Below are 72,089 nucleotides of genomic sequence, written 5' to 3' on the forward strand. Positions count from 1 at the left end.
CCAAAAGTAAAGAAGGAAATTGACTCTATGCTGAAGCAGGGGGTTATTTCACCTGTAACAGAACCAACAAGCTGATGCTCGGGGATGGTCCCAGTGCCAAAACCCCACAGATCTAACTGAATTTGCGTAGATCTCACACAGCTGAACAAAGCAGTAGAATGCAAAGTTCATCCTATGAAATCTCTGAACGACAGCTTAACTAAATTGGGGAAGAGTTCAATCTTCATGAAGCTAGGTGCAAACAATGATTTTTGGCAACTACCCCTTGATGAAGTGTCTATGTTGCTCACGACATTCATTACTTTGGGAAGTTTTGTGTCAACAGATTACCCTTTGGCATTTTACCAGTGCCAGAAATCTTCCAGAGGACAATGCCAAGTATACTAGAAGGACTGGATGGAGTCATATGTCACATGGATGATGTCTCGATTCATGGATCCACTCAGTCAGAATATGACATGAGAGTCTGAGCTGTACTGCAATGCTGAGAGGAAGCAGAACGTACACTCAACAACAAATGTGAATTCTCAGAGCCAACTGTCAAGTTCCTTGGGCATATTGTGGTATCAGAGTTGATCCACTGAAAACAAGAGCAATCAAGGAGTTTCCAGCTCCAACACAAGATAACTGAGCTCCAAAGATTCATGAGCACATTATACCAAGTTGGAAAGTTTCTGCCCAACCTAGCAGTTGTCAATGAGCCACTATGTCAGCTGTTACAACAAGACAATACCTGGTGCTGCAAAGAAGCACAACAGAAATATTTTGAGAAAATCAGGGTGATTCTGATATCATCTGATATTTTAGCTCACTATAACCCAGAGCTACCCACTGTCCTTGCTGCAGAGGCATCTTGTACAGGATTGGGAGCTGTGCTTTTTAGATGCAGATGGATGGAAAGTGCAGATCTGTTTACTATGCATCTCCTCCACTGACAGACTGAACAGAGATATTCAGTGAAAGAGAAAGAAGCACTAGCTGCTACATGGGCTTGTGAAAAGTTCACAGATTATGTTCTTCATCTCCACTTCAAGATAAAGACAGACCACAAACCATCAGTGATACTCTTAAATTCTAAGGTGTTAGCAGAAATGCTTCCACAAGTTCAATAATTCAGACTGAGGACGATGAGGTTTGATGCAAAGACAGAGTATGTTCTGGGAAAGCAGCAGAATACCACAGGTGCTTTGTCCTGTATCCCAGTGGTATGGCCTGAGCAAGGTGAAATAAAAACAGAAAATGCTGGAAAATCTCAGCAGGTCTGGCAGCATCTGTAGAGAGAGAAACAAAGTTAATGTCTCAAGTCCGCATGACTCTTCTTCAAATCGAGGAGCTTCAAAGCTTCAGAAGGTGATGTAGTTCTTGTTGAAGAGACAAAAACCTTTGCATCAACTACAACCACAACTCTATCAGCAACAACTCAGTGACTGAATGAAATCAGAGATGCTTAGAAATCTGATGAAGAATGTGCTCAGGTCAGAGAATCAAAGGATAGCCAGCATGCCACACAATCTCATTCTCAGACAGTACTATGAACAGAGAGGACAACACAGTGTAAATGATGATTTACTCATCTATAATCAAGAGAATGGTCATTCTGAAAGTTCTGAAACTTGACATGATACAATGATTGCACCAAGGGCATTTGGGCAGCTGAAAATGTCAAGCCAGAGTAAGATATTCTGTTTGGTGGCCAGGTCTCTCAAAGTCATTAGGAGAGATTATATCAAACTGTATTACTTATGCTATTCATCGTCAGGAGACAAGAGAACCATTGATGTCATCTTCCTACCCACTGTAGGATCAAAATCCCCTCCAACTGGCAAATTTATTGACCATAATTTCAAACCCACGGACATGTTTTGACCTCATGATTTGAACTATAAATTTTAAAAAGATAAGCTGCAGTCAGCATAACAGAGCTGGGCAGCAAAGGGTTAATTTGGACATTTAGTGAAAACACAATGACTCATAAAAAAGGTTTGGACATTGACCAACATGATCAGGAGGTCTGATTACCCAATACAATGGCACAAAGGAATATCATCAATATAATACACTCAAGGAATTATTCAACCACCACAGACAATAGTACTGGAACAGGGTCAGTCAAACCCTCATTAACTTTGGAGCTAGGTGCTGTTACTGTACCACCACAAACAGCAGGAGAATTACTCATACAATGAGAACTGATAATATTCATCTGGATACATCTTCCATTGAAAACCCTGTATTATTTCAACCAGCAAAAGCTGATGACATTTGTCTGCACTTTGCGTGGAATCAACTAAATGGACATTGGAACAACAGGAAATAAGTTTTGACATGTCTGAGTTAAATTAGAAGAAAAGAAGAGTAGATCTAAGGTCTTGGGCTGCAGTCAGAAGAAGGATCAAGTTTGGTCACCTTGACTCAGGCCTATAGTCAACACCAGATAGGCCAGCCATGTTGGGGATTATAAGTGTTTTCAGCCATATCGAGGTGATACTGGCCTGAAGGTTTTGGGCTGCAGTCAGAAGAAGGGTCAAGTTTGGTCACCTTGACTCAGGCCTACAATCAACACCGAACAGACCAGCTGTTTTGGGGATTGTAAGTTTCAACCAAATAGTAATGATATTGGCCTGAGCATTTTGTGAAGGTTTGGGGCGAAAACTTGGTGTGTTTTTGTCGGTACCTTGTAACTTGTTTCAGTCATATCTTGGTGATATGGGTCTGCGGGTTTTTTTCTTAAGGTTTCAGGAAGGACATGGTGCTTCGCCTGTGTTTTTTGTAAGTTTTAACCGAGTCGTGGTGACTTTGTGTTGGGTAGTGGGAATAGGTTGTTTTAAATTTGGGGTTTTTAACTGTGGGGTTGTAGGTGATTCAATAAAGCAATTGTGAATTATCAATTATATTGCCTCGCTGGTCATTCTGTTCAAGGCATGCACTTGTGAATCTGGTGTCATGAATTTGAGTGTGGGGAGGGTCTCTGAGGGAAAAGGGGAACCCCTACACCATCATGACCATTTTGGGATGGAGCTCTTCGAACACAGAGGTAAGATGTTCTTGATCATAGTAGACTACTACTCCAGGTGAATAGAATTCAAGCAACTGCAGGCTCACACTTCTGAAGCAGTAATTACATACCTGAAGGAGGTATTTGCAGCACATGGAATCCTTAACCTTGTAATCTCAGCCAGTGGACCACAGTTGGCCAATGAATACTTTAAAGAGTTCACAAGATCACATGGATTTGTCCATACTACCAGTTCACCAAGATACCCTTAACCCAATGGTGAAGTGAAAGAGGACTGCATACAGTGAAAGCATTGCTGAAGAAGAACAGTGACTCCAACTTGCACCTCTGAGCAATTGTTCTACTCCACTCTAATATGGTTTAGCACTATGTGAATTCTGCATGAGGAGAAGGCTGAGAACTCAACTCCCTACTCTCCCACACACAACCGTGCAGCAAGTTCAAGCTGAGGACTTGGACAAAGTGAGAGACAAAGAGGAGAAATATCATTCCAGCCAGATGTGGAAGCATGACAAATGTCACAGGGCATAGAACCTGTCAGACCTCCAACTAGGAGAGCCAGTACTTCCCCTGGATGTACACAGGTTGCCACACAGAAGCGTTCTCCTTCCTTGTAGAAGCATTCATCTACCCAACTGGCCAGAGATGCTACATTCATCCACCAATCTAGATGATAACCTGACTGGTGAACCTGACTGAACCTGGAGAATTGTCCAGCAGAGTCTGAAAGACCACCTGCAAGACTCAAACCCCCAGTCTCATCCAATGGGGAGGATGACCCATTTGGTAGACTCATGAAACCATCACAGCATTGTCCCTATAAAAGGAATGGAGGAAAGAAGAGGGCCCAAAAGAATAAAACAACTGCAACACACAAGAGAGTTTAAAGTTGTGAATTGTTTGATCTTTGTAATATAGAAATGAGAATCAGAGACTTGGGGAGATCTAGTGTAATGGTTAATTCCAACTATTTTATATGCTAATTAGATACTGTGAACATCATCGCAGGAAGTGATGTAACATCACATGATTTGCTCTTTCTTATACAGTCTCATGGAAGAAGTAGCCAGAGCAGTATGATACGTTCCAATAAAGCTCGTGTTTTATATATCTCTGCAACTTCAGTGAATATTGTGTATTAGTCAAACAATACACCACCCACTCGATCACCTCACCCTCCAATCATCCACTCTGTCTCCAGCTGCACCCCTCCAACCCAACCTCACTCGCAGATGATACCCTCCACCTCCCAATCGTAAACCCAACCCCCAATACTCGGGGGGAGGGGGTGGTGTAGTGGTATAGTCATTGGACTAGTGTTCCAGGAAGCTAGGGTAATGCTCTGGGGACCTGGGTTTGAATCCCACTATGGCAGATGGGGAAATTTGAATTCAATAAAAATCTGGAATTAAAAGTCTGATGATGACCTTGAAATCATTGCTGATTGTCATAAAAACCCATCTGGTTCACTAATGCCCTTTAGGGAAGGAAATCTGCTGTCTTTATCTGGTCTGACCTGCATGACTCCAGACCCACAGCAACATGATTGACTCTGAACAAGGGCAATTAAGGTTGGGCAATAAATGCTGGCCTAGCCAGCAATGCTCACATCCCATGAATGAATTATAAAAAATATACAGCCAGCAGTGATGTTTCCCCACTTGACTGAAGGCCCAGCTGTCAATCAAGCTGGGCCTCCAGGCAGAAAACAGATCACTGATACACTAACATCCTGAGGAGTAAAATCTCCACAGGATGAAGTGGGGAATCCCAAATGGTGTATTCCCTGACTTTCTGACTGGCCCACTCCCTGTGGATCAGTCAGTGCTAATTCTGCCCTTGCTTCAATGATATTCTACTGTCCATTGCTTTAATGAAAGGGACGACCCATCAGTTTCTTGTTCTATGCAGTCTGAGATTCTACTCATTATGCAATTATGTAACAGGACAGTACCATTAACTTTTCCTCACTGTCTCACCCAAATCTTTTCTTGTTTTATTTTCTTTAGCTTCACACCATTCATTTGATAGGAATCTACATTAAGGTAAATTTCTGAATTAAATATAATTGCTATACATTTAGCCAATTTCCAGGTATCTATAGATCTCTGTGTCATTCACCTTCAAATGTCCTGAATTATCACTTGAGATTAGATTATCCCAGTGAACACCTTGTGGCAGGCTTGAATTAATAGATGGAATCTGTAAACTTATATTATACTCACAATATCTTGGTAAAGACGTTAATAAATATCATGAACTGCAGAATGTGGAAATCCAATCTCTGGAGATTCTGTTGGTCACATTTGTCCAAGTGGAATTGCTAACAGTGATAACAGTTGCTTGTGTCTTGATTTTCCTATCAGCTCATCATCCAACTTAACAATGACAGCCTTTAGTTTTCAGTTTAGCTTGACTGGGGGTGGGGAGGAGGTGGTGGGGGTGGTTGGGGGGGTGGGGTGTGGGTTGGAATTTTAGCGTGGGTGAATTTTAGCTCGGATGGGAGGGGAGAGAATTTTAGCATGGGTGAGTACGTGGGTTTGCGTGCTGGTGGGGAGTTAAGCAAGCAGTCCACTCTGGCAAGGCAGGTTGTCAATTCCAACATGTTGATTGCTCAATTCCTGTGATATTAACATGACTTTTGCAATTTAACTATGAGACCACAGATTTCCCAGGCTTTCTGGAACTAACCATTGAAATCAAGAAGATAGTACAGCAGCAATTGAGGGGGCTGAGGACATGATGGAAATATGCCAATAAGTATTGGCATCTCTGAAAGGCTTTGTTCAAAGTGTGAGTGAGAGTTATGGTTTGTATTGAATGGCTGGATGGAGAGCACTTGTTGGGATTAACTCTGAGTGTGAGGTATGGCATTGCAGAAGGTTGAGAATGAGTGTCAGTGGTAGATGGACAAATGAAGATTTGAGGAAGCTCAAAGACAGAAAGGGGTGGGTGTATCTTTATGGTAAGGTGACATCAGCAGTGATATGCCGGGATCAGCTTCAGAAGGCAGATTGAGGGTGTTGAGTGATAAGAACATCAGAATGTAGGTGAGTGTGTCACTGTAATCACACTTCCTGCTCTGCTTAGGTTATGAAACCACTTTCAGCTCTAAATCCACTATCTTGCACCATGTTCCTACTGTTGACCTCATGGATAATCTCCAGCCATACCCTCTTTGTTTCACCTGCAGATTTCTTCCTCCTGTCAATAGGGCACAGTATCTCCCTCCAGGCCCAGTAATGCAGCCAGGGACAAATCATTATAATAAGGCACAGCCTTTGAACACCTGCTGGACTCCATTCTGCCAATACTTTCTATTGTGCTCCCAATTCCAAACTCCATCAAACTGCATGTTTGGAGTGTGCCTTTAAATACAGGAGCTCCGATCACCTCATGTACATCCTCATAACACATGATGGAGAATATCCGGCAATTGATTGTGTTTGTGAGTAAATTACTAAAATGTATAATTTTTGAATAGGACAAAGTGTCCCTTTAAGATTTGTAGTGAACCTACAAATGGAATCACTCACTATGTTTCTTTCCTCATCCCCCCTTCCCCTCCCCAGTAATATAGACTTTGACATTTTCAGTGCAGAAGTGCTGCACGGGAAAGGTTCTTTTAAGGCTCCCTTGATGGTTTGCCTGTTTAAGTGCAGCATGTAGTTAATCCATCAGACCTGAAGATTCCAGGTTTGACTCCTGGTCTGTGCTGTACTGGCTGATCTCAGCATGCTGATATTAGGGATGCTGAAGTTGGCTTCTGTATCTCTGGCTCAAAAGAAAAAAAAACGGCCAGGTTTTCTATTTCCATTGACTCCTATTGAAAAGTACTTGTCTGTATGTACGTCCACTAAGGTTAGCAGATAGCTTGGCAGTTATGCCCTCCATCCTATGTATAACAGCTTGCCAATAATAATTGTTCATACGCTTATACATGAAGAAAGAACATTCGGGGGACGTACTGGAGGTGACCATATCCAATCAAGAGTCATTTCACCAGGGATAAAAGGTCATGTTAAATATTCAACCACTAATCATCTCAAACTATAATTTCTTGCTCTTTTCTTAGCCTTTGTAGTGCACTAGCAGTGCAGAATCATTCAATTTACCTTTGTAGTTGCTTCCCATGCTAATTCTATGGAAATAGTGCTCTTACAATTAGATATATGCTTTTTAAAATACAGATATTTTCTTCTTCCCTCAACTTTCCATAGGTCATGCATAGCTGGATTGCAAGGATGATAATCTGAATCCAGTGCACTGCCAAAAATAGTCTTGAATCAGCTCTTATGATGTTTACAAGAATAGCCTAGAGATATTTACCTAGTGATGTTTTTCTCTCTTGTTGGGAGTGCTTAGCCTCCACTAACTGCACATTGGCATGTTTAAGATAAAAATTCCACCATGGGCAAAATTGCAAAAGTGATCCTACAATCTGCCATCTCAAGATATGCTGCATTTCAGCAGCAACCCATAGGCTCACCATATGAATTTATTCAATAAAATTTGGACTTCTATTTGTCTGTAATCATATGCATATATATAATTACTACCAATGACTAGTAGAATAATAAAGTGACTTTTATTGTAACCATTAATATTGCTTTAATTTTTGAGCATAATAGTGGTGGCAAATGCTATTTGTTGTAAATGGTATAATTATTCCATGCACAGTATTTACTAATAATACCAACAGTAATCTCTAAACATACATGCTTTAATGATCTTGTAAAGTATGATGGAGTTTGAACAGGCAGGTCTAAGTTGCTAAGTTCCTTAAATATTATGGTACAACTGTAAACACAGTGTCTGTTTGTCACAGTGTTGAGAGGTTTACATTTCATTGTTTCCTTTCCTGTCTTTTCTAAGTCTGAATCATAAATTACTGCCATTAGGTGCAAGCAGAGGAGAGTAAAATGAACATAAATACATTTGTTTTCATTCTAAATGCCCCTGCCTAGTTTTATACTGGCTATAATTTCAGTAATTGGGCTTGTTTTTGGATCTATTACCAAACGCACAAAATATGTCATTCCAGCAACACTGAATTGTAAATTATTATTTCTCATATTTTAATCAGATTTGTAAGTACCACAGGTAACTAGATAGGAATGTACTTAATATTATAGATCTCATAATTAAGTCACTGAACCATTCTCTTTTTAAGTCCACATTGATTATAAAATAGGATAATTTTTTATGAATTTGAACTCCCTCCGCCTAGCTGCATGTCGATAATTTGGATGTGAAGATCAGTGAGCATCACAAGAAAAATTACCAAGTTTCCAATATTTGCTCCCAAAATAGAGTTTTAATGGCTAGGAGGGAGTAAAGCAAACCTTAACAAATCAGTCTCTGGGTTCTGCTGTTATAACTAAACTCCTCAGGCTTGACTATTTGGTCATTGATGTAATATAAACTGCTTGATTGAATTACTGTCTCAAAACTCACTGCTAGCCATTGTGATAATAGAAAAACCAGCAATTGTGTATTGAGGGATTTTCTTTCCATTTTCTTCTATTTATTCATGAGATGTGGGCATCACAGGCAAGACCACCATTTATTGGCCATCCTTTATTGCCCCTGAAAAGGTGAGAAAGACATCCAGCCATGATGCATTAATGGTGGAAATTGCAAATGTTTAATGTGGTGGATTGGGTGTTGCATGCAGGCATAGACTGCTTCAGTACCTGAGGAGTTGTGAATCGTACTGAACACTGTGTAACCATCATCAAACATCCTCACTTCTGACCTTATGATGTCGGGAAAGGTTATTGAAGCAGCTGAAGGTGGTTAGGTCTAGGACATCACCCTGAGGAACTCCTGCAGTGATTGTCTGGGGCTGAGCGATGATTAGCCGCCAACAACTGCAACTACCCTCCTGTGAGCTAGGCATGACTCCAGCTAGTGGATTCCCATTGATTTCAATTTTATCAGAATTCCTTGGTGCCACACTCAGGCAAATACATCCTTGATGTCAAGGGTAGTGACTGTTAACCCTCCTCTGGAGTTCAGTTCTTTTGTCCATATTTGGATCAAGGCTGTAATGAGGTCTGGAGCTGAGTGGCTCCTGAAGACCCCAAACTGCACGTTGGTGAGCAGGGTGTTGGCAACTTGTTGGCACTGTCAATGACAGTTTCCATCACTTTTTTGATGATTAATATTAAACAGATTGGGCAGTAATTGGCTGGATTGGATTTGTCCTGCATTGCATGGACAGGACATACCTGGACAATTTACTACTTTGCTGGTGAATCCTCATGTTTTAGATGCACTGGGACAGCTTGGATGAAGACACTGCTAATTCTAGAGCACATGTCATCAGTACTGCAGCCTAGAATTAGCTGTATTCATTGTGCTCATCTGTTTCTTGATATCATGTGGAGTGAGTCAAATTACATTCATTTTGTGTCTTTCACAACTTCTTGACCTCCCAAAGTGCTTTCCAGCCAAGGACATTTGAAGTGTAATCACTGCTGCAGGAAATGCAGCAGCCAATTTGTGCACTACTAGCCCCCACGAACTGCAATGAGATGAATAACCAGATCATCTGTTTTAGGTTTTTGTTGAGGGCTAAATGTTAGCCAGTCCACTGTGAGAGACCCCCTACTCTTCTTCAAGTAATGCCATGGGAACTTGTATATCGATCTGAGAAAGCAGATGGAGCCTTGTTTTGCTGTCTCATCTGAAAGATGGCACTCAGAACAATATAGCATTTCTTCAGCACTACAGTGAAGTGACAGCCTAGATGATGCATTTGAAGCTCTGGAGTGGGACTTGAACCCACAACCCTTCTAAGACAAGACCTTCTATGACAGGGCCAAAGCTGATACTGGAAGGTACCAGGTTAATTTTTGGTCCAAGTGCAGATCAAGAGCGAGGTGGGTATAACAGGTTTTGCAACTTCTTGATCTCATTGGAACTTCTGAGATCAGCTTCACTTTAATTATTTTAACAAACTCCCTTAATGGGCCAGGTACTGGAAGCTCACCAGAGTGGGGGCTGCTAACAAAGAAAATATAAAGGGATGCTGCCATTTAAAGATAAGCGAGCACAGAGAGGATATTTTGTTAGCCATTCCAAAGGTTGCATTTGCCAACAGCAAAAAAATGTCACAGGCAACATGAAGCATCCAGTACAGTGTAGAGGCAGGAACTAGAGTCTGTGGACCTCTTTGATGGCCTGGTTAAGTGAAGGTGCTGCCGCATGGGGTGGGTTGCAGGGAGGTGCGCGCATTTGCCACTCCAAGCTATCCTTCTTCAAGGTTGAGCAATACAGCAGGTCTCCCGGGAAGTGGAAGGATTGGCAGGGGTGTCGGTCATCTTGTATGCCACTGGCAGGCTGAATCATATAGTGCAGGCTGGCAGAAGATGTCCCTGCTAAGAAACTGGCATCCTGCTGACATGAAGTCTTATCCCGCAGTCACTGCCAAGGCCTACAGATAAGCTTGGTGGTAGAATGGCAAGAAAGCCCAGTCTGGCAGCTGCCTTCTTTCATCTAGTAGCAATCACTGCATGTATAACTGGGGTGTTTCCAATGCATCCAACCCCCAGCAATAAGCGGCTTACAAAATGGCATTACATGTGGCATGGCTTCCAGTTTGATGCCGTAGTGCCCTTTTAAACATTGACATGGCAGGAGGTATTTTAAAGATGCTATTCTCTTTAAGAATTATCTTGTTGTGAATAGCTCTTTGACAGAGCTTTTGTAGTCAGTTGCCCCGTGGCACCGTTAACAATGAATCTGCGGCTTCTCTCGATGCAAAAGAATTCCCAACGTGGTCCAATCCAGAAAATGCAATATTTCCTGAAAAGAAAAAAATAACTTCACACGCATCAAAATGAATCTCTTCTTGAATTTATGAAAGGAAAATTAGCTAAACAATAAGAAAGATTGAAAAAAAAGATAGATTCAAAAAGGTTTTAAAATGGTTCCCTTCTGTCAGATTTCACAGGCAGAATGCTGCTAGTTGGGATTTCTGCCCAAACATTGCAAAACAAAAAAAGGGACCTTGTTAGCATGCAGGGTGCATACTTAATTAAATCCTGCTCAAAGTAAGAAGTCAAGAACACAGCAGAAAACCTGCCAGGACAAATTTCACAGCTGGTGGGAAATCGACTTAATATTTAAAATACTATTTAATATAACTTTACAACATTTGTTTTAAGATGCAAATATCGTTCTTTGTTTTTCACTGCCCAAAATCTCTTGGGGGAAATTTTAATGCCTCCAGTTTCGCTCTTCACATGACAGATATATACTTCTGGAATTGGAGCACAGAGGTCAGTGTGACTGATTCACAGGCCCGTCAATTTTCCATTCATTAAGAATAACAAGATGGAAAATTGTGTGGGCTGTAAGTTTGGCACACATCCAATTTCTTATGGGCTGCTGTCACGTGAAGCTCTGTGTTGAGTCTGCTAGATTTTAAGTGGTGGGGGGAGGGGGGGTGGGAGGCGAATGGGAAGGGGGGCAAGAGGTGGCAGTGGCCAGAGGAGGTAATGGGAGGAGGAGAAGATCCAATGGTTGAGGGTTGGAGGAGAGGGAGGTTGGGTGTTGTCAGGCAGCAGTGATGGTGCCGCTCCAACTGGTAATGAGCATTCACTTTCTGCCCACCATATTGGAGGCTTTGGCCATTCAGCCACTGAAAAACAGATGTCATGTGGACACATTTTCAGGCAATTTTTCTGTCCTTTACTTCTTAAGGTGGATAGTGGAGTTGTTGCCAAAGCTATTGTATTCTGCAGCTCTGCCAAAGAGTATTGTTTGCATTGTTCAGTCTCCATTGACAGGAGAATTGATTTGCAATAGCTTGGTCCGGTTGGCAGGCTGTCCCTTTTATCTTTCACCTATCCCCATCTTTTCTCCCCTCTCTTTATTTTTGCTTTTTCTGACTTTACATTGAATTAAATGCTCTGTGACTTACATTTCTTGGTTTAGGCTCTGTAAAGATTTTTCACTCTGACTGGTTAAAGAGACACTGTTCCTTGCCCTGTTCATATAGCTTTCATATGCCCTGTAGAGGCAGGATTGTAAATTCCCCAGGACTGGAAATTCCTCACAAAACCCACAAAATATCTGTGCACAGTTGTAAGTGTAATGAATGGTGAGCACACTTCCTTGGTCACTGACCACAAAATCCAGGCCACTTTTCTGGAAGGTTCCTGTATGGGTTGCACTGCAGACCTGCCCTGACATGTTGTTTGGAATTTCATACCTGGGGGGTGTCAAGGTCCAATTCAAAAAGGAACTCTCGAAAGGAAAGTATTAAAAATGCAGTGCTGGTCTTTAATCAACTGTAATTCTGTTAAGACAATGGGAACAGCTAACCAGCCAGATATATCCAACAGACACTCAAAAACTGCCTGTGGAGGACAAAATAACCCCATCTCCTGTTGGTTTCTCCCATCTTGAAATATATCAAACATTTCTGAGATCAAAGATCAAAAATGTGATTATTTGTTCTACAACAATGACTGCAAGACATGTTAAACGAATTCCCTCTTGAATCTTTTACATTAAAGACTCTGACAGAGTCGTCACACACTCGGATCAGCCTCTGAACCATCTCTGACTGCACTTTCATGACTCCAGTGGGTTTAAAGTGCTGTGCCTGCTGAAGTTAGAATGATTTCAAGGTAAATTTTCACACGTGAACCAAAGTCACATTTCGATTGAAACCTCAAATGTTTATTTTTTGCATGTGTTATCACATCATGTGCAGTTAGCGTGCAATTATTTGTGAAGTAATGACAATGTTTACCCGGTTGAAAAAGGCTACTGTATTTGGAGCAGGTGGGGGGGGAAGTTTAGAAATGGGGACGTGGAGGCACACCTCTGAGGCTAAGTGCTACCTCAGGGAGATCGGCTCCTGTCTGAAAAGATTTTAAAAACAGAAAATATAAATTTCCCTGACACGGTCGCATGAGTTGGGACATGTCCCTCACTTTTATTGACAATTTTATTAAAAATTTTAAAACCTACATGAAACCTCATCCCGCCGGTGGATGAGGTTTCATGTTTCTTCTTCCCAGCCTGCCCACCAGCCTTATGGTTGGACGGGCAGGTCCATTAATTACTTTAATGACTTTGTCAATGGCCTCAATTGGTCATTGACAGGTTGGCGGGCACACAGCTGATTCTGCTGAGCCCCCCGCCTACCTAAAAATTTAAATGATGTGGGGTGACATTAGGAGTTCCGCCTGATGTCATCTCGCATCATTTTACGCGTCGGTGAGCGGGCCCCGCCCCCTGCTCGCTGACTGGGAAATCCTGGCCTTGGAATATGCATACAAGAGGTTTTTAAATAACTGTTTTTTTGCCAAGCCAGAAGCAGAGAGAAGTCACAAAAGTCATCTGGAAACACTGCTGAAAAGAGCAGTAAGGAATCTCTCTCTCTCTCTCTCGGAAGTTAATATTGTCTCCAGCAAAGTGCAATTATGTATACTTCAATTCAATTCCAGGATTTTAAAGGAAACCAGCTGATGCCAAATGGCCGCAACATTCAACAATCTCTGTTGCAAGGACATACAAAGGACTTAATCCTTAATCGTATAATCTTTCAACTTTTATTTGGACTCTAACTTTTCCTATTTCTGATGTGTGTTTGTGTGTGTGTGTCTGCGTGTGTGCGTGTCTGTGCGTGTCTGTGTGTATATGTGTGTGTGTCTGTGTGTGTCTGTGTGTGTCTGTGTGGTCGCATCTTTTATTATTTCTTGGGTTTAGTAACTGATAAGCTTACACTTTCTTTGACACAAGAAAGCGTGGTTTGATTGGCTCCTTATTAAAAAGTAAATACACCTGATTTGGATAAGGCATCTACGGAGGAAAGAAATTTTTAAAAAACCTTTGTTGTAGCCAACCGAGGGGGCTAAATAAAGGGGAGCCAGTTCATTCCTCCTCAACTGGTCGTAACTCTAGAAATTACTGTCGATGATATTATATGGACAAATGCTTAAGATTCACAAATGGCTTTTTAAGATAAGTATTCTTTAGCCATATTGTGCATTTCTTTAGGCTCGGTTTCAGAAATGTCTCAGGTTCACTATTATTGGCTGTTGAGAATGCTGTAGCTCAGTGGACTATTACAACAAGCAGAACATTTCACTGAGCAGGCGGGGGCGCGCCCGACCTGCTCGAGTGTAAAATAACATGTGATGACATCGGGCAAGCATCTCGACATCATTGCGCACTCGCGCAATACTTCGGTCAGCAGGCACGTACATGAGTCAGAACCAAGCCCACCATCAGTTATGAGGCCAGTTAAGGCCATGAAAAAGGCAATTGAGCTAGATTTACATTGCCTATGTGATTTCACACTTATCACATGGGCAAAACGGGCAGGCGGGCAGCCGACAATTTGCTAAACTTCATCCGAGGGTGAGATAAAAAGGGTCCATAGTGCCAGTGTCAGTAGCGAGGGGTTTAGGAGATAGTTTGCTGCTGGTTGCTTATTAGTACTTGGCAGCTTCATCTCTGTCCGGGGCTTCATTGTTAGCATTTCCAGGCTTCATTTCAGGACTTATTGGTGTCTCCAAGGCCAGGGGATTTTGATCGTATGGACCCTTCCAGGTAACAGATGGCCTTTTCTTACCCTGGTAATAGGGATTTTGGTCTCTGCTGGTGGCACATTCTCTGAGGAGGAAGAGAGGGCCAGAAGGGAGAGGAGGCCAGGTGTCCCAATGCAGCTTCCAGGGGAGGGACCTGTGGGAGGAGAAGCGCAGGCACAAGGGGCGCAGGGCAGGCAGGAAGTCCAAGGTGGAAGGGCTGCAGAAGATGCCACTGTCCTGCTGCCAGGGTTTACAGGCAGTGATGCAGCTACCTCAATATGTCCGAGGTGTAATGCTGAAGGAGACTCCGCCTCTCAAGGGAGACAGCGACATCCATTTGTCAGATTGGGCCTGAGATCAGCTCTGACTGTGTGAGTAGACACCCCATGCCAGTGGCTCTGAAGGTCACAGTGGCCCACAACTTCTATGCCTCTGCCTCTTTCCAGGGCTCAGTGGGGGATCTGTGTGGAGTTTCCCAATCAGCTGCCTACAGTTGTGTCAAGCTGGTGACAGAAGCTCTGTCCAGGTGGGTAATGACATTTATTCTTTACTGTATGGACGAGGCCAGCCAGGCTGAGGGAGCCAGGAGCTTTGCAGTGATTGCTGGCTTCCCCTGCATCCAGGCTGCAATAGGCTGTACACATGTCGCCATCAAGGTGCCAACAGGTGAGCCCAGTGCCTTTGTCAACAGGAAGGGCTTCCAATCCATGAACGTGCAGATAGTGTGTGATCACAGGATGCTGATTCTACAAGTCTGTGCAAGGTACCCAGGCAGCTCCCAAGACACTTACATCCTGAGACATTCCCAGGTGCCGGGGCTCTTCAGTGATCCAGCCCGACAGGATGGATGGCTGCTGGGTGACAAGGGCTACCCATTGAAAAAGGTGGCTTATGACGCCTCTCTGCCACCCAAGAAGAGGCCGAGCAGCAGCACAATAGGGGTCATGGCTCCTGAAGGGTGGTAGTAGACAGGACCATAGGTCTCAGGATGCGCTTCCAATGCCTGGACCATTCAGGGACAGAACTGCAATACCCCCCAGAGCGGGTGTCTGTTGCATGCTGCACTCTCCACAATCTGGCACTGGCAAGGGGGGACCCAATAGGAAGAGGATCTTGAGGCTGCTCCACAGGCCACAGAGGACGAATCCAGTAGTGAGTCAGAAGAGGAGCCCGGTGAGGAGAACACTGAGAGTATGAAGGCAGACCTTGGTAACCTCCAGGGAGGCAAGGACACCAGGGAATGCCTTGATCCAACTTCCTTCAGCTAGGCTGCCAATGATCTGCTTCCACCTCATGCCAGGGCTGCCGCCTCCATCCCAGGTGTCTGAAATGACACTTTCCTTTGAACCCAAAGTCCACTCAGTGCCTGTGCAATAAAGTATTGAGCGATTCACGCCCAGCGTTACACACTGTCATACCCTGCACCAGAAATAAAAAGGTGAAGCATACTCAAACAATCAGACCCAAAGCAAATTTAACATTATTGTCACATTGAATAGATAATGACATTACCATTACTCGTGTTGATATCCTCACTAGCAGACATATAAATAAACATAAATGAGCATAAAATCACTTGTGAACTGTTCCTCTTGTGCTCATGGGCCTTTAACTTATGTTTGTGAGTGCTACATCTCAGTGGTATCCCCTCCCACCCCTCGCTGGCGCTGGCATTGGAGACAGCCTGCTGAACCTGCTGTCTTGTTGGCCTTGATGACCATGGTGGGCGTCCTCTGGTCAGTGGAGCCTGTGCTGGCCCCACCGGGGAGGGAGTGGCCAGTGCCACGGCTGGCATCTCATCAGTCATCGCAGCCTCATCAGATGCTATGGTCACTGGCGGAGGGGTAGAGGAGCTGCTGCCATTATCCAGAGTGCCCTGAGAGAAGCCCGTAGAGATGACAAGCAGCTCGTGTGCCAACGTGAGATTGCTGTGGACCTCCCTGCTCACCATTGATGGACGGGCACCTAGTTGGAATACTGGGTGACCCATCCATCTCCCACACTGGCACTGAGCACCTCAGGTCAGTGCCTGTGTGAGGGCTTGCAGGTGCGAGAACGATCCCTGGAACCCCTGATTCTGTTCCTTGAGCTGCCTCTCCATTAGAGTCACCACTCTCTCCATGGAGGAGGCAGTGCGCTCGGCCATGAGGGTCAACACAGTGCTCACGCTCCACATGGACTCCTCCACTAACGGAGACCCTGGCATGCAGATCCTCATGGATCTCCGCCAGATCCTCCCACACATCCCGCTGGACATCCAGCATCTGCCACCTAATGGAGGACTCCAGAAGCTCATCATCTGCCTTCGACTGAGCATCATCCTGGTCCCCAGCAGTCCTCCGACTGCCAGCGCCCTGGGCGCTCTCTCCCTCCACCTACACTTCAAGCGAGTGTGAAGTGCCCTCACCAATCTGCACCGACATTCTAGCCACCAATCTAATGCTCACTGAGGTGCTAGTATCCGCGCTGGTGCCTGGTTCAGAGAACGGGTGTGATGCTGGTGCAAATGAGGCTTCATGTCCTCTGGCTTCAGGAGTGGCCCTTCGGGGTGCAGGTAGCGAGTGCATGCTGGTGAATCTAAGGGAGAACAAGGACATGTCATTGGTTAAAATCATCACACTGTCACTGTGCATGCCAGGCACCCTGGTGAGACAATGGAGATCTGCATCATGGTGCCATCGGTTTTCAATGATCAATGGGGAATCCAGGTTTGAGGCTCCCATCAATGACGAGACTACAATAGAACTGTTGCACAATCCAAAACTCTCACCTCTGTGCACTGCACTTTCACCTTCGCCTGGTGCCCCTGCCTCTCCATACCCAGTTGCATGGGGAGTGTGCCAGCACTCCAGCTCTAGGGTGCCCCCTTCGAATCTGGTGAGCAGCAGCAGTGTACGTGACTTCTCTGATTGGTTATGGCTCATCTTCTCCTGAAAGGACAGAGGAGCATTGATTAGTCCATTCTCTACCTGCAGCGCCATTGCAGGTTGGCCAACCCCAGCTGAGGAACACCTCGCAGGGCACATCCAAGCCATGTCCCTTGAGCTGCAAGGCACTCAGTCCAAGCAGCCAGGGCTCACTCCCTTGGCCAGATCTGGCCCCATTGACAGTTAGCACTCAGACTCTAGCACCCCTGAGGTTTACAGGGGACTGCCACACTTTAACACTTCTGCACATTCACGCATGCCAACACAGTACTCACCCTTCCTGAACGCAGCAGGTCATTGAACCTCTTCCGGCACTGGACCCTTGTGTGCCGCACCACATCATGGATTTATACCAACTCATGTGACCTGCAATGCAGTGGTATCATCAAAGATCTGGTCATAACATTGTGTTTGCCCTGTATACAAGCAATGTTTTGGACAATAAAATCTTTTGAATGAGGCTAGAGGGAAAATATCGAATTTGAAACTATTCAGCCAATTAATTCTGTCTTTATGTCAATTAATAAGAACTTACCCTCTAGCTTGATATTTAACAGCATTTAAATCTTTTACCTCAAATATTGATGCCACTGAAATAAAAACTGCCATATGGGCCTGAAGACAAGTTTGAGTGCAGATTTTGCATCCTCTAATGGTAACACTCCAACTTCATCTGTTTTCTTGGAGACAAGAGGAGATTTCATTTGTAGCCATAATTGGTGCCATGACGTTAGTTTCTCTTAATAAACTGAAAATTCAGAGTAGATTTTAATTCCTCCAATCAATCTCATTAGAAAGCTCATTCTTGGGATGTGGGTATTGCTGGAAAAGGCTGGCCTTTATTGTTCATCCATAGTTGGCCTGAGCAGGTGGTGAGTTTGATTCAATCAGGTGACTTGCTGGGGCTCTTCAGGAGGCATTTAAGAGTCAACCACATTGTAAGATACTGGAGTCACAAAGGCCTGACTGGTTAAGGATGACAGGTTTCCTTCCTCAAAGGACATTAGTTATCTAGTTGTGTTTTTATAACAATCCAATAGCTTCCAGTTACTTTATACTAATAACAGCTTTTTATTTTCCAGGTTTGAAGAGAAAAACGGAATTCAAAATCTCAAACTGCCATGGTGGAATTGGAACTGAACTTTTCTGGTATGTTAATCGAGACCTCTGGATTGCCAATCCAATATGTATGGTAGCTTAAATGCAAAAAAAGGACATTATGTTAACTAGTTAACTTGTCTGCAATTGTGCACAGGACTCCAGTCTTGCTCACTTTTTGCACCTTTATTTCCTTACCAATCTTCTCCAAGCCTTCTGTGCTGAAGGCATGAACACTTTGGTAGGAAACATTTCTTCCACGTGTATTAGTTGCATTCTGGTATCTCATCCCAAGTGGCCATTCATCACCCATGAGAACTAGATAGTGAGGTCCTGAAATTGACTGATAAACCTTGAGCTGCTCCTTCCGAACTATGCAAAGCTGAATCCTCCAGAATTTTGTGGTTCTGCTCATTGGCATATTCATTGCAGTTATCATTGGCTAAATCCTGGGTACAACAGTATGAACATGTTGCAGAAGGAGGCGGGTGTTGGAAATTTGAGAGCAGCCTCCAAAAAGCCAATTCTGGCTCAAGTTTGCAGCAGCAGACTGGAGAGCAGCAGGTAAGTAGGTAAGTGTTTGAATCACTCTGCTCATTGTCAGCCAGCATCATTCATCAGTGACTTTATCCCACTTCTGAAGAATATCATCCACTGCAGGATCTGGTGCGAGCAGCAACAGGAGGGACAAAGGAGGAACAGTAGAAAAGATCATAAGCTATGTGACAACAACTTCAAAATCTTCCTGGATAAGTTTGAACAAAGAAGAAACAGACAACCTGGTACCCATGCCAGGAAACCAACAACAAGCATACTTTAGTCAGACACACACACTCACACATGCATACACACAGAGGCATACACACACACACACACACACACACACGCACAAACACGCGCATTCATACACAAACAACTATAAGGAAATCAGTGGAAAGAGGGTTAACTAGGGCCACTTTAAAATTGTCTTTGACAGCAAAGCAGCTCAGATGCAAAAATGTGATGGATGTAGAATTATCCGTTGCTTCTTACTGTTTATTCTTTCTTCTATAACATGGATGAAGTGATACCTGGAGGTTAACAAATGATACATCTAAATCTAGTAGATAGAGTGCATTTATCAGATCATTACTTCACCAAACACCCATGGGATGTTTCACATTTCACATCAATCTTCTCAGCTGATACTTTATTAACAAGGCGTAAAATATCCACTGTAATGCCTGTAGCGCACATTCTGAAGTATCATTGAACATATCAATGTAAACTGTGTCTGGTGTTGATGCCTATAACTGTTCCTTGCTCTAGAGGCTAGAATTTTTCTCTATAACAGGATTACAAATGTCAGCACTAAAGAATGCAGAATGACTGCTCGGGTATAAAACCACCAGATGATCTGTCATTCTGTTTGCTAATGTACACGTCTCCCAACAAGATGCTTTCATTCCCAAATCTCAGAAGTCCACTCCTCTCCATCGCACCGGTAAACTTTTTCTATTTCCTACACTAGGAATTTCTCATACTGATCCCAAACTGTGGGCAGTTTTGTAGTGCAGTCAAACTCAAAGGGAATTGGCATCAAGTTGCCTATACTCACTTTATTAAGAACCCTCCCAGTTGCGGAGAGGGACAGAGAGGTACATTTTTGTCTTCACTGCATGGGTGGTAATCTGGCAGAGCGGATTGTTGGTGTGTTATTGAAGCCACCCAATTTTTATTCCAGTGGGAATTCTGCTCTTTATCTCTCTATAGATCTCATGAAAACTCATGTCAGCTAACAGCTGGTGTGACTCTTGCTGAGGGCCTTAAGAGGCCCCAACACTTTACTTTGGAAGGGCGATCCATCTCAGAGCAGTTGATTTTTATCTCCAAGAATCCCTCTTGCTCTATTATGAATGGGAAATGCAGCAAGATTTAATTTAGGCCTTTGTCAAGCCTCCTCTCCACCTTTGGAACAGCTCTGCCATTCTGGCAAGAGGTTTTGGGCCTGCGCTATTCCCACTCCAGCCACAAAAATGACCCTCTTTTTGGTATTTGGTGCAAGATTTACGACATGGGATCAGTAGATAAGATTCTACTTTTATATGCTAATGGCACAGCACCACACCCCCCCTCCCCCCCATCCCCTACCCCTCCCCTCCAAGAAATTCAGAATCTGTATTTCCTACTGTGAAAAAAATTACTGGTGAATCCAGTGTCTGGTGTTGATGGACAGATTTATTAACTGATTGTGTTCAGTCCATTGGCATGTTTGAATGTATTTATTACAAGATATGGGGGGAAAATCTCATCCTGGTCTAATTTTTGTTAGATAGGGGGAATCCAATTTAGGACCATCTACCTCGCCAGCAGTAGTCTAATCGGGAGGGGGTTGAAGCAGTCTAATGGGAAGAGAGCATGGCTGGTCATGATGCCTACTGAATCAAGTGAACATTTCAGCTCCTCCTGGCTCCACAGGAGGATGTTTTTTTCCAAGTTGGCTGCCTTAGGAATTGGTATCAACCATCGGGAACTAATTTCTTCAAGGAATTCTCATTAGAGGGGCCTCAGTTACCATACTCAAGGTGCCCAACAATTAGGCTTCCACCCAGGAAATCTAGCATAGGACTTCCATGGATTTAGCAAATTGGATACAAGCCATTCCACTGCTAAACTGATAAACCTAGCACATGTTTTATACTTGAAAAGTGGGCGTAATGCATACTAATCTCCATGCCATGTTATTGTAATTTTAAATGGGGAAAACCCAACGCTTAATTGTTCATCATACTAGGAGATTCAATTGTAAATATCAGTGCTTTAAACATTTAATGCACAGAGCACCAGATATTCAGACCATGGATTTAAAGTTTCAGCAATATCAATTAATTAATAAGATCAGCTCCCCGGGGTTAATCCCCATGCAATGCACAAATTTCACATTCCATAAGTCTAGCATCATCTAAGGCTCTCTTGCAGCCTTCACTGTGTATGAGACCTGCAATCATTCTGCTGATTCCTGGAGTTTCATCCAGTTGTTTTCAAACCTAATGAAAATTGACAAAACCAGCTGTCTTTCTGTTTTACATTTTACATTTTAGTTGTATGAGACTCACAAGTTCTAGGGGCTATGGGCTTTGTACAGTGGAGCTTTGAGTGCTGGACTCAGAGCTGTGCAAAGTTGACCGGTGAAGGACCTCAGTTGAGTTAATCCCCATGCATTTCACCTTTTCCACGCCAAGCAACATTGAAGATTTAAAGATTCTGCAAAGGCAGTTGATTAAGCTGAACACAATGGAATGAATCCCTATGTAAATCTCATCTGTTTGCCCAAGGTGCAATATGCATGGGGATTGACAAATTGTAAGTTGATGGGCATTCCAATATTGATGCCATTTGGATTTCGAACATTGGGCATTTATTCCAATAAATCCTGGTATGCTTAGGGCTGTAAGTGTATCTGAGACTGCTTGTGTTAATTTCCATAGAGGTTAATAAGGAGTAGTCACATAACAGTGTCATGCAGCTATTTCTTCTTGTATAGATCTCCTGGCTATCAGCAAAGTATTGTCTATTTCTGACAAAACAGACATGTCGAAGCTTTTCACCTTGCACTCATCAGGACTCTTTGTAAGAATACCAATATAAGGGAAAAACAACAATTTATACTGTATGAGAAGAGAGTGCTGATTGGTTGGCAAGTGAACTCTGATTGATAGAGGCATCATCATGGAGAATGCACCAATTGATGGTGACTGACAGTTAACTAACATTGTTTGAAATTGAAACCAGTCAACTTGACCCTGATTGGTCAAGTAATTGCCCTGAGAAATGAGTCAGTGAATGGCTGTCACTTATTTTCTTTAGCTGAAACAGGTGCAATTTGTGTACATGTTTTTTTCTGTCTGCAAAGAACAGGGCCCAGTATATGCACACAGATAGCTTCCAATACACCCAAATGCACTGCACTGCGATCCGAACTGACAATCTTAACTTGGTTGTCAGTGTAATTCTTAGCACATTGAGGATTGTTTAGCAAATGTTGTCCAATCACGGAATCATGTCTAATGTTGGACACTGTGTTTTGAGTTTTGCAAACATGGGCCAGTTGGGTACAGTCTGTACCTTGCCCATTGCAAAAAGCAGCTGGGACATGCTGTTTGATATGATCCACCAGTCTTTGGGATGTACGGCCTACATACCTAACAACACACTGGCATTGAGATTCATATACTACATTACTCATATGTATGATAGGCAGAACATCTTTTTGGCTTGATGGCAACATGCTGTTAGTGGTGAATACTACTCATGTTGCTACTGCATAATAGCAGCGTAAAACAGCTAGCTTCACCTGCTGCTCAAATTTTTGAGATACCTTGCCCTTTCGGGGTAATCCGAGGTAGAATGTGTACTTTTCAGGGCTGAGAGTGATGGCCTTAGGCCAGTTCAAGAATTTGCGTGATATACAACATGAAATAATCTGATCAGGAGAGCCATAATCCTGCAGGATGCCTTTGATATGCCCTATTTCAGCACCAAGCTTGCATGGTGAGCAAATGGTTCAGGCCTTAGTTACAAGGTTGCCAATAAGGCCAATCTTATAGTGCATGGAACTGTAAGAATCCCAACGTGTATATTGACCAGTGAAGGTAGACTTGCGGTAGACTGTGGTAGAGAACCCCTACCAGATTTCTCAACTAGTACGTCATGGAAGGGGGGGGGGGGATTAATTTGACTGCTCCATTTCAAAGGTGAATTTGAGTGCAGGATGGAGCCCATTAAGACATGCAAGGAAATTATTACATGCAGCTGCAGATTTAAATATAGTGAACGCATCATCCACATATCAGAAATACATGAGGGGTAGGAGGTTAGGTGTCATTCCATCGAAGACACATTTCTCATGGAATCCAATAAAGATGTTTACGAGAGCTGGGCCTAGAGGGGATCCCATGGCAACACCTGATGAGTGCAAGACGAAAAGCTTTGACATATCTCTTTTTTTCAGCAATACTCAAGTTCTGTATTACCAAACAACTATTGTCTATTTAACAAATGGAAGGAAAAGTCAGCCTCTAGGGGTCACTCTAGTGCCCAACTCATCAGAACTACCTGCTTCAGGGATATATGTTTATTGCTGTTAACATTAAGTATCTATCCACTTATCTATATATAGTAAATATCAAATGTGGCATTGTTCATGTTACCTAAAGTTCAAAAAATTGTTCTTAAAATTGACAAAGTATACTAACTGCAGCAGGATACAGGAGATTAAGAGATGCCAGGAGTAAATCTCAAACTTTTGGGAGTTGAGCAGAGGAGCTGCTGTGATGCCATTGCTGGCTGGAGGCCTGTGCCTAGTAGCTTATCATTGATAAAGCTAAATGGGAAATGCCCAATACAAATGTTGTGAACTTTTAACCTAAAAGTGATTTTCAAAATGACATTAGAAAGTTCTGCTTTTGAAACAATGGATGAATGTATAGGCAAGATCACACACATATATGTATATTACACTCTTCAGAGAGATCTTAAAGATTATGAAGGGATGTGATAAGGCAAATAGTGATAGTGGTTTGTCCCATTCCTACGCCCTGTCCAAATACCCTTTTAATCTTTTCTTTTTCAAATCTTGATGAACTTCCCTTTTAAAAATGATTAAGGATTCTCCTTCCATCTTTGTTTCTATTAGGCCATTTCATGTCCCAACAACCCTTTGCATTTAAAAAAATTCTCCCCATCTTTGTTCTTCACGATGACCTTACACTTCTGTAAACTTTTTATTGATTTACCATTTGCCTTATCAAAACCCTTCAGAATATTGAACACAATAACCTTTCCTTAACCACTCTAATGCAAAATGCCCCAATATTATGCCTTCTGTTTCCCATAAGTTAGAAATAATTACACTTTAGAATCAAAATGTCGGAGCTTCATCAAATGTATTTTTTGCTGCTCTCCATTTGTCAAGTGGGCTGATAGACTGAGACACTGTTACATAAGAAATAGGAGCAGGAGTAGGCCATTCAGCCCTTTGAGCCCGCTCTGCCATTCAATGAGATCATGGCCGAACTTCTACTTCAATATCATTTTCGTGCACCATCCCTGTATCCCTTGATATTTTTAAATATGTAGAAAACTATCAATCTTAGGCTTGAACATAGTCAACAAATGAGCCCCCACAGATCTCTAGGGTAAAGAATTCCAAAGATTCACCACCCTCCAAGTGAAGAAATTCCTCCTCATCTCAGTCCTAAATGGCGTCTCCTTATTCTGGCCCTGGAACCCCTCCCGCAGCCAGAGGAAATATCCTTCCTGCATCTACTCAGTTGAGCCCTATAAGAATTTTGTATGTTTGAATGAGATCACCTCTCATTCTTCTGAACTCTCTGAGAATAAAGGCCCAGTCTATTTAATCTTTCCTCATAGGACAATTGTTCCATCACAGGAATTAATTTGGTGAATCTTCATTGCACTCCCTCTATGGCAAGTATACCTTTTGTTAGGTAAGGAGACCAAAACTGCACACAGTACACCAGGTATGGTCTCACCAAGGCTCTATGTAATTGCAGTAAGAATAATTGCAGTCACTCAGCACATGGCTGCAGTGCAACAGTGAATGTAGTACCCCTGTGTTTATAATCACACAACAAGTAGTCCCTAGCTCTTTACAAAGAAAATAACAATAAAACAATATAACAGCCAGTTGCTCTATTGAACAGATTCAAATAGTTTAACATAAATCCACTTATCACCTTTCTATGACACTCTAAGTCGGCTTAAATGACTCTTCATAGAACAGTAGACACTGGCATTAACTAGTCCCATCACTGAGTAATTGCTACTCTTAACAAATTTTAATCAAAATGTACTTGCTTACAAAAATGCAATGGTCCTGACTTCCCGCTTGATTGTGTTGGTTTGCTCGATGTAATTCAGTCAAAATAGGCAGAACCTGTGCAAAAAATCGTAGAGTTATTTACAATCGGCGCAACCCTAATTTGTGTGACCTTTCACACTAAATTTAAAAATATTATTCTAGAAGCAGGGCCCACTCACAAAATCGGCACATGCCAGTTAGTGAATTAATCACCATTGGGTAATATTATTGAGCTTGGAACAGGCTTTCAAAGAGACTTTAAAAATTAAACTGGTTCTTCTGGATGCAAGGACACTAAAAAAGTTCTTTTGGAAGTTTTTAAATAGCATTTTTGTTCTAATTTACTCAGAAACTAACTAATGTAACCCAATATAACTAGAAAATAGTTCTATATTTTTTTCAGTAATGTAAAATTGAGTTATTCACAGCTGTTGAATTGACAATGATTAAAACACTTTTTTTTGTAAGGAGCCTATTCTGAACAGTTTTAGTCATACTTCACCAAGTTTCCACTTATATGGGCCCTGACAATATTCCGACAATAGTACTGGAGACTTGTGCTCCACAACTTGCCGCGCCCCTAGCCAAGCTGTTCCAGTATAGCTACAACACTGGCATCTACCCAGCTATGTGGAAATTGCCCAGGTATGTCCTGTACACAAAAAGCAGGACAAATCCAACCCGGCAAATTACCGCGCCATCAGTCTACTCTCCATCATCATTAAAGTAATGGAAGGGGTCATCAACAGTGCTATCAAGCAACACTTGCTCAGCAATAACCTGATCATTGACACCCAGCTTGGGTTCCGCCAGGGCCACTCAGCTCCTGACTTATTACAGCCTTGGTTCAAACATGGACAAAAGAGCTGAACTCCAGAGGTGAGGTGAGAGTGACTGCCCTTGACATCAAGGCAGCAATTGACTGAGTGTGAAATCAAGAAGCCCTAGCAAAACTGGAGTCAATGGGAATCAGGGAGAAAACTCTTCTGCTGGTTGGAATCATACCTAGCACAAAGGAAGATGGTTGTGGTTGTTGGAGATCACTCATCTCAGTTCCAGGACATCACTGCAGGAATTCCTCAGGGTAGTTGTCCTCAGCCCAACCAACTTCAGCTGCTTCATCAATGACCTTCCTTCCATCATAAGGTCATAAATGGGGATGGTCGCTGATGATTGCACAATGTTCAGCACCATTCACAACTCCTCAGATACTGAAGTAGCCGATGTCCAAATGCAGCAAGACCTGGACAATATCCAGGCTTGGGCTGACAAGTGGCAAGTAACATTCGCACCACACGAGTGTCAGGCAATGACCATCTCCAACAAGAGAGAATCCAACCATTGCCCTTTGATGTTCAATGGCATTACCATCACTGAATCCCCCACTATCAACATCCTGGGGGTTACCATTGACCAGAAATTGAACTGGACTAGCCATATAAATACTGTGGCTACAAGAGCAGGTCGGAAGCTAGGAATCCTGCGACAAGTAACTCACCTCCTGACTCCTCAAAGCCTGTCCACCATCTGCAAGGCACAAGTCAGAAGTGTGATGGAATAGTCCCTTCTTGCCAGGATGAGTGCAGCTCCCACAACACTCAAGAAGCTGGACACCATCCAGGACAAAGCAGTCCGCTTGATTGGCACCACATCCACAAACATTCACTCCCTCCACGCACAGTGGCAGCAGTGTGTACCATCTACAAGATGCATTGCAGGAATTCACCAAGGCTCCTTAGACAGCATCTTCCAAACCCACGACCATTACCATCCAGAAGGACAAGGGCAGCAGATAGATGGGAACACCACCACCTGGAAGTTCCCATCCAAGTCACTCACCATCCTAACTTGGAAATATATCGCTGTTCCTTCACTGTCGCTGGGTTAGAATCCTGGAACACCCTTCCTATCAATGCTGAGGGTGTACCTACACCACAAGGACTGCAGCTGTTCAAGAAGGCAGCTCACCACCACCTTCTCAAGGCACCTAGGAATGGGCAATAAATGCCAGCCCAGCCAGCGAAGCCCACATCCTATGAATGAATTTAAAAAATGAAAGAAAAATTTGTGAAGCAAATTTTTTTCAAAAATTTCATTTTAACGCAGAGCACAATTGTGCTGGCAGATTCTGCACTCAATTTTATAGAAATAAGTCTGTGCAGAAACTTATGTGAAAAATACTTTTCAAAATTGGCACAACTTTGGATGAAATTTACACTAGAATCAGCAACTGAGCCTAAAGCAGAAACTTTACTGTCTCTGTAAAAGTTTCCTCTGCATACTGCATTAGCAAATAAACCAGCCATAAAGAATTGGATTCTCTTCCCAACCCAATGGAATTAAGCCTACTATAAATCAAGTTTCAAATGACCAGCCACACAACGTCATGGGATATTAAAAATGTAGAAATGTGACAGAACTCCATCCATCACAGTTATTTGTAATAATTTCCTCTTTGAGCTAATTGCTGAACTGAGTTCTTTCTGTGCAACGAATAGATCAAAACATACAGCATTTAATTTGTCTTCATTATGCAATTTTTCTTAAGGGACTAAGATTAACATATAAAATTGAAGCATATATTGTTACATAAACTATGAGTAGAATTTAATGGAGATGGCGGGTCTCGCATGCCGGCTGCAGTGCTGGCAAGAGCCCCACGTTTCCTCTTTTTGGGAAGGCCCGGCAAATTAAGTGCCAATCAAGCGCTTCTGGGCAACAACGAGCCTTCCTCAGAATCAAATAGAAGTGCCACCCACTGAGAGATGCCAGCCAATCTGAGACTGCCAGCAGTTCATTGATCAGCAGCTCCACCAGAGAGGTGGTGGTTGTTGCTGATACAACACACACCTGAGGCCCAGGATCACCATAGACCCAGGCACATAGGAACATATGAAATAGAAGTAGGAATAGGCCATTCAGCCCCTTTACCTCCACCAATCTATAAGATGGGGTGTGGCCTCAATTCCACTTTACTGCCTATGCCCCATAATCCTTGACTCCCCTGACCATCAAAAATGTATTCAATGATCCATTCTCCACTGTTCCTTGGAGGAGAGAATTCCAAACACTAACAACCCTCTGAGAGAAAAAAAAATTCTCCTCTCAGTCTTAAATGGAATACCCTTTATTTTGAAACTGTTCCCCCTAGTCCTAGATTCCACCACAAGGGGAGACATCCTTTCCATATCTACCCTGTCAAGCCCTCTAAGAATCTTACACATTCCAATAAGATCACCTCACATTCTTTTAAACACCAAAGAGTATAGGCCCAACCTGCTCAACCTTTCCTCATAAGACAATCTCCTCATTCTAGGAATCAGCCTAGTGAATCTTCTCTGAGCTGCCTCCAATGCAAGTATATCTCTCCTTAAGTAAGTTGACCAGTACTTTAGACAGTCCTTTAGCTATGGTCTCACCAACACCCTGTACAGTTGTAGCAAGACTTCCCTTTTTTATACTCCACCCCTTTCAATAAAGGCCAACATTCTGTTTTCCCTCTTAATTACTTACTGTATCAGAATGCTGACTTTTTGTGATTCATATACAAGGATGCCCAGATCCCTCTGTAAAGCAGCATTCTGCAGCCTCTCTACATTTAAGTAATATACTATTCTTCCTACTATAGTGGACAATCTCACATTTTCCCACACTAAACTCTGAGTATATTTTTACCCATTCACATAATATATCTATATCCCTTTGTAGATTCTTTGTATCCTCCTAACAACTTGCTTTCCTACCATCTTTGTATCATCAGAGAATTTGGCTACAATGCAGTCGATGTACCTTCAACCAAGTTATTAGTATAGACTGTAAATAGTTGACGCCCCAGCACTGGTGATCCCTGTGAGGCTTCACTAGCTACTGCTTGCCAACCTGAAAATGACCCATTTATCACGACTCTCTGTTCCCTGTTAGTTATCCAATTTTCTATCCAAGCTAATAAATCATCCTAAATACCATGTGCTCTAACCTTGTGTAGTAACCTTTCATGTTGCATCTAATTGAATGCCTTTTTGAAATCTAAATACACTACATCTACTGGTTCCCCTTTATCCACCCTGCTGATTACATCCTCAAAGATCTCTAATATATTTGTCAAACACCATTTTTCTTTCACAGAACCATGTTGACTCCGCCTGGTTATATGAATTTTTAAACTACTACCTCTTCAATAATGGATTCTAGCAGTTTCTCAATGATCCAGGGATCTGGCATTAGGAATGAGGGTTCCGCTGAGAGCCACCCAATTGTCCTTGCTGTTGAGACCAGTTTGCAATCGTCTGCTCAGCCCATTGATATCAGGCTGCGTTTCCTGCCAAGGGACGTCAGGAACCTCATTGTAATACATCAGCCTAACATTAGAAGGCCAGCCTGCTAGATACATACCCCTCCCCCCGAAACTCGATCATCCAACCATCACACTGATGTGTTTCACAACAGCATATGTAAGGTGTGCACTCGACAGGATGCACATTGAGAGGAACACAAAGTTGAACGCACGGTAACGTTGAGGAGCACTCGCGAGGGACGCCTGTTGGACTTCACGGTTGAGGCGTATTATGGCGGGGGAGCAAAGGCTGTCCTGCAGTTGAGGCGACTTTGGGTAGGTGGCAAGGGCTGCCCTGTAGTTGAAGGTAGTGCACACAAGCATGTGCAGGGTTTTGGGGGTGGGTGGGGTGGGGGGGTGGTGGATGAGTGAGGGAGGCAGCCACACATTAGGGACATCTTGTTTAAAGTGGCCATTCCTCTGCAGCAGTTCACGCGCAGCCACATTGATAGGATTGGTGTTGGGCCTCTAGCTTATTTGCCCTCTCAATCAACACAGAGATATCAAAGTGCCACTAAGTGCTCTAGAGCGTTTCACCCACGGCCACAGACTGCAAACTAATGAGCATTTTAATGGGTTGCAGAACAGTTGGATCACTGGGCATGTTGTACAATCTTCTTACTAAAGCTGGCCATGGAGCAGTCACTGCTGGAGATGCTCACAGCTCCTTGCAATGTCATCATCCTGATTTTGACCAGTCTCCTCCATGATTTGATCTAACAGCACAGCCTTGCAGTGCAGGTTAGGAGAATGCCTGCACCTGAGCTGAGGACACAGCATGCAGTCCAGTGGGTGAAGCTGCTGTCAAACGGTCAGGTGGAGTGAAGTGGAGAAAGGTGGGGTTTCAGGCAGCCATGCAGCGCACTAATCTCTGGCCATCCAAATTGTGGCCAGCCCTCTCTGGGACGTCCTAACCACGCGTTTCTCTCTTTTATCCTGCAGGAGGAGTACATCAGGACCATGGAACCTGATGAACTAGCTGTATGCCTCATGGCATACAGAGAGCAAAGACAATGGAGAAGAGAGTGGCTGAGGCTCCTGGCTGTGCAAAGGGAGGAGCAGCACCCTCTGGCAGAAAGAGTGGGTGGGTGTCCTGCACATGCCGCCGAAGAGCCAGAGCGAACCATCACAGGTCGGTGCCTAGCAACACCCAGGCTCTATAGACATTGCTTTTCATTCCTGCAGATGACCAAGAACCAGTATCGCCGAAGACTGTGCTTTTATAGGGAACTGGTTGGTCACATCTGCCAGCTACTGCAGGATTTGGTGCCAAGGGGACATGGAGGGCATCCACTGCCAGTGGCCATGAAAGTGACCAGGGTGCTCAATTTCTAGGCCAGTGGATCCTTTCAGGGCTCCATAGGTGACATCAGTGGGATATCACAAGCCTCCACCCACAAATACATCCATGAGGCCATCTTCGCAAAGGCACACAACTTTGTACATTTTGCTCAGGACCAGGATACAAGAACGATTGGATTTGCCCAGGTCTTGGGTTTCCCACAGGTGCAGGGTGACATCGACTACGCTCAGATCTCCGTCACAACATGCGGTCAACTATGTCAACCGCAAGGGGTTCCATTTGCTGAATGTGCAGCTGGTGTGTGACCACCACAAACGTATCCTGCAGGTTTGCAGATGTTTTCCAGGGGGTGTGCATGACTCCTACATCCTCAGTTGGCCACAGATCCCTGGAGTCTTCCAGGATCCACAGAAGCTGCAGGGTTGGCTTCTCAGGGACAAGGGCTACCCCGCAGAGGACGTGGCTGATGACACCCGTACAGCAGCCTCAGACTGCAGCAGAGCGAAGGTATAATGAGGCTCATGCTGCAACTCGCAACTTGGTGGAGCAAATCATCAGGATGCTGAAAATGAGGCTCCAATGCCTGGACCGGTTTGGTGGAGCCCTACAATACAGTCCATAGAGGGTGTCATGCATTGTTGTCATCTGTTGTGCCCTTTACAACCTGGCGCTGCAACAGGGAGAGGAACTGGCTGAGGAAGACGCGCAGGAGCTGGAGGCCTCCTCTAATGAGGAGGACATCGATGGTGATGAAGGTGAGGAGGTCCTTGAAGGCAACGATGACTGGGATGAGGCCCTCGCACTGGCCAGGTGAGGCAGATGCACTCGGGAGGCCCTGATAGATGCTAAATTTGTGGAGGACGATGATGACAAGCAGTGACGAGACGCCATAAGATCCTATTGCATCTGTGAATATTTGACTCCAGTCTAGCTTATGGCAGCGCGATTACCCTGTGTGATAACGCTCCTGTCATGGAGACGCAGTGGAGGCCCTAACAGTTGCTCGGTTGCAGGGGGATAATGACAACATGCAGCGAGGACACTCCATAGCTCTTCACATAGCCTCTGAAAATGTCTGTCACCTGTCAGGCCAAGGGCAGCTCGCTTGTGCTCCATGGTCAGGGTCACATCATGGAGATGCAGCAATGAAACTTTAAAAGCATACGATACTTTGTCCGCCTTCATCACCTGAGCCCTTCAGGAGCACAGCGTCACTGGTCACAGATGCTGAAGAGATGGGTGCCAGCCCCACTTTAAAGTTGCTGAGATACACAGGGAGAATGACGGAACTCTGCAACATTTGCCCACAATGTTCGTGCAGCAATGACAAGGGCCCCTGGCTGACTCCTTGAGGGAAAGGGGTAGCAGGAGTGAGATCGAGCTTCACCGCACCCATCTCGCATTCACCCTGTTGGAGGGCAACTATGGCATCAGCGACAGAGTTAAGCTCGTGCAGCAATGCAGGAGCGACATCTTGGACCAAGGTCTCCATGGCTACCACCATCCTGCCAGTGTTGACCTCGGTGCGTTGGCATGCCAGTTCTATCACCTGAGCCTAAATGCAGACAAACTCTTCCATAGTGCCTTGGTGCCTTGCAATCTGAGGACATCCCTTCCTGATGTTCCCGATCTTGCCTTTGCAGATCCAGCAACTGTGACATGACCAAGTCCAAAGGCTTGTCATCTGACTCAGACTCAGCAAATTTCTGGCCTCCAGCAGTCTTCCGAGTGCCGGACACCTGGGAAATCCCTGCCACCATCTGATGTGGATCAGACAGTGCGATGTGCTCACCAGATTGTGATCCCAAGGCTACTCTAAAGCTAACGTCTCACCGAGGTGTGTGTCTCGGCGTTGGTTGAGTGTGTGGGTGAGCGCTGTGACAGGACTTCAGGGAGGGTGCCTTCAGATTCTTCTTCAGAGGTTTCTACAGGGCTTGATTGGAGGCCCTGGGTCATGGACTCTAACGGCTGTTTCCCAGATGTGCCTGCAAAAGCAAGGAGAGATAATTAGTGCATGGCACTATGTGAATTATGTGAAACAGGGCACCATCACTCATGGTATGGTTGTCTGATGGATGTTGCACTGCTGGATCCTCACTTGGTAGAGCAGCGCCAACCTCACCGTCAGCACAAGAGTGGCCCCAATCATCACTGGCCAGCTGGATGGCTCTGCTTTCAAAGTCCTTGAGGAACTTGATGTCAGGCATTCCGCCACCTGCATGCGACCTCTCCCTCTTATTGTGTGCCAGCTTGTCGTGTATAAATAGAGATAGAGAGAGTGTAAGCAGGATGCCTGCCAGGCCAGATGATAAGTATGCCTGGCCTGTGTGGGTGGTGACTGATCCCATAGACAGGATGAGGACAATGAAGGTGTGTGTGAGAGAGTGAATGGTGATGTCCTTTGAACCGGCAGTGAGTGCGGGCCTTGTGGATGTGTGATGGGCTTGTGAGTGTGTGAGTTGAGAGTGATGAGAAGAGTTACTTAACCTGTTGGAACAGAGGAGACCATTCATCCTCTTGAGGCACTGGGTGGCTGTCCTCTTTTGCAGGGGTTTGGCTCTGATCACCACTGCCACCGCCTCCCAACCTGGATTAGTGATGTTTTTCCCATCCTGCGACCAGAGCTGGGATAGAGGACATCACGGTGAGCCTCCACTGTGTCCAAAAAGTGCTCGAGGGGTACGTTATTGAACCTGAGGACTGCAGTCTTTTTGTCTTTCAGAGCCATGTCTTCTTTGAAACATTGAGAGGTGTGTGCGCGGCTGCATTTTAAATATGGTACTCAGCATGATGAGACGGCGAGGTGACGGTCTGGCGGGCGAATGAGTGCCCACTGCCATGGGAATGGTTTGTTTCCCATGAATGCATAAATAATGCAGCGGGTTTGGGACGAAATGGCATGAAAAGCGGCCATTGTGGCCGGCAGGTAAAACGTTGCTTTACCCGCCCGCTACTGCACTTAGTGCAAATCTGGGATGATTCCACCCATTGTACAGTCGTTTCCTAGGAAATTAAGCAGAGGCTATCCAGTGCAAGGTTTGTGGAACATGCAAGCTTGATAAGCCAAATGAACAGTACTTGTTCCATTGTTTCATACAAGCTGACATATCGTCACTAATCTCTACAGTGAGAGAACTAATAATCAAGTGGAGCTTGCAGAATAAAGAATCCTGCATGATTGAATTACTTAATTTATGGGAAACACAACACTGTAAATACTTTCAGTGTGCTTCTGAAAACTGGACTCAAGACCAACTAAGACTCATAGGAAGGTCATACCTTCTCTCTAATGGATGTTTAAGCATCCATGAAATTAGTCTGTCTGGTTTCAATGGACAAATATCCATAACATAGCTGGCAACTAATAGGACAATCTCATCTAAAAATGGCATTAAATAACCCTTGTCCAGAAAATAGTCATATTCTTTAGACTCAGTGGAGGGTGCTTTTTATAATTAGGAACAGGGAATTGTTAAGTGAGCTCTAAACTGTGTCTAACCTTAGCCATTTCTGATGCTCAACTCAAAAGTTTAAAGAAAATTTATTTTCAGATCTATTGTCCCTCACCCTGACAAGCGCCAAATTCACAAAAGCAAGAAATGCAAACTTTACTAATTACAGCCCACAAAAATGCAGTTTATTTGCATTTTGCGTAATTGTCATGATAAAGATATACTTACGCTTTAAATAATTGATGTCCTGATAAGCCTTAGAATTGATATTCTGCAAATCCATTAATATAACCTCTGCAGTGGTCGCACATTTAAGAGAGTTGAGGAGAAACTTTCTTTCTCAGAGGATTGTGAGTCTTTAGGGCTCTCTTCCTCAAAAGGCGGTGGAAGCAGAGTCCTTGAATATTTTTAAGGTGGAACTAGATCGATTCTTGATTAACAAAGATTATTGGGGTAGGCAGGAATGTGGGGTTGAGGTTACATTCAGATTAGCTATGATCTTATTGAATGGCAGAGCAGGCTCGAGGGACTGAGTGGCCTACTCCTGCTCTTAATTTGTATGTTCGTATGTAACATAATGACTTAAGACATTTCCTAGCGTAAACTTACGATGTATAAATTTACTTTTTTTTAAAATTGTATCACTTTGAAGCTCAACTGTCTTGTTACATTTAGTGATTGAATTATCTTGTTGGAATCTTTCTAGATGAACAGCAATCGGAATTTGGGCCATCACATTGTTTGCCAAACAGCTCCCACTTGCATTCCCATCTCTGCATTTTTATAACCTGTAGATTCTAAATTTCATTGGTGAATCACAAGATGGCCTTGTAAATTGGTGTGTTGATTGTGCAGAACAGCTTGAACAGGCTCAATTTATCATTCGATTCTGCAGTTTGCATTAAATCACTGAAAATCCCTAAGGTTGAATGCTTCATGGCAAACAGGTCTAGGTGTCAAAATGTAAATGAGACAAGAACAATAATTTATCAAGAAACACTTTTGTAATACAATTTTTACTGGTATAACCAAGTATCCTCATCCCATGGCCATTTCAACTCAACAAGACAATATTTAAGATAATAAATGATGGTGCTAAGCTTGTACTAAATTACAATCACATTGTTCCAGCAGGTGTAACTTGATATTGGAGATCAATGATTCCTATTAATTTCAAAAGCTATATTTCATATTATGACCTTCTTCCATTGTTGTCCCTCAGAGCTCTGACCTTGGCAGACTTCATTATACACAACACACATGTTTGTTTCATAGCCAGAGGGCTGGATTTTACCAGCCCTCAGGGGATGGGCTGGGTGGCTGGGAGACCCATAAAATGGCAAGTGCCCGTTGTCTGCCCGTCACTATGTCATTTTATCACTGGCAGGGCTTGGAAGGTGGCCATCCTGACCAGAGGCCAATTGAGTGGCTTAACTGGCCAATTGAGGGCCTCTTCCTTCCACCACCACCATTTTGTCAGCGATGGGTGAGCCCTCTACCTCTTGGGGAGACTGCCTGGTAGTGGCCTCCCTATGGGTTCAGAGGGGGTCCTCCTAATAGGGCACTCTGTGGCTCACAGAGAGGCATGCTGGTGGCAATGACAGCCCATTAAACCATGTGCTGCATGACCCCACCGCTCACCAGGGCCTGCCTGTCTGGCCCCAGCAGCCCTAGGCCCCACTTACCTAGTTGGGAGGCAACATCCTTCCATGGCATCCTTTTCCTCCAAGAGCAGTTTCAGCAATGGCCTCACTCCTGCTGGCCCTCCGATTGGCAGGCAGCTTCTAAAGGCAGGTGACCATCCTTTAAAGCGGCTGAAGCCCCAGTGGCAGCTAATTAGTTGCCAGGTCCCCATGAAACGTGGCCGGGAGTCCTGCAATGGTTGACGCGAGGTCACCTCTGGCTTGCAGGCCCATCAACAGGCCCCTGTCATGATGTTAAAGTTCCAGCCACTGTCCTTATGTGTGGTTGGCAAAGATGGCTTCAGTGCCATGCCTTTATCAGAGCTAGGCATTTTCCCAAGTGAAATGTTTCAGTTTCTTAGTTGCTGGTTCATTACCAAATTATATTTAACTGGAATAACTTACAAGCTTTAATTTGCCACATGAAATAAAAGCTTTCTCTCTGATTTAAGAAGATTTCATGCCTGATGCATATCTTCCATAAAACATCTTTGAGTACCGCTTGAAAATTATTCCATGGATGATTACGCTGGCATGGAGAAGCTTCAGAGATCATTTGAAACAAGCTTGGCTTTTCATTTACAGTTAAAGCAATGTCTAAATCACTAAACTTCAATTATTGTCCTTAATTGGATAGTTTCATTAGAATTGCAATTTCTCATTTTTTAATTTTGACTGAATTTAAATAAGAACATAAGAAATAGGAGCTAGAGGATGCCATTTTGTCCTTGGAGTCTGCTCTGTCATTCAATAAGATCATGGCTAATCTTCTACCTTAACTCATCTTCCTACAATATCCCTTAATTCCCCTGTATCCAAAAATCTATTGACCACTGTCTGCAATATACTCAACCACTGAGCATCCACAGCTCTCTGGGGTAGAGGATTCTAAACATTCATTATCTTGGCTTTAACTCAGGATTCATTAGCTTCTTACTCCAGAAGAGATCTTGCTGGAGGCAATGGTCTTTTGTTGAAAACGCATTTATTTATATGCCAACTATTTACAAAGGTTAAGTAAGACCAAGTCATAATTAGAATTACTCCCTGAGATGTCGCCTTCTCTCAGTGATTGACATCACTGTAACACAGGTCCTTATGCACGTACTCGGTAGCTATCATTGGAGTTAACCCTTTGCTCTACATTCACAACCCTTTGAGTGAAGGAGTTTCTCACCTCAGTGCTGAATAGCCAGCCCCTTATTTTGAGATTGTGTCCCCGTGTTCTAGATTCCTCAGCCAGGCAAAACATTTTCTCAGCATCAAATCCCCTTAATTAGAGAGGGAAACCTGCTGCTAATTTAGGAAAGTCTTTGGGAAATTTCTTTAGCCATGTAAGGCAATCAAGTAAAACTTGTATTGTTCTAGTCATTGATGCCAATAATTCTTCTACCCTTTTCTGATGACTCTGTAATGGCAGGTAACAAGGCAGAGACCACAGCCTTGGCCTCTTTATCTTTACACTTACTAATCGTTCTGTGATAATTACCCTTTAAGCAATCAGGTTTGCTAACCGTTAGCTCCTTCATACAAAGCCAATACTGCCCTATTGTATTGTGGCTGTGTTTGGTGATGCCAGAACTGCAGAGGGTGGACTTCCCACTACTTACATCAAAAATGGTGCAGATTTAATAGGGAGAAGGGAATGAGGACATCCTAATCTAGCATTTTTCCTTCCATTATGCATTGTCCATTTGCAATAGCTCTGCTGTCACGCTGGCTGACTCTAACTCAGCATTGACCACTGTGCCATGTGCTCTGCACCACATAAACATTGCTTAAATATTTGTTAGGATTAGCTAAGTACAAGTGAATGCAGTGCAGTTAATAAACCTTCCAATGTTTTGTGCATGAAAAACAAGAATTAACTGTGCACTATAGCACACTGAAAATCAGTGGCCTTCAATGCACAAATAAGATGTACCTTAACGGTCATTTCTACCTTCAAACAATCACTCAAGCACTCCTAATTGTAGGAAAGATGGTCATCTTTAACTGGACAACAGCCATGTTTTAAAACAAAGTATTAATGCTTAAATTCTGCTATGCTACAGTCCAGCATAGAGATTCAATTGAGCTGCACCTATTTCTCAGGCAAAAAATGTGGCTAATCTTGATCCCAGTCATAGGCTGACTAGTGGTGGGGGAATTCGAACATGCGTCAGCAGACACAGTGTGAGCCAACTGCGCTTGCACAACTGTTCCTGGCATCTGGCCAATCGGTTTCAGGCGTTACAGTGCTATTGTATTATATGCATTCTCATATCAGACAAACTACTGGACCATTTCAAGAACTGGCCCATTTAATAAATGCACCTGTATGTATAATACATTAACTTGCAGTCAATCTCATGATTTAATATTGACTAAAGAGCTCACTTTGGTGCCAGAATAATTCTTCATCTCCTGTATCATTGTTCAAGACAACTGTGCCATTATAACTGTCACTAGAGCAGTGTTGACAGCTCTAAGCAACAGGAGCTGTCTGCACTGCTTTTCAGTCTCACTTCCCTGAATTCCAGGGAGAATTTCCCAAAAGAAAGAAATAACTCTGGGGACTTGCTAGACTGTTTGTCCCTAAACGTTTCTCCCTATCTGATGGACAAAGGGAATGCATACAGAGCAATAGTGTGTGATGCTATAATGAAATGCAGGACACATTAGCACAGAGTGTCTACCCTCTTTGTTGGGAAATGATACAGAGAACCATATTGCTTTTGTTGTCTGTTTTTTCACCAACACAGAAGAAAATTCAAATAGCATCAGCAGCTTTTCAGTACTACACCTAAGTGACATTATTCCTGTGTGAGCTTAGAAGACTATTCAACTGTATGAGCTATCGAAACTGTGATTGAGCCTAATTGTGCCCTTACCTAACATACATAAATATAGTTTGATCAGGGGTAATTATCAGGAATGGAAACCTTGGCCAATTTTTCCCCAAGGCATTTATAATGCCACTGCCAATGCCCCAGCGTAGATTGACAATTGAATCCGGGACTTCTTTGGTCTTTAAAACTCAGCTACTCATTGGCTAAACCATAGAAATAAAGATCTTAGATAAGAAATTTCTTCTGCTCTAAGTTGAAGAGGAAATAATTTGGATAGATGGAGCCCTGCTGAGAGATAACTTGCATCAGAGGCCACAACAGTGTTCATACAACTCATACATAGAATCATTGAACACTAAGCACAGAAGGAGGCCATTTGACATATCACATTGGCACCAACTCTTTCAAAGAGCAATGTAGTGAGTCCCACTTACTTGCTCTTTCCCCATATCCCTGCATTTTTTTCACCTTCAGGTGCTTTTTCAATTCCTCTTTGGAGGCTACTATTGAATCATCGACCAACATACCAGGCAGTGCATTCCAGGTCACTTGTTGATAAAAATGGATTTTCCTTAAGTCCGGCTCCTTTGACAATTTACCCTAAATCAGTGCCCTCTTGTCATCACCCTTCAGCCAATGGAAACATTAACTCCACCTAAACGCTTCATGATTTTAAACACAATATTGTTGTATTATTAATTAAAAAGAAAATGCTGGAAAAGTTCAGCAGGTCTGACAGCATCTGTAGAGAGAGAAACATAGTTAATGTTGTGAGTCCAATGACTCTTTGGAGTTATTGTCTTATTCACCATTTACCACTGTACCAGTTTACCTATGTTCTCATTTTCACAGATATGTGCAAAAGTGGAGAAACCCAAAGTTTAAAGAGCTGAGTGGATTTCCTAGTGGATTTGTATGTCTGGGTAGAAACAGGAAAAATTCACCTAGCATTGTGTGTACTGATATCTCAGTAACTATCAGAAACTCATTGCCTTGGCTGTTGCTAACATTTGTACGGTAGTTTAAGAGAGCAGCTGGTGGTAAGATCAGGGAGACCAGCAATGGCTGGGACCAGAGCTGGCATGTGAGACAGTGCATTGGAAAACAACAGTCTTGTCCCATTAGACTATTTGTATTACATTATTCCAGGAGGATATTGAAAATACACTGAGTACAAGGATCAGTACTATAGTTATAAAGGTGCACATAGAAGAAAGCTAGTTATCTTTTAGATGGTAACAATGTTGAAATGATATTTTGTTCTGTAGATCGTTCTTAATTTTTCAATTATTTTACTTTCATTGGGCGAAATTTTACGGCAGTGGGATTTTATGTTCCCGCTGAAGCCAATGGGGTTTAGAACGTTTCGCCGCATTTTACAGCCCCGTCCCCACCAAAACGAGGCCATAAAATTCTGCCCATTATTTCTCATTTTTTTAGTATTAAAAAATCTAGGGCCATGTAGCTCTTGTTAATACAATTTGAAATGATCCAGAAATAGTCAATCCAATTAATTTGGCTGTTTTACAAGATGAATGAAGCCTGGCTTCAGACAGACAGGATGACACTGTAGCAGAAACCACCTTTGTAGATCCAAAATATTGAGAGATTTCCCTTCCCTTCACATTGTGATCATGCTTGGAACTCAATTAATTTGAATTCGACCTGGATTAACAATCGCTCTTCTTGCATAAATTAAGCAGTGTTTTTTTTATTTACTGAAATAACAAGGCTGGCTCTTTATTCATTCCTTGCAAGTAAACAGTTCAGCTTGACACTCATTACCTACACACAGATAATCCAGTGTGACAGAGAGGCTAAGAGGCAGTCAATGTATCTATCTTGTTGACATGATATCAATTAGCACCGGAGGGTGGCCCAATTTTCTCGTTCCTTTTGTTGGAAACAGTTAAAATAGAAATTTACAACAATAAATAAAGTCACCATTTGAAAGAAACAGTTACCTGAGTTAGAGATCTCGATTGATCAACCTTTCAATTGTCTGAAGCACCCATTGATTTATTGGGTGCAGCTGAAAGTTAATGGGACCAACTAGAAAAAAATAAAAATCCAATCTAGTGCAGCTCCAACATCTCTTTGCAAAGCTGTGTGTTGAAATGTCAAGCTTTCCTAAAGTCTTGTTTATTTACCCTCAAGTAGTGATTGTAATGGTTTTATTAAGAACTGTATGGAGATGATTATGTTATCTTTGGTATTCTCATTTTACCATTTACTGAATGTCACTACACTTTATTTTATGCAGGGCAGTGCTACCATTTATTCAAATCCAGTAAAATGTCTGTCCCGCTGAGAGATAGGATGCAGGATCACACAAATTGTTTCCTACACGGTGGATAGTTGACCTCCACCATCAGGACAACATAAGGCAGAGTTCAATTCTTCGCCACAAGAAGAGATGCAGGACTGAAGACTGGGCCAAACATGGCTCCCTCTGCCATAGCTTAACCAACTACTGAACAACAATGATAGATTCATGGGGCAGCAGTGACTCCATCCATTGACCAAAGAGTCGGGGGCAACCCCATCTCAGGTGGCAATGGGAGCCCCTTCTAATTTTTACAATCCTCAGGCAATTAATTGCCTGCAGTAAGAACCTCTGCCCCTTTAAAGGATGAGGTCCTGCCCCCAAGAGCTGCCAGTCAATTGGATAACCAGCAGCCCTTCAGTCCCAGCAGAGCCACTGGGAGCCATGGCCACTGCTGGGACTGCAAGCAGGCCCAAACTTGCCACCATGGAGGAGGACCTGGAGTGCAGGTGAGTTTCTGGGGCTTACCGTAGCCAGTCAGGGTGGCCCCATGTGGATGGGGGTTGTTGATCCTGAGGATGGGGAATCTTTCAGGGGGTATGCCCCTTGGTTCTGGGAGGGATGGAGAGGGGGCCTCCAGTGGGTCACAGGGTGCCCAATCAGGAGGACCCCATTTCCCAAGTCCACAAAAAGGCCATCAGTGTATATTTGGCAGTCTCCCCACATGGCAGTACCCAACCGCCGCTGGTAAAACTGGCCACTTAAGGGCCTTAACTGACCTAAGGGCAGGCAGGGCCTCCCACCTTCCCCACCGCTGGTAAAATGCGTCCCAGTGTGCTTCCTGGAGCCCTTTAAAATCCTGACCTTGGTGTTGAGTTTGGGACTAAGGAACGATCTAAATAAAAGAGATGAATTTTTAAAGATGTGAAGAACTGTAATGAATGTTTTATCACTTCCACTGTCACTGCTATCAGTCTTTCTCATTCTGAAGTGTGCTGTATATTATCCAACCTCAGCCAAATGATTGTACCAGGCCTTGAAGGCCCACCTGCTCATTTCATCACACCATTTAACCACAATTTGTTTTTGCATGTTTCAATCTGTTACGTCAACTTTTCCAGGCAGTAACATCTTCAGTCATTTTTCTTGACTGTTGGATGGTGCACTCACAGTCGATCATTTTGCTCAATGCCCTCATCATTTCTCTTGTGCTATCTCAAGCACCCTCTCATTAGTTATTCTTCTCCAACACAATTTCAGCATTTGTCAGTAGCACATGAATTCAAATGCCTTCAGTCTTATTATTCACCATTCACGGTCCAATTTCCACATCCATATAATGTGAATTCCACACAATTTCAAACAGGGATCAGTAGATGGCTCTCAGGGCAAGAAGTCCTAGCAGGCTTTTCAATGGGATGTCAAGGCAAATTATAGCACCTCTATTGCTGCCCTTCAGCTGAGATCAGTGAAATTAGCAGGAATGAGAACACTGAACCTGCCATCTTCTGTTCTGAATGGTTCAATTTTAAGGGCGACTAAGAAAACAATTTAATACTTGTTTACACAATTGTCAGAAATGTATTCCTGAGTTCTCTGCCTGAAGGCCAGCCTTTGGGTTATTATTTGATGAACCATGGCAAAGTGCTGTGATTTTCTTCCATTGTGGCTAGTGTGAGGAGGCCGGCCCGAAGCCTACCTCAGCTGGAATGGGGATCAAACACTGTGCGGTTGGTGTTAATCTGAACAGTACACTAGCCATCTAGCCAACTGACCAGCTGGACCCCAACTTATTTACATACTATTGTTATTATTTGCATAAGCTAAAGTGTGATGACATTTAGTGTACAGTATTTACACAGAAATATATGGGCCTGAATTTTTCCCTCGTCAGGCACGTGCGATTGACGGGCACGGGAGCGGTCGGGAGACAAACCCCCAACCCTGATTTCACACTGGATGACCAATTAAGGCCGTCCCAGTGTGAAATGTGTCTTCCCAATGGTCGGGAAGGGCCGGACGTGTGCGGGAGCCTGTCCGGCCTGGATCCAATGGCAACTCAACGGGTGCTTTAAAATCGGCAAAGGTAGCTCCCTGACGGCTGCCAGGGGAGAATCTTTATTCAGTCCGGAGACTGAAGCATTGGCCTCACCAGTGTCATCAAGTGGGAGGGCAGGTTAGGTGGGCACTCGGCCCCCCCCATTTCTTGGATAAGTGCTTCGCGGCCCTCGTGGAGAGGGTGGGTATCAAACAGAACACCCTCATTCCCCAGCAATGGCACGAGGAGGCCACCGCAGCAGACCAATAATGATTGGGAGGAGGAGTTGGCAGCCGAGGTCAGCAGCCACGAGGTTGTGAGGTGCACATGGGTGCAGTGCCGCAAAAGGTTCAACAACCTGCAGCACCAAGACGTTGCACTAGTAAATGTAAGTTTAAGACACATGAGCACAAGAGGGGCTAGTCATGGGTGATCTTCTATTCTGTAATGTCTGAAATGAACACCAGATAAGGTAATGTTAATTTGTTTGGATTGTGAAAATGACATAAATGTTATTTTGTTGTAATGGCTTGAGTATGCTTCACCTTTTTATTTTTTTGGTGTAGGGTACACCAGTATGTAATGCTGGACATGAGTGGCTCCAAATTTTATTGCACAGGCAGACTGGACTTTGCATGAGGTGGAAGCAGATCTATGGTAGCCCAGCTGAAGGATACAGAGGTCTGCCTCCACACTCTCAGTGTTCTCCTCACCATACTCCTCTTCTGACTCACCACTGTATTCATCCTCTGTAGCCTGTGGAGCTGTGTCAAGATCCTCTTCCTCCAGTGGGTCCCCCCTTGCCAGTGCCAGATTGTGGAGAGAGCAGCATGCAACCATTATCAGTGACACCGCTCTGTAGTACTCCCCCTAAACATAAGCATCAGAAATGTATCTTCAGAAGACCTATGGCCCTTTCTACCACTGCCCTTGTGGAGGCATGATTCATATTGTGCCACTGCTTTGTGTCTGTTCCTGGGTGGCAGAGAGGCGTCATAAGCCACCTTTTCAACAGATAGCCCTTGTCACCCAGCAGCCATCCATCCAGTTGGCTGGAGCACTGAAGAGTCTCGGTATCTGGGAGTGTCTCAGGATATAAGCATCATGGGAGCTGCCAGAACCTTGCACAGACTTGCAGAATCTGCATCCTGTGGTCACAAACTATCTGCATGTTCATGGAGCTGAATCCCTTCCAGTTCCCAAAGAAACCCGGTTGACCCGTTGGTACCTTGATGGTCATATGTGTGCAGTCGATTCCACCCTGGATGTGGGGGAAGCCAGCAATCGCTGCAAAGCCTCTGGCTCACTCAGTCTTGTCCATGCGGAAATGAATGAATGTCATTACCCATCTGAACAGAGTGTCAGTCACCAGCTTGACCTAACTGTGGACAGCTGATTGGGACACTCCACAGAGATCCCCCATTGAGCCCTGGAAAGAGGCGGAGGCATAGAAGTTGAGGGCCACTATGACCTTCAGAGCCACTGGCATGGGGGTGTCCACCCACACAGTTGGAGGTGTTCCTTAGGCCCAACCATATGACAAGTGGAGGTCACAGTCTTCCTGGAAAGGCGGAGCCTTTTTTGGCTTTGCACCTCGGACATATTGAGGTAGCTGTATTGCTGCCTGTAAACCCTGGCAGCAGGATAGTGGTGTCTTCTGCAGCCCCTTCCACCTTGGACTACCTGCTGGCCTTGCGCCCCTTGTGCCTGTGCCTGTCCTCCCACAGGTCCCTCCTGTGGAAGTTACACTGTGACACCTGGCCTCCTCTCCCTTCTGCCCCTCTCTTCCTCCACAGGGGAGGTGCCACCAGCGGAGACCGCAATCCCCATTGCCAGGGAAACAGAAGGCTGCCAGATACCTGGAAGGGTCCACGAGGTTCCCTGGGGCTATTGGAGACACCAATGGGTCCTGACATGAAGCCTGGAAATGCTATGAATGAAGCTCAGAACAGAGATGAAGCTGTCAAGTTCAAATAAGCAACCAGCAGCAAACTATCTCCTAAACTCCTCACTACTCACACTGGCAATGCCGCTGACCCTTTTTATCCCACCCTCAAATGAGGTATTGCAAAATGTGGGCTGTCCGCCTGCCCATTTTGCCCACTTTGCCCGTGCGACGAGCGCGAAATCGCAAAGGCAACCTAAAATCAGGATCAATTGTTAATGGCCATAAGTGACCTTTAATTGATGGTAGACACGGCTCCTACACCCATGCGCAGCCGCCAACCTGAAGATTACGGGCAGTGGGATGATGTCGGGATGCTTGCCCGATGTCTTTGCGTGTTATTTTATGCCCGATCAGGTTGAGCGCTGGTCTGCCCGTGAGGCATAAAATTCTGCCCATGATGATTTATCTTTTGGTTGTGCACATATTGGTTGCTCTGTTTCCCCACATTAAACAGTTCAAAAGTACATGAAGCATTTTGGGATCTCTGAGGATGTGAAAGGCACTTCCAAATGTAAATTATTTTTCTTCCTTTTACTGTTACTTCTTGTTTTCAGATTTCTAATAAGTCTAATGCCTTTTCTATCATTTGCAACACTTTGCAGGACATCTGTTATTCCTTTGTGCTTCACCTCACATTTTCCCTTAATCTATAAAGATAGATTCACTCCCCTTTCATTTTCATTGTTAGCTCAAAGATCATTCTTAAACCCAATATTCCTTCATGTGTTCCATCTTTTCGGACTTCTAAATGCAAACTGTTCCTCACTTAATTGCCATTCTATTTCCGCTGATATTCCTCCTGCTGTGATTTTTATTAGTACTTTTACAGTGTGGCTCATGATGGGTTCAGTTTATTCCATATTCAGCAACCCTTAGTTTTGTAATGGAATGATCTTGATATAGATCTGGACATGCCAACATGTGGGGTCTCCAGACATAAAGTCTATATTGTGTTATGTGATGTTTGTTAGTATAAACATGTGCCAAGCTGTTGTCATAATATTCTGAATGATACTTGTAGCTAGTGAATTTCCCATGAGACATTAAGAGAAAAATAAAACATGACTGAATTTAGATTTGGGCAATCATTTGGTGTGGACATAAAAGACCTTCACTATCCAGATTAAAGTAAAGATTTTGCTCCTTATTTAATCAATCTCCACATGCATGCTGTTACCAGTCTTTGAAGGAATAATGTGCGCTGTTGATAAAGGGGAACTTGTAGGTGTGCTGTACTTTGATTTCCAGAAGGCATTTGATAAGGTGCCACATCAAAGGTTATTGCAGAAAATAAAAGCTCCTGGTGTAGGGAGGTAACATTTTAGCATGGATAGAAGATTGGCTGGCTAGCAGAAAACAGAGAGTATGCATAAATGGGTCTTTTTCTGATTGGCAGGATGTGACGAGTAAAGTCCCGCAGGGATGTGTGCTGGGGCCTCAGTTTTTTACAATTTATATCAATGACTTAGATGAGAGGAGTGAAGGCATGTTAGCTAAATTTGCTGATGACACAAAGATAGGTAGGAGAGTTTGTTGTGAAGGGGACATAAGGAGGTTGCAGACAGATATAGATAGGTTGAGTGAGTGGGCAAAATCTAGCAGATGGAGTATAATGGAGGAAAATGTGAAGTTGTTCACTTTGGCAGGAAGAGTAAAAAAATACAGTATTATTTAAACAGGGACTGGTTGCATAATTCCAATGTGCGGAGGGATCTAGGAGTTCTTTTGCATGAGTCACAAAAAAGTTAGTATGCAGTTACAGCAAGTAATTAAGAAGGCTAATGAAATGCTATCCTTAATTATGAGAGGAATTGAACATACAAGTAATAATAAAGGCAAAATACTGCAGAGGCTGGAAATCTGAAATAAAACAAAAAGTGCTGGAAAAGCTCAGCAGGTCTGACAGCATCTGTGGAGAGAAAGTCCGAGTTAATGTTTCAAAACTGTATGATTCTTCTTAAGCAACTCATCTTCTGATTAGGCACTTTACAGCCTTCCGGACTTAACATTGAGTTCAACAACTTCAGCCCATGAGCTTTCTCCTCTATCCCCATCCCTTTTTGATTCCCTCCTTTTCTCTTATTCATTTTTATTTTTTAATTTTTATTTTTTTCCCCCACTTATTTTCATTATTATTATTATTTTTAAATTTTATTTCCATTTTTATTCATTGTTTTTTCCCCAGCTTTTAGCCTTTTTGATCTGGTCCACTCCACCACCCCACCCCCACTAGGACCATCAGTCACTTTCCAGAGTGCTTACCCTGGTCCGGCCATTATCACATTCTGCTTTCCACTCTTGGTGTCACCATTAGCACCTCCTTTAGCCAGTACCACCACTATTAACAACCCTTTGACCTTTTGTTTATGACATATTTTGCAATCTCTCTTTTGCCTCTATCACTGGCCTTCTATCCAGCTTCACCTGCCCCACCCCCCTTAATCAGTATATAATTCACCACATTTCTACTTCCCTTTAGCTCTGAAGTAGAGTCATACAGACTCAAAATGTTGGTTCTGTCTTTCTCTCCGCCAATGCTGTCAGGCCTGCTGAGTTTTTCCGGCATTTTTTGTTTTTGACACAAGTAACAATGTTATGCTTCTGTTATGCAGAGCATTGGTGAGCAACAATTGCCTCCAACTCTCCTTCAGCTCATCGGCTGCTGAAACTCTCTTCTTTGCCATTGTTATCTCTTGGCTTGACTATTTCAATGCTCTCCTGGTCAGCTCCCATCTCCCACCCTCCATAAACTCATGCTCATTCGAAACTCTGTTGCCCATATCTTAACTCATTCCGATCTCATTCGCCTATCACCATTGTGCTTGCTGACCATCACTGGTTCCCTGTCTATGTAACTTTAAAATCTTCATTCTTGTTTTCAAATCCTTCTAAGGCTATGACCGTCCCCCTCTGTGTAGCCTTCAAGATCTCTATGATCTGGTTTGTTGCACATTGGTGGCCAAGCAGAGGTACAGGGTGCCATCAATTGTACAAATGAGGCAATCTGAGACCAACCAGGGTTTTAGTCAAGTGCAGCAGATTTCACTCCACCAGTATACAGCTGGTGTGCAACCACAAGAAGAGTTTTATATAGGTGTGCACCAGAGGTGCTGTCATGCTGCATTAGAATTGCAGCGATCTAATATCCCAGGCCTTTCCAGATTGGAAAACCTAAGGTCTGGTTCATCCACTTGCCTCGATAAATGCAGCTCCAATAACACTCAAGAAACTCAACACCATCCAGGACAAAGCAGCCCGCTTGAGCAGCATCCCATCCACCACCTTAATCATTCACAACCTCCACCTCTGACACACAGTTGCAGTAGTATGTACAAGCTACAAGATGCATAGTAGCAACTTGCCAAGCCTCCTGTGACGGCATCTTCCAAACTCATGACCTCTACTGCCTAGGAGGGCAAGGGCAGCAAATGCATGGGAACACCACCTGCACGTTCTCCTTCAGTTCACACACCATCCTAACTTGGAACTATATCACTGTCGCTGGGTCAAAATCCTGGAATTCCCTCCCTAACAGCACTATGGGTGTATCTACACCACATGGACTGCAGCAGTTCAAGAAGGCAGCTCACCACCACCTTCTCAAGTGCAATTAGGGATGGGCTATAAATGCTGGCCCCGGCAGCAATGCCCATATACCATGAATGCATTAAAAAAATATGATGTGGCTTCAATAGAAGTAGAGGCGGGCTACGACTGCTGAGATGCTTTTGGCCTTAGCCCTCAGGGTTTGGAGCCACTGAGGGTCCTGTCAAAGACGTTTCTGCCTGCACATCTGCAGGGGCAGATTCAACCATTGGAGGCAAGGCAGCATGTTGGCCATTGGCTAGGGGTGAGCAATAGGTAAGAAATGTGCGGGCTTTGTGTAGAGTTTTCAATCTCATGTCCCCTTTCACCATTATCCCTGGACCAGTGTCAGATCTCTCCTAACAGTCTGCTGGACAGCAGTTTAATGAAGACCATTTACCCATTGGAAAGTCATGAATAAGGTATCCATTATTCTGTTTAAGGTTGGGAGCACATCTCAGATGGCTGTAGTCATGGTCTGCACAGACTCATTTGAGAGTCGCATTAGAAGCTCCGTGGAGGCGGCCACCCTCTCTATGACAGCCATTCTCATCATTACCTACGCTATCAATCCACTATTATTCAAGTTGGAGTCACCCATCATTTCCACTGCTATGGAGAGTGTGTGTGGCACATCTGTAAGTATATTGCTAAGTTGCTCCTGTGTCTCTATCATTCTCCTTCTCAACGCTGGCCCTGGGGTTCAGCATGTGTTTCCAGCTGAGCAGAACTTGGAGATAATTGTGATCCCACAGCTGACTCTCCACAGCTGCCACTGCCACCAGTCATCTACTTGTGCTTACTTGTGAATTGTGAACAACCAGGTGAAAACCCAACAAACTCTCTAACTAGACCCATGGAAGTACGAGTACGTTCATGGTTCATGGCTGTACGCCCTGTGAAGGAAGTGACATCTGCTGAGGAATCATTCTTGTGCATATCCAACAAGTTTTTCTCTTTGTGTGAGCCCTGAAAGACAAAAGAATGAGATGTGAATTAGTTGTCACAAAATAACAACCCTCGTGCTCAGACTTCTCATAGTTCAATTATTATGAAATAAAGTCAGTATTATTATGATTGCTTTGGCAACCAGTAGCTTTTAAAAATAAATTTGAATTCCCATTATTAACTGAAAAGTTAATGTAACAAGGTTCCACATGTTAAAGGAAAAATCTTTCACTAACAAAAGAAAAAGAACAAGCACTATTAACTTAACACATGGCCTGAATTTTTGCTTTTGCATCATGTGCACAGAGCTTCGTGACTCCGTGAACCCAACATCATAAAAGTGGTTTTTCTATTTTGCCTTAGTTCTGTTGAAGAGTCATACGGACTCGAAACGTTAACTGTGTTCCTCTTCGCAGATGCTGTCAGACCTGCTGAGTTTTTCCAGGTATTTTTGTTTTTGTTATCCATAAAAGTGGCCTTGAGCATCAGATTTGCAGTCCAAGGAGTGGGCAGGCTATACCAAGAGCTGGGGCAGGTGACCCCAGAAGTATTGTGGGGCCTGAGACGGTGGTTGGGCAACTCGTGCAGATATAAAAAGTGGTCCTCCAGAAAGGCCCACGTGAGAAAGGAAGTCCATGGTGAAGTGTCAGAGCATCGGAGGAGACATCATTGACTTGCCAGGTGAGTGAAAAACTCTGTAAATGTTGACCGGTGGAATGGATGACTCATCTTGAGCTTTCCCAAAGAAAAAAAATTGTCATTGCTGCTGCCTATTCACACCATGGGGTGGATTCACGAGACACAGCCAGGGAGATAGCATTGTCTTGACACTGCTACCTGGCAAAGATATTCCGCAGTTATGTAGTCAGGTGTTATGCCTCAGTGGATGAATGATGAACTGTGCCAGGGCCATTTTCCCTTCCACTTGCCCTCTTGTCACCCATCTATCAGGACGCGCCCACACAATTGACCAGGTCCCTCACGTTTGCATACTGTCACAGCATAACCATGTGACTGAGGGAGTAAGCCAGTGGGGGTGTCAGTGGTCACAGAGCACAGCATGCCACACCATCCATGGAACCATGTGTTTGTGCGGAGCCATTTCCTCCACCACGCTTTAACAGTGCTCAGTGATGATACATTGAAAATGGTCAGTGCATTCACAAAAGTGAATGAGAGCATTGTAGGCTGCATGTCCCACAACCCTTTTTTGCCTTACAATTGCCTTGATAGAATGTCACACAGAGGAAAGGCTGGGGAAGGGGTGTGTCCAGCTGCCCCAAGGGTCACAGATCAGGACTTCCAAATATTGGTCAATGAGATGGAGAAGAGCAGAGCAGTGCTGTACCCTGCTGGCTGGTGTCATCCTCCGGCCAGCACAAAGAAGGCCTGGCTTGAAATCCCTGCTGCAGTGATGGCAGCAGGAAAACAGCAGAGATCATGAATCCAGTGCTGGAAAAGACTCAATGGCCTGCTAGGTTCCGGTGAGTTGAGTAGCTTGGCTCATCCACACAGAGGTCCAAGGGAAGGGTCATATCTGCAGGCTGCAGCTAATGTGTGAGACCTGGCAAACCTCTACTTCAGTATTGAGTCTTGTATGTGTAAGCTGCTCATGTAGGTGCGCACAGAACAGATGCGAATGAGCATGGTGATGCACAAACTCAGTGAAGAGAAATATCCCTCCAAGCACTCTATATGGTTAACATAAATTCATGTTGTTTTTTCAGTCAGAGAGGGCAAAGAACCCAAGGAGATGGCCTGGATTGGGGTGTTTCAGCCTGGCTGCAACCGATTGGAATGGTAGAACAAATGCCCATAGAAGTAACCAGGGTGTCTGTCGATGATGGTGAACCATGGTAGCAGGTGAAAAAGGCAGTGGCAAATGCACCTGGGAACATGGTGGTAATGGTGAAGGTCATGATGTCAGTTCACTGAGCACAAGAGGATGTTGGCATGGGAGTAAGTGCAAGGATGGGGTTGTGTCATAATGACAAGCATGAGAATGATTAAAGGCAGTGGCATGCATCAGAGCGTGCATTCACAATGTGAAGGGCCATAACTAAATTACTCCTTTTGTGTCTCAGAGGTCCCAGCTCTATTCCCTCACCCACTCCCTGGGCCAGATCATCCCTTGTGCATCAAAAGGTGGAAGAGAGATCTGAGGAGGCAGCATCACATCTGACTAGCTCGCACACCATCAGCTCAGATACCAGCACATCAGAGGGATGTAGCACATATGTAGAATCGGTGGTGGTTTAGATTGTTGTCCTTTCCTGGTGTTGTCTTCTAGCTGGATGAAGTTTCTCTTCCCCTATGAGTGACTTGGACATAGTCTGTATTACATTTTTCTGAAAACTATTTATTTATAATTATTTACATCCAAGTCTTCATGGTAAATACATTATTCTCTGGACTCAGACTGTTCTGTGTCTTGCTCCCTTGGAGCCTCTTTGTCATCTGACCCTGATGTCATGCTTATATCATCATTAACATAATTGTCTAATTAACATAACCATTAACAGATGGCACAGGGTGAAAGTCACTGCACCAAAGTGCAGGAGGAAGTGTTGGAGCCAGAGACACCTGTGCACGATCCCCCTCGGAAGAGGAAAGAAAGTCATGATGATGCTCCAGTGGGCAGGAACGTGGAGCCTCAGGAGTCACCTTTTGGGGAAAAGTATTCAGATAGTCAGCAGCAGATGTGTGGACAGTTGGCAGAATTCCCTGAAGCAGTGGGAACTCTAGGACAGTGAATGGAAGAGTCCATCACTGTCACAAGCTCCACATTGTCCTGGGGTTCAACTGCATGAGCAGTGAACATGAGAAATTGGCCAATCCCTTAGAGAGACACATACAGCAGCACTTGGATTGGATGTATGAGCAGCATCTCAGCCGGGAAAGGCTGCAAGCCTCTGTCAGCAGCCTGGATCAGACTATGAGCACTCAAATCCCTGGGAATACATGAGGAGCTACATACCCTTAACAGGATAGTTGTGCTGTTGGCCCAATGGTTGCTGGATTGGACAATTGTTGCAGCCCAGCAGCCAGCCCCATCAACCCTACCTGAAGGCTAACCTAGGGCTTGAGGTCACTGAGTAGGGTGGAGGTACCGACATCTCCTCAGCACCCTCACCTTCATCTTCTTCCACCTCGTTGGAGCGTGCGCGAGCACAGGGAGCCATCTCACCTAAGAACACTAATAATTTCACCAGGTTATACTTATCAATATCACCGCTGAACATTATTTGAAGATATGTACTGTAATGGACAGGAGGGGGGTCTGTTCAAACAGCACTAATTTCTCCTCCCACCATCCGTCCCACCCATAAACAGAAAAGTGTTTTGATTTGTCTCCTTTTTTAATAAGTGGTGGCATATTTCCCAACCCCTCAGTTTGTGAGATCCAACTCCTATTAATAATCCTGCAGAAAATTCGAGGTAGGATCAACTCAAAAAGGTTAGTTTACTGCATATATTCAAAAACTGCGAAAAGAAGGGTCTACAGCGACCCCCTCCACGCACATACAGTAAAGAGAGGGATGGAGAAAAGAAGGTTTTACAGACTAGAGACAACAGAAAAAATAAATATTGGTTCAGGTGAGGTCCAGAGTCCAGGATCAAAGCCCCATGAGGAATTCTTTCATGGAGATCAGCGGGCTGAAAACCGGTGGTAAGATTTGCTTTTCTGGTGGTGTTGACTTCGCTAGATGAAATGGGCACCCAGACATAAGTCAGCTTTGTAGCTGATGGTACAGAACTTCCAGTAGAGGCTGGGTAGATGGGGCCAGTTGTCTAGCGTGGCTAAAGCTTCCTCTGTGTGGCCTGCTAGTCAGATGTTAAAGCAGCAGACTGCACTTGCAGCCCAGGAAGGCAATATTAACCTGTTCAACAAGCCAGGGCCTTAGGTCATGTGATCTTACCTCAACACAATACCTTCAACAAAGTGTGTTTATCCAGTATCTGGAAATTGACTTTGTCTTCTAGGCTGATAATGTCTTAGCCATTATGGGTTGAAAGAGGTGCTATTTGTTGAATGTCTGGTATTTGGGAAGTCATTGTCTCTGTTGGCTTGCTTACTCTGCTGGCAAGCCTGGTTTATCAAATACAAATGGCCTTCACGCAGCTCCCTTTGAAGTTGGGCTGTCCAGAAACCAGATGTTCTGTTAGTAGCTCCTCAGAAATAACGAGGTGTGACATTTCTGAAACTGCAAAATGGCTTCTTTTGTTCTGGTGACTCACAGACAATTACTCACAGACAAAGGGTCAGATATCTTAATGGTCTTTGTTCAACCAAAAGGTCCAGTTTAAAATTAAGAAATAGCAATGAAGATATATTTCTATAAAGATATAGTTAGGTTCTGTTCTGTCACAGTACAGGCACTCATAGATGTCTCAGTGTGTTTTTGTACACTACAAATTTCAATAAGAATGTTAAGATAATGACGGACATTGTTACCAGTGACACTGAGGGCAGCATATGGAGATCCCGCGTTGACATCATTAGGGGCAAGGGTGTGACCATATTTGTGAAGCAATGGAAGGCATCATCCTTCTTCAGTCTTTCTCATTGTGTTGCAGTATCCAGAGGCTCAAGGACTGAGCTGCTACTTGCATCAGTCATTGTCCAAAAGCTTGACTTTAAGGGAGGCTCAATGATCAGACTCCATGAACAGATGGAGGTCAGCAGGTACATTTCAAGCATGAGTGCTGGGTGCAAGGTAGTCATCAATTAATGTTATTCATTGGCCTATGTGTAAGCTTCACAGGCCGAGATGCCATGTGTGCTCCAGGGAATATTGCTAGTCTGCTGTCCCCACAATTTTGGATGCCTTTGCATTCCAGGTGGCAATCCAGGCTTTAATATCAACCAAGAATCCCTTTTTGTTATAGCTTTTTGAGTGTTCATTTGATTCTTCTGGAACCAAACCAATGTGTGTTACAGTTCCCAGGAATTCACTCTGATTTTCCTTAGTATCCCAGTTATCTTCTGAGGTGAGGGATTTCTAGGGGATTCTCCCACTACTATCTGGCTTGGCAAATCCTCCAACCCTACTTCAACACTTCATGAATTTGGATTTCTCCAGCCTGAGCGTGGGCCTCACTCATATCATGGCATAGTGACTTCAAATCAGAAACACCCCTGCTTTATGATGGCGCTCTGCTCATAACTTCTGGCAGATTCTCTCTCTGCCTTCTCCTAACTGCTCCAGACCCAGACTGACCCGCAGACTGCCAAATACAGCAGAGATATGATAAACAAAAAGAAGGCTTCCTAACCTCAACAGCCCATCTTCATGGCAACGTGACATACATAATCTGTTCCCAGATAGAAATGCAAATAAATTATCTTTAACTTTAAGCTTGCCCTTTGGCCTGAAAGTTATATGGATTCTTTAAAACATTCCTTTGTTTACTAGGTGCCTTCAAACCTTTCTTTGATCTGGAGAAATTACATGAATAATTTAAACCCTTCAGTTTGTCCCCTAACTTCAAATCTTCTCCCGAGATGCCTACAGATAGCCCACCTCCCCAAGAGATATTCAGAGAGGCCACAAGATGTGAATACATCTTACCATGCCAGCAATGCAGTAAGACTTATCATTTGATCAGCAACTCCAGCCTATCTAAGCTATCCAGAACAAGCTTTCTTTTACCTATCCTACATTTAAAAATTACAATTTCAAGACTAAAAAATGATCCTATAATATGTTCATTTGTATCAGAATGTGTGTGTCAGAGGTAAAAATAATTCTGTCACCAGCCATCTGCGGGCTCCCTGTCCTAGCTACAGTTGAGAAGGGTGGAGATGTGCCACTTGATTCCATCGCCCCATCCTCTTTGTTAGTAAGCTGCACAATTTGTGGTGGGAAACTTCCAGCACTGTCCCTCCACCTTGTTTCTTGTGCTCTCTTCTCCTACAAAGGGTGAAAGAACAGGTCTGTGATTGACTACGCATCACGCATTCACCCTATGGATGCAGTCTATTCAGTGAGAATGACTGTCGGAGAGATGCATCCCACCGCATAAGGATTGGAGTCAGTGGCAGTGGTGGATGGAAATATTGGGAGTGAGGAAATGCATCAAAAGTGAAAGATCAGTTGTACTGAAACTTAAGTGAGTGTGAGGAGGGCGTGAAGGCTTGGTACTACAGAATGGAGGGAAGATGGAGGGTGTGGTGTTAAGGTATTTAACTCATTTTTCCTGACCTAGTTAGGTCATTAAAGTGCCTCCTGAACTAAATCCAAGACTGGGCACAATGTTCCTGCTGCTCACCTCTTTGGCCACCTTCAACCATGTATTTGTGGTGACAGCTGCAACTTTCTTCCTCCCATTTCTGGGGAAAAGTCCCTCTTGCTCCTCACTGCACCCAGCAGTGGTTCCTGAGTAGTTCCATTGAATTTGAGTGACAGCCTTTTTCCCTGTGCATCTATTCTAAACATCTCCTGCCTCCTCCAAATTCCACTTCTGCATTATCCCTTTAAGTAGTGGATTTCAAGTTGCATCAGAAGGAAAAATTTAATGATTCAGTCAAATTCAAATGGGAGAATCCAACTCACTGACTTTTCTTCCGGGTTTTGCGGTGTGCAATTTTCCTTGCTCATCCTTCTCCATCCCAGTTGCAACCCGCCTTCACATTAATATTGGGGCCAATATGTTCAAACACCAGAATCAGTCTTTCAACATGCCAAGTGTACATTCTATCATAATTTGGGTGGAGGCAAGAGCTTCATCATATCTATATCCTTGTCTATTCAAGGAGTCACCTCCCAAGATTGCAGTTGGTGCCCATAGTTACCTAGCAGCGCACTGTTCATTTTGCCTACTTCATCAAATAATAGTTGCACCGTGGTCTGACACAAAATCTCTCTACCACAACTGCTCCCAGACCATCTTGTGTTTATTTGTATTACTCTGTTTCCACAATTGAACACCAGCTGCACATTAATGTTGTGAAAATATTTTCAATTCCTGGGTGCAGTGAGAATTTTACTGAGGTTCCTGATAGCCACATGTGTATTATTAAGGTGACCCTACACTTTTGGAAAGCCTGTCAGCTGGCAAATGTGCTGCAGCTGATGTTGTTTCCTCCTTTCCATAGGGAAAGTGATGAAAGTGCTTCCTCTGGCAAACAAAGCTTTGTCCACATGTCTTATGCATCAGCGGACTGAAGATTGACTGTTTCAGTAAATGTCACTTGTGGTGGAATAGATCCAGTCATGTAATAATTTAATACGGTAGTAGTATTCACGGCCACGGACAGGGTTGTCCCTGTACTGGATGTTGTGTGCATGTCAGGCTCAAAATTAATCTCTTTTGAAATGTACTTGAGGAAGGCAGGTCTCTTTAGTCATCCTTCAGTGTTTCTAGGTCAGAGGACTCCGCTCCTGGGATGGAGCAAATGCCAGATACTGAGGTACAATCATACCTGCCTTTGTTCCTCCAGCACGTAGCCCCCTTTCTCATCCAAATCCAGCACAGCCATTGGAATGCAATACAACTGTAATGCTGAGCAATATGGTTGCTGTTAATGAAGTGGCTGCTGTCAAAAACAGCTATGTGGAGAACAACATAAAAACCATAAAGCTTGAAGAGACAATATTAAAAGTCAGCCACACTTCCAGATAAAGAACAGGAAATCCCAGTGGCAGCTGTTTCAAACAGAGGAAAACATTTAAAGAGTCAACAGATTGTTGATTTCAACATGGGACCAATTTTAAATTAATTGATGTAATGAAACTGATGCACGCTTTGTGCAAAACCTCCAGATATAGGTTAATTTTCTAGCTCACTGACTTTGGCAGCCCAGGAATCAGGCATCCGGGCCTCATTTCCTAATTCAATGCTGTTTGCTCCCAGAACGAGAGGGTGTGTTCTCTCACTGCATTATCGGTGAGACAGCCCACATTAGCACAAAAAGAGCTCTGCTTCTGGGCTTTCAAGCCAAAATTACCAGTCATTGCTAGAGTTGCTCTGTTTACAATTGGTCATGAGATCGGAACAGAGCAGGGGTTGTCCCATGGAGCTAGTGGTTTGTTCAACTGTGTCTAATACTGCAGAGAGATCAAGAAGAATGAGGAGAAAAAAATACAACACGATCACAATCACAAAGAATGCTGTCTGTGTCTTTAGTTGTGAGAAATTTTAGTTATGCCGCTATGAGAGGAGTGGAAACCTGATTGGTGGGATTCAAATAGGGAGTTGTAGGAGAGGTGAATACATATCTGGGAAATCTAATTGTAACATCTGTGGCCTGGCTGAATGATTGACTCCATAAAATGTGACTCAGGTTGAGTTGAGTTAAAAGAGCTCCTCCAATGAAGTATTGAGATTTATTCTATTGGAGGTACATTGAGCAGTTTAGTGCATTAGAAGAGAATGTACTCAATTCTCAGAGTGTGCAGAACTGGGACAGTAGAACAAACACCAATTCTCTACTGCATTGCAGATCAGCATTTAAAATGCCACATTTAAATGTGTTTTTTAAAATACCTAAATCTATTGTATTTGTGCCAACGGCATTTTGTGTCTGTCCAATTTGAATGGGGGCAAGGGAGGACTTATTGTCAAAGCAACTTTCCAATTGTAAATGCTTTTTTTGCAGTTTGTGATGCACGTTTTTAGCACTGTGTTGTTTTCATCAAGGATTATTACACATTGTCATTTTTATTAAAATTAAGCAAAATAATTGAGGGCAACTTTTGAAAAATTCTCCAAGTCAACTTGTTTTTAAAGTGCATTTGATCTGGTCTTGCATGTTTGAGTTGACACAACATTAAAAAGGCATGTCAGGGAGATCAGAAAACTTCAAACCTTATCTGCAGACATTGCTTCACCCACCTGTCAAAATGTCTATCAGAAAAACCATGACTAGAAACTCAAACTGATACAAAGAGAATAATCGTCCTTGCTCCCTTCACTTTGTCAGTCATCAAAAATGGGATTAGTAACACTCACCCTGTCAACTGCCCAGTGCTTTACTTTGTGTTCCCAAGTTGGATTTTCTCTCCTTTCATTCCAGTCACTTCTTCCACCATAATCTTTCAATAAGCATTTAAAAAATCTTTTCAGAACCTTCAAAAGTGCTTGAACATTTAATTTTATCCCAGCATCTGGCTACTTACCTAATGTTCAGTGGCATTACCATCACTGAATCCCCCACCATCGACATCCTAGGGATTACCATTGATCAGAAACTGAACTGGACTAGCCATATAAATACTGTGGCTACAAGAGCAGGTCAGAGGCTAGGAATGCAGCAAATAACTCACCTCCTGACTCCCCAGAGTCCACCCTCTACAAGGCACAAGTCAGGTGTGTGATTGAATAGTCCCCACTTGCCTGGATGAGTGCAGCTCACATAACACTTAAGAAGCTTGACACCATCCAGGACAAAGCAGCCCGTTTGATTGGCATCACATCCACAAACATTCACTCCCTCCACCACTCACGCACAATAGCAGCGGTGTGCACCATCTATAAGATGCACTGCAAGAATTCCCCAAGGTTCCTTCGACAACACCTTCCAAATCCATGGCCATTACCATCTAGAAGGACAACAGCAGCAGATACATGAGGAACACCACCATCTGGAAGTTCCCCTCCAATTCACTCACCATCTTGACTTGGAAATATATCGCCATTCCTTTATTGGAACTCCTGGGAGTCCCTTCCTAACAGCACTGTGGGTGTACCTACATGGACTGCAGCGGTTCAAGTAGGCAGCTCACCACCACCTTCTCAAGGGCAACTAGTGATGGGCAATAAATGCTGATCCAGCCAGTGAAGCCCACCCCCACCACCAACCCCTCCCTGCCTCCACACCCTCCCACCCCCCACCCTGTGAATGAATTAAAAAACCTTAAGTGAGCATATCCCTTTAATTTGAAGCTGCCATTCTTTAAGGTCAGCAAGGTCAGAATATACTTCCCCCAGCTTCACTATTATGGTGGCACTGCAGTGTTAGTCAGTGACTTCCACCATTCATGGGATTATTGCTTCACTTATAGTAATCAGCTTGAATCAACATGAAACATGCTGCTGAAACCCTCAACAATGCCTGTGTTACGTCTAAACTTCACTATTCCAATGCACTCCTGACTAGCTTCCCATGTTCTACCCTGTAAAAATTTAAGGTCAACCAAACTCTATTCTAACTCCCAACTAACCAAGTCCCAGACATCCATCTCTCCTGCTGACCTACACTGGCTCCTGGTTAAAAGCAATGCCTCAATTTTAAAATCCCCATCCTTGTTTTCGAATCCCTCCAACACCCCTTCCTTTCTTTGTAATCTCCTTCAGCCCCGCAACCCTTTGAGATATCTACACTCATCTAATTCTGGTTCTTTGAGCATTCTCGATTTTAATCACTGTTCTGGGTGGTTGCACTTTCTGTTGTGTGGGCCTGAACTTCTGGAATTCTGTCACTAAATCTCTTCGCCTCCCTACTTCTCTTTCCTCCTTTAAGATGCTCATTAAAACCTATATCTTTAGCCAAACTTTTGGTCATCTGCCCTAATATCTCCTTATGCGAGTTTCAAATCTTGTTTTAGAACACTTTTGTGAAGTCCATTGCAGTATTTTATTATGTTAATTGTGCTGTATAGGAACAAAGTTGTTGGTGGTTGGTAAAATACATTGAATTCTGAGTGGCAGCATTCTATAAAACAGAATACCAAATTCATACCAGAAGCCACATTAAATGGAATCTACAGAGGCGTGCAACAGGAATGATATATTCTAGGTACAGCTCACTCATATTTATGGTACTTATGAATTATGGTTGTTCCATGCCTGCGAAATGACTGCTATAATTCAGTTGCCTGTGAGATATCCTTTTTAGCTCTCAAACACTTTAACATGCCTGCTAGCTGCAATCCACAGAGAACAGCTATTGGAAAATAACATTGGTATGATCAGATAAAGAAAGGACCTAGGGGGCTTTGAAATCACATAAAATAAATCAGTCTTGAAGATCACATTAACTTATATCGTTTGCATTTGCATAGACATGGTCTGAAGCATTCCAATATCTATTGCATATAATTGCTCTTGGGGTGCCATATCACTGATCACTACAGGCCAGTACAAAATAAAAATTGTAGTAAAGATAGTAGCCATATAGAATTAAAATATTATTTCTGAGGAATTCTACAGAAAATAATTGTGCAATGTTTAGTTATAAAGAACAGGTCTTGCCCAGTGCTTTGTGTGAGAAACAAGAATTTTAGAATTACTGTAACTAAGTGGAGTTGACAGTGTGATGATTTTTTGAAATAATAGCAAATGGTCAGATTTTACGATCAAAATAACAATGAGGTTAATGACACTTACTGTTAGCTACATGCAGATGGAACAGTAACTTCAAGCAAGAAGCAGATACATGTTTCAATGCAAATATCCAAATGTTCCTGCACTACTCTACGAGCTTTGCAAAAAACATTTCACAGCCCACTTTGATTGCTATTAAAAGGTACTGAATGCTGTGAAGTTGGTATATTTGCATGGTAGATAGGATACTCACTACGGTAACGTACATTGTTTAGTTATATATTAAAGTTGCATTCTCTGGAGTTTAGAAGAATGAGTGGTGATCTTATTGAATCGCATAATATTCAAGGGTGGAGTCTCAGTCTTCAGCTACCAATTGTTTGAGATATAAAAAATTCCAAATTTAAAATTTATGGATTTTTTACTTTTCTATTGTCTCTCTCTTCCTCTCCCCCTTAATGTTTTTTTTTCTCTCTTTATTCTCTTTCTATACCTGATTTAACATTTAAATTAACATTTACAGTCAAACTACTAGTTCCTAATCAGTGCAAAGCATTAGCCTGGGCACCAAGCTCAGGGTAGGAATCCATGCAAAAACAACTTCTATCTATATAGTGCTTGTCACATAAATCAAATATCCCAAGGAGCTTCACAGGCACATTGTAAAGCAAATACTTGTTACTAAGCCATATAAGGAGTTTTTGGGGCATACGACCAAAAGCTTGGTCAAGAAGTAGGGGGAAAAGAGATATACAGGCATGTAGAGGTTTGGGGAGCGAATTCAGAGCTTAGGGCCTTAAGGGCAGCTGAAGACACAACTACCAATGGTAGAGTGATTAAAATCAACAAAGCACGAGGCCAGAATTAGAAGAAAGTAAATATGTCAGAAGGTAGTGTGGCTGAAGGAGATTAGTGATAAGGAGGGACAAAGCCGTGGAGGGTTTAGAAATCAAAGACGAGGCCCGCATGAGTTGGCGGGCAGGGATGGTGAAGAACTCACTGGGGGCAGGCGGTGGCATTGCCTTTGGTGTGGCCATTGCCAGTCAGGGGCCCCTCCTTCCCCAAAAGAGTCCCCAAAAAGGAGGGACCCCTCAGTGCCCCGCCATGAGGCCTCCAGGGTTTACCTGGCAGTGTTCCCATTTGGAGGAGGCCCCCCCACCCCACCCAGTGTTGATAAAATGCCAGCAGACATGGGATGAGGCCCATAATTAGTCACTTGGTTGGTTCAATTGGTCTCCAGGCAGGCAGGCTGTCTGTACCTTTCCTGCCACTGTCAAGGTGGCATGGCACTGGGAAGATGCTGGCATGCCACCTGGCACCTTCACGTGCCATTTTGCCAGCCTTCCCACCTCTCAGCCTGTTCCCAAAGGGGCTGATAAAATCCAGCCCACAGTGAAGACACAAAACAACAGTGTCATAAAAATTTAACAAAGGATCTTCAATGAATCTTAAACAAAATGAAGAGATCTCATTTTAATTTTTACAACTGAGGACACAGTCTATTTAAAAAGGTCAGGGGGGGACAAGAGTAAACTAAATTGGAATCATTTGAGCCCTAAAAATGGAAAAAACTAATAAACCTTGTATTTTTTAATTTGCATTTAATAGCAATTTTAAGACTGTTATTTGGTGAAAGCATCATTTTTGATGACTAGAAGAAGGGTTAGATATTCTAACAGACTATACCAAGCATGTTTCGGTATTTCACATTGCATTGAAGTTGTCCCTGGAAAGACCTGTCCTTAAAAAAGAAAATAAGAACAAAGTTGCAGGCCTCCAAACAAAAAAAAATGAAAATGTTTAAATTCTCAAAGAATTCAAGTCTGATATATTTGTGAAAACTGGGAAGGGTCCAGTCACTGGTTAGTGATGATGGAAGAAAATAGCTGAAAAGTTGAATTATATAATGAAAACAGTGGAATTAATCTGGAATGTTTTTCACTGTCATTTTCTCTTGTCCTTTCCTAAAGTCAATGACACTGTGGACCCTTGCTCCACGGCATACTGTACCTCACCACATGGTCATTCCTCACGAGCAAGGCGAGGCTGTGAACGTTTGAATTTGGGAACCATCAGAGAGAAGCCCAACCTTGTCCTCTTCCAACATCCAACATGCACACTTTCCAACATGGTTACCTGCCATCAGTTACATATAAGGTCCTGACCAAGCACTACTGATGCTAATTGTAGTTTATCACTGACCATTAACTAACTCAACACAGGTGAGTCATCAAACCTGGAACCCTCTCAGTATCATCTCAGTTCTTTCATATAGTGCACTAATTTATGAGGAAACGATGTAAGAAAGTAGAAAAGGCCACTTTCTCCATTAAGACCATACTTCCTCACGTTATGTATAACCCATTATTTTATAGTCGCTATCTAAAATATAACATCCCAAGAGGAAATGTTCTATAAACATATCCCCTATTCTCTAAATGTAAATCAAGTAAAACTCTTTACATAAAGCAAAATACTGCAGATGCTTGAACTCTGAATCAAAAACAGAAACTGCTAGAAACACTCAGGTTAGGCAGCATCTGTGGAGAAAGAAAAAATAGTCTTGGCCTGCAGAATGTTTCCAACATCTTCAATTTTGTTCAAAATAGTTTACATAATTTTGCACGCTTTAGGCTGTTTATATTCCTTAGTAGATTACTTCCTTGGCATTAGGACCCTCACGCTTTGAAGTGTTCAAGTAAAGTTATCAGTAGTCATTAGTCTAATCCTCAGTATTACTCTAATCAGATATTCATCTAGACCTTTTTGAAAACCGGTAATTGGAACCACATTAACTGCTTTATCTGGAAATCTATTTAATATATTCAAATTTGTGACCTTGAGTCTTACTTGGATCTTTTTAATTGTTTGTTAATGTCATTTTAATTCTGTACTCACTGTCAAGCTTAAATAAGGTGCATCTTTCATTCTTCATATGCATTCTTCTCAGCACTTTCTTTTTATTCCTTCCATGAAAACATGTCTGTGAGTCTGTAACTTGATGGCTTAAGTCTTAGAATCACCCTTATTACTCATCCTTGAACTGTCTCCAGCACAACAAGTGTTCAAGAAGCACATGAATTATTTTAAAGCTAGCGTTGCATGTCACGAGTCAAGATCACATACAGTTTTCAGATGAAGTGGGGCTAGGGAGCAGGGATAATTGTCTGAGCATCTATTTTTAAAACGAGTGGCAATTAGATTCAGGTGACTACATCAGTTAAACTAAAGAACAGGTATTATAATGGAAACAATACTAAGTTTTAAGTTGGAAGACTATCCATAGAACAATAATATAAGAAACAACTCGGCATAGATTTAGAATGAGAAGATCGTCCCTGATAACTCTCTCCTATTTGTCTGATGACTCTCCTAACTTCCATCTCCTCCACATTCGTATCACCCTCCTCATCGAAGTGCAGGAACATTGGGATTCAAAGAGTGAAATTCACTATAGTTTCCTAAAATTAACTCAGCTTTTTAAAATTCTGTGCAGAATTTAGAAACTTCCTTTAATGGCTTAGATTTCAGGAGGATCAGGTCTTAGCAGTCACATCTTGGCTTCACCTCCTTACGGGATTATTGGTAAGTGTGAACAAAGCCTCTCAATATATTCTCACTTCTGTGATTTCATTCTAGTCACAACACCATCACCTTTAAAGACTTGCAGGAACTTAGCAGAAGCTGGCCTCATCACTTGCCTTCATTTACATGAAGTATAGCCTCAGGGTGGGCAAAGATGGTCACAGTTAGGGTGATTCAAGAACAATTCTGATGGCCATATTTGAGGTGGATTTCAGAGTAATGCGAGAAATAAATGGTAAATTAAATTTAATATTGGTAAGTGTAACACTTTTCTAAAATATTCATTGCAGGTATTGAATGAGTAGGGTCAATTGGCAGTGGGCACATTGAAAGGCACCTGGAAGGAATGGTAGACTAAGTACTTTCAATATTTGCATAATTTGGTATCGTAATTAAAAACAAATATAATCATGGGATATATAGCCAGGCCAGTAGAATATAATTCTCTGAAATTTATTCTGGAGCTTCAGAATATACTGAGTAAGGCTATAATTTTCCGCCCTTGTTGGTGGCAGGCGCCACGGTGGTGGGGGGGGAAGAGGGGGAACAATACGCTCTCGTGAAAACAGTTTGCAATCGTCTGCTCTGCCCATTTCCCACCACCACACGTCAGGAACCTAATTTCAATACTTTAGCATGTCATTATAAACCCTGGTCACCGGAATCATCGCACCGCACCCCCCTCCCCACCCCGCCACTGCTGAATCATCCAGACACGTCGGCATGATCGCATGCCGATGTGTTTCACAACAGCATTTAAAAGGCGTGTACCTGGTGAGCTGAACTTCAAGGGGAGCTTGGAGGTGAGTGCACACTAATATTGCGCTGCACTCGTGAGGGTCGCCCGTTCGACTTCAAGGAAGAGGTTCCACGTATTCAGGTGAGGGCACAGGCAAGTCGCTTTTTCCCAGCTGGCTGACAGTGCGGTGCCGGGTCAAGGGCTGCGCTGCAGTTGGGGTGAGATTGGAGGGGGGTGGTGTGGGCTTAAGACAGCCCGGTCTGATGGTAGTGCACAAGCAGATGCTGGGGGAATGGGAGGGGTAATGGGGTGGGGGAAGAGTGAAGTGGCCACGCATTAGGGGAACCTTGTATTAAGTGAGCATTCTTCCACAGCTGAGACAGTTCAGGCCCAGCCACAATGACATGCTTGGAGTTGGACCTCTAGCTTATCTGTCCACTCAAGCAACACTGAGGCATGAAAGTGCCACCGAGTGCTCTTGAGCTTTGCACCCCTTGTACACAGACTGCAAATTAATGAGGGTTTTAGGAGGCTGCAGAACAATTGGACGACTGGGCAAGTTGTATGCTTTTCTTGTAAAAGCTAGCTATGGAGCAGTCACTAGTGGAGGTGCTCACATCCCTTGCAATGTCCTCATTACATTTTGGACCAGTCTTCCCCATGGTGCAAACTAACAGCTCCAGCCTTGAAGTTCGGGTTAAGAGAATGCCTGTGCCTGAGCTGAGAGCATTGTGTGCAGTCCAAAGGGCGAAGCTGCCACCAGTTGTTCAGGTGCGATCGGCTGGAGATGCATGGGGTTTCAGGCAGCCATGCAGCGCACTAAACTCTGGCCATCCAAGTGGTGGCCAGCACTCTCCGGGATGCATTAAGGGGCCTTGAGACGGAGCCACACACGAAACTATGAGAGGTCCCTAGGAGACCAATGCAACCCATGCATCCCTCTATTTCATCCTGCAGGAGGAGTACGTCAGGAGCAATGGGTCTGGTGACCTAACTGTATGCCTCATGGCTTACAGGGAGTGGAGACGAAGGAGAAGAGAGCAATGGAGGCTCCTGGCTGGGCAGAGGAAGGAGCAGCACCCTCAAGAAGAAGTGGTGGCTGGGGCTCCTGTGCACGCTGCTGAAGAGTCACAGTGACTCGTAATGGCTTGGCACCTAGCTAGACCCAGGGTCTACAGATGGCACTTGTCATTCATACAGATGACTGAGAACCAGGGTCACAGAAGACTGCGCATGTCCAGGGAACTGGTTAGTCACATATGCCACCTGCTGCAGAATTTGGCACCACAGGGACATGGAGGGCATCCACTGCCAGTGGCTGTGAAAGTGACCACATGCTCAATTTTAACACCAGTGGCTCCTTTCAGGGCTCCACAGGTGACCTCTGTGGGATCTCACAAGCCTCCAAACACAACTGCATCCAGGAGGTCCTGGATGCCATATTCCCAAAGACAAACAACTTGGTGCATTTCGCCCAAGATTCACAAAGTCAGGAAGCAAGAGCACTGGGATTTGCGCAGATCTCAGGTTTCCCTTGGGTGCAGAGTGCCATCGACTGCACTCACACAGCACTTAGATCTCCATGGAAAAAGGCAGTCAACTTTCTCAACTGCAAGGGGTTCCACTTGCTGAATGTTCAGCTGATGTGCGATTACCACAAACACATCCTACAGGTTTGCGCACAATTCCCAGAGAGTGTCCACGATTCCTACATTCTCAGTAGGTCTCAGGTCTCTGACATCTTCCAGGGACCACTGAGGCTGCAGGGTTGGCTCCTCGGCGACAAGGGCTACTCTCAGAGGATGTGGCTGATGACACCTGTAGCCTCAGGGTGCAGCAGAGAGAAAGTACAAGGAGGCTCAAGCTGCAACTGAAAGGAGAGCCCAGGAGAGGCTATTAAAGTCTCCAGAACACAAAATAGGACAGAGTGTTTGGAAAGGGCTAGGAATCTAACTTCAAGCACATCAGATAAAGGTACGACAATGAGAAAGGGGACAGGAAATACAGGACTGAAGGTGTTGTATCTGAATGCACGCAGTATACGAAATAAGGTAAATGAGCTTGTGGCGCAGATTGAAATTGGCAGGTATGATGTGGTGGGCATTATGGAGACATGGCTGCAAGGGGATCAGGACTGGGAGCTAAATATCCAAGGATATACATCCTTTCGAAAAGATAGGCAGGTTGGCAGAGGGGGTGGGGTTGCTTTGTTAATAGGAAATGAAATTAAATCGATAGCAAGAAATGATGTAGGGTCAGATAATGTAGAATCTGTGTGGGTAGAGTTGAGGAACCGCAAAGGTAAAAAAACCATAATGGGAGTTATGTACAGGCCTCCGGACAGTAGTCAGGATGTGGGGCACAATATACACCAGGAAATAAAAAAGGTGTGTAAGAAAGGCAAAGTTACAGTGATCATGGGGGATTTCAATATGCAGGTGGACTGGGAAAATCAGGTTGGTAGTGCATCCCAAGAAAATGAATTTGTGGAATGTCTACGAGATGGCTTTTTGGCACTGCTTGTGGTGGAACCCACTAGGGAACAGGCAATTCTAGATTTAGTGATGTGTAATGAGGCAGATTTGATAAGGGAGCTTAAGGTGAAGGAACCCTTAGGAGGAAATGACCAAAATATGATAGAATTTACCCTGCAATTTGAGAGGAAAAAGCTGGAATCAGATGTAACAGTATTACAGTTGAATAAAGGCAACTACAGAGGCATGAGGGAGGAGCTGGCCAGAATTGACTGGGAGATGAGCCTAGCAAGAAAGACAGTGGAACAGCAATGGCAGGAGTTTCAGGGAGTAATTTGGGAGACACAGCAAAAATTCATCCCTAGGAAGAAGAAGCATATTAAAGGGAGGACGAGGCAACCATGGCTGACAAGGGAAGTCAGGAACAGCATAAAAGCTAAAGAGAAAGCATACAGTGTGGCGAAGAGCAGTGGGAAACCAGGGGATTGGGAAGCCTACAAAGACAAACAGAGGACAACTAAAAAAGAAATAAGGAGGGAGAAGATTAAATGTGAGGGTAAACTAGCCAGTAATATAAAAGAAGATTGCAAGAGTTTTTTTTTAGATATATAGATGGTAAGAGAGAGGCAAAAGTGGACATTGGGCCATTGGAAAATGACGCTGGAGAAGTAGTAGCGGGAAACAAAGTATTGGCGGAGGAACTGAATAGGTACTTTGCGTCAGTCTTCACAGTGGAAGACACGAGTAACATCCCCAAAGTTCAAGAGAGTCAGGGAGCAGAGGTGAGTATGGTGGCCATTACCAAGGAGAAGGTGCTAGGAAAACTGAAAGGTCTGAAGGTGAATAAATCACCTGGACCAGATGGATTACACCCCAGAGTTCTGAAGGAGATAGCTGAAGAGATAGTGGAGGCATTAGTGGTGATCTTTCAGGAATCACTGGAGTCAGGGAGGTCACAGAGGACTGGAAAATCACTAATGTAACCCCCCTGTTTAAGAAGGGAGTGAGGCAAAAGACGGGAAATTACAAGCCGATTAGCCTGACCTCGGTCGTTGGTAAGATTTTAGAGTCCATTATTAAGAATGAGATTTCAGAATTCTTGGAAATGCATGGTAAAATCAGGCAAAGTCAACATGGTTTCATCAAGGGGAGGTCATGCCTGACAAATCTGTTAGAATTCTTTGAGGAGGGAACGAGTAGGTTAGACAAAGGAGAGCCAATGGATGTTATCTACTTGGACTTCCAGAAGGCCTTTGACAAGGTGCCGCACAGGAGGCTGCTCAATAAGATAAGAGTGTTAGAGGCAAAGTACTAGCATGAATAGAAGATTGGCTGTCTGGCAGAAGGCAAAGAGTGGGGATAAGGGGGTCCTTCTCAGGGTGGCAGCAGGTGACTAGTGGAGTTCCGCAGGGGTCAGTGTTGGGACCACAACTTTTCACTTTATACATTAATGATCTAGATGAAGGAACTGAGGGCATCCTGGCTAAGTTTGCAGATGATACAAAGATAGGTGGAGGGACAGGTAGTATTGCAGAGGTGAGGAGGCTGCAGAAGGATTTGGACAGGTTAGGAGAATGGGCAAAGAAGTGGCAGATGGAATACAATGTGGGGAAGTGTGAGGTCATGCACTTTGGTAGGAAGAATAGAGGCATAGACTATTTTCTAAATGGGGAGAGAATTCAGAAATCTGGAGTGCAAAAGGACTTGGGAGTCCTAGTCCAGGATTCTCTTAAGGTTAACTTGCAGGTTTAGTCGGTAGTTAGGAAGGCAAATGCAATGTTGGCATTTATTTTGAGAGGACTAGAATATAAAAGCAAGGATGTGCTGCTGAGGCTTTATAAGGCTCTGGTCAGACCACATTTAGAATATTGTGAGCAAATTTTGGCCCCATATCTCAGGAAGGATGTGCTGGCCCTGGAGAGGGTCCAGAGGAGGTTCACGAGAACGATCCCAGGAATGAAAGGCTTAACATATGAAGAACATTTGAGGACTCTGGGTCTATGCTCGATGGAGTTTAGAAGGATGAGGGGGGATCTGATTGAAACTTACAGAATACTGAGAGACCTGGATAGAGTGGACGCGGGGAAGATGTTTCCATTAAAAGGAGAGACTAGGACCCGAGGGCACAGCCTCAGAGTAAGGGAAGACCTTTTAGAACAGAGATGAGGAGAAACTTCTTTAGCCAGAGAGTGGTGAATCTATGGAATTCATTGCCACAGAAGGCTGTGGAGGCCAGGTCATTGAGTGTATTTAAGACTGAGATCGATAGGTTCTTGATTGGTAAGGGGATCAAAGGTTACCGGGAGAAGGTGGGAGAATGGGGTTGAGAAACTTATCAGCCATGATTGAATGGCGGAGCAGAACTCGATGGGCCGAATGGCCTAATTTCTGCTCCTATGTCTTATGGTCTTAAGGCCAACTCGTACTTAGGTAGAGCAAACCATTGGGATGCTAAAAATGAGGTTCCGGTGCCTGGAGCGGTCTGGTGGAGCCCTGCCATACAGTACCAAAGAGGGTGTCATACATCATCATCACCTGCTGCACTCTTCACAACCTGGCACTGCAACTGAAGGAGGAGCTGGCTGAGGACGAGCTGAAGGAGCTGCACATCTCCTCTGATGACGAGGGCATCAACGGGGATGAGGGTGTTGAAGTCCTCGAATGCAAGGATGACGACTATGAGGTCATCACATTGTCCAGACGAGGCAGGCACACTTGGGAGGCCCTCATAGCTGCTAGATTCATAAAGGATGACGACATGCAGTGGGAACACTCCATTGATCCTCACATGGATCCTCCTGTCTGGCTGATGGCAACTCGCTTGCACTCATGGAGATGCAGCGGGGAAACTAACTTCTCCTGATCCTATGGCATCCTTCATGAGCTGAACCCTTCAGCACCACACTGTCACCGGACACAGATGCTGATGAGATGGGAGCCAGCCGCACGTCAAAGGTGCTGGGAGCACACAGAGAATGACGGAACTCTGTGCCACCAGCAGCAATGATAAGCCCATTGAGATGCAGGTAGGACTGATGTGTCCAGTGACTGCGAAGGCGCATCATCAATGTGCTGGGAAGGTTTCACAAAGCACAGGGGTGAATCCCTGGGCTGAGACACCTGCCTTTATCTTGTGCAAGAACCAAGATTCAATTCAGACTGACACAATCACTGCTCATCATCGCAAGGAGCCATGGGCCGGCAGAAATTCTTGGGAGTTTATTTACATTAGTCAACATTATGTACAAGTGATTAACGCCCATGCCTACATGGTGAAACTGCATTTTCTTAACCTTCCTAACCTTGCCGCTACATCTTGATGTTCCCCTGACATCCTCAGTGGAGGTGAAGACAGCCTGCTGACTGCTATACTCTGTGTGAGATGATCTTAACAGGCGTCTTCTGGAAGGCCGAGACCTGGAGGGCCCACCCTGCTTTCGGGGTCCTGCTGTGTGGCAGTGGCACCCTCCTCGGCCTATGGAGCTGGTGCCTCTGATGTCACAGGAAGAGGGGATTTGGATGGGCCAGACACTCCTGGAGTCACCTGGGTGGATGACCCTAGGGTGTGCACCTGCTGATCGTCCTCCCTTTGGGTGCCTGATGGCCCTGGTTGACACATTGAGGAGAAGGGGAAGCTGGAGTGAGATCGAGCTCCCCTCTTGCATTGACATTGTTGGAGGCTAACTATGGCATCAGCAATGGAGTTCAGCCCATGCAGCAGTCCAGGACCAATGTCCTGGACCAAGGTCTCCATGGTGGCTGCCATCCTATCATTGTTGACCTCAGTGCATTGGCATGCTGGCGCTATCACCTCAGAGTGAAGGCGGATGGACTCTTCTATCATGCCTCGCAATCTGAGGAATGCAGCAGACATCCCTTCCTGATGTTCCTGAGCTTGCCTTTGCAGCTCCAGCAACTGTGACATGACTGAGTCCAGAGGCTCATCATCTGACTCGGACTCAGAAGATTTCTGGCCTCCAGCAGTCCTCCGAGTGCCAGGGACCTGTAATGTCCCTGCCGCCACCTGCTGTGGAATAGAAAGTGCAATGTGCTCATCAGATTGTGACCCCGAGGCTACCCTAGAACTAGATTCCACCAAGGTATGTGTCTCTGCGCTGTTGGAGGGTGTGGGCGAGTGCTGTTACATGTCTTCAATGTGGGCATCATCAGATTCTTCTT

This window comes from Carcharodon carcharias, chromosome 13 (assembly GCF_017639515.1).
Source record: "Carcharodon carcharias isolate sCarCar2 chromosome 13, sCarCar2.pri, whole genome shotgun sequence".
NCBI lineage: Eukaryota > Metazoa > Chordata > Chondrichthyes > Lamniformes > Lamnidae > Carcharodon > Carcharodon carcharias.